The 72,089-nt window shown below is 43.6% G+C and overlaps 1 long non-coding RNA gene across 1 annotated transcript; it reads left to right on the top strand.

The window, feature by feature from the left end:
• Positions 1-18,104: 18,104 nt before the first annotated feature.
• LOC115644938 lies at positions 18,105-26,359 on the top strand. Its single transcript, XR_003998639.1, has 3 exons — positions 18,105-18,115; positions 19,833-19,840; positions 26,232-26,359. It is a non-coding gene; the product is annotated as an uncharacterized LOC115644938 (long non-coding RNA).
• The last annotated feature ends 45,730 nt before the right edge of the window (positions 26,360-72,089 follow it).

The following is a 72,089-nucleotide window of genomic DNA, read 5'->3' on the forward strand; positions in this document are numbered from 1 at the left end:
ACCATGTGGGCAAGACTCACCAGCTAGCACTCAGCAAAGCATTCTCTATAGTAACTCAGATCCCACCCCCATCTAACATCCCATCACAGATCACAGGACATACTTACCTGCTGATAATCAAAGATCAGTTGACAAATTAAATTGCCAAAATTAGGCTATTTCATCATACCATCCCTCCATAAACTTATCAAGCTTAGTCTTAAAGCCAGATATGTCTTTTGCCCCCACTACTCTGCTTGCAAGGCTGTTCCAGAATTTCACTCCTCTAATGGTTAGAAACCTTCATCTAATTTCAAGTCTAAACTTCCTACTGTCCAGTTTATATCCATTTGTTCTTGTGCCCACACTGGTACTAAGCTTAAATAATTCCTCTCCCTCCCTAATATTTATCCCTCTGATATATTTATAAAGAGTAATCATACCCCCCAACCTTCATTTGGTTAGGCTAAACAAGCCAAGCTCTTTGAGTCTCCTTTCATAAGATAGATTTTCCATTCCTCGGATCATCCTAGTAGCCCTTCTCTGTACCTGTTCCAGTTTGAATCCATCCTTCTTAAACATGGGAGACCAGAAATGCACACAGTATTCCAGATTTGGTCTCACCAGTGCCTTGTATAATGGTATATCTTTGCTGGAAATACCTTGCCTCATGCATCCTAAAATCGCATTAGCTTTTTTAACGGCCATATCACATTGGCGGCTCATAGTCATCCTGTGATCAACCAATATTCCAAGGTCCTTCTCCTCCTCTGTTACTTCCAACTGTCCCAAATGTATAACTAAAATCTTGTTATTACTCCCTAAATGCATGACCTTGCACTTTTCACTATTAAATTTCATCCTATTACTATTACTCCAGTTTACAAGGTCATGCAGATCTTCCTGTATGATATCCTGGTCCTTCTCTGTCTTAGCAATACCTCCCAGCTTTGTGTCATCCGCAACTTTATTAGCACATTCCCACTTTTTGTGCCAAAGTCAGTAATAAAAAGATTAAATAAGATTGGTCCCAAAACCAATCCCTGAGGAATTCCACTAGTAGCCTCCATCCAGCCTGACAATTCCCCTTTCAGTACGACATGTAATCTCCCCTTTAACCAGTTCTTTATCCACCTTTCAATTTTCATATTGATCCCCATCTTTTCCAATTTAACTAATAATTCCCCATGTGGAACTCTATCAAATGCTGTTGTAGTCTCCCCTTTAACTAGTTCTTTATCCACCTTTAATTTTCATATACACTCACATACTAGCCAAATCCCCAGAAAGAATGCCACACGTACAATTTATGAACCCCTTCACAGCTTTTTACAACACCAGGGCTGTCCAAGAAGTTGGTTTGGGGCCAGCTGCTCTGGTGGCCCCAGAGATAGCTATACCAGCCACTGCTGGAGCGGTCCCAGCCAGCTGGTACTGGGGACCACTCAAGCAGCAGCTGGTGTGGCTGGCCCCTGGGACTGCCTGGGCAGTGGTCCCTGGGGCAGCCAAAGCAGCAGCTACTCTGGTGGCCCTAGCCAGCTGGGGCCACTGGCCCCGCCCCTACAGCAGCGGCCCCTTGCGGTGCTCCCCACAGCAGCAGTCCTAGGGCACACTGCTCAAGATTTATAAGTCATGGACAGGTCACTGGCCATTAATTTTGTTTATTGCTTGTGATCTGTCCATCACTTCTACTAAAATTACCCATGTCTAAATCATAGCCTTAGTGATTATATATCTTGGGATATCCCATAACACACATCTAAAATGCAAGTGGTATTTCCTCATTACTACATTGTTTTTTATCACTTGCTGTCCTGAGTGTTGAGCAATTTTGCTGTATGCTATTTTAAGGCTGCTATCTTCCATGCTCTAGAAGCTACATGCATTTTAGTGATGTATAATATAATCCATAAATTATATTAGGCTCCTTTCCTGCACACAGATTCCCCAGTGTAGATGCCTGAAGATGTCCAGAGTTCTATTGAAGCTAATGGGACTCTGTTGCAGGTGAAGGAATACCTAATAGTACATCTGTTTGTAGGATAAGGGCCCTTGTTTGTAATAATTATTTAAAACGTTTATTATTAAAGGCTCTGATAAATTCCTTACTCGTTGGTCAAGGCACCGTAACAGAGTGACTAAGGAAGAGTTCTATAATTATTTTACTGAGCAAAAGAAACCATATCACCTTCATTTCGCTCAAAAGCATCCATCTTTGGGAAAATGAAAGGTTAGAATGTCAGATCATTTTGCTATTTATTACCTTTTTATGCACAATGTAATCTAAAATGTTCAGCTCAGACACAATACTGAAATGACTCAAGGTGTCAAATGTACTTATATGTAATCCATGTAGGTAATTATTTTTCAACTACATAAACTTGATTCTAGTTTCAATGTCTTTTCCCCTGGAATATGATATGGATGATAAGAGAAAGGGTATGAAAAATGCTCATATAATGGTTTAATTTCCCTTTATTGCTGTACTTCTGTCTCTATTGCCTACCAAATATCACTTGTTGTGGATTTTGTAGATTAAAATTCCACTATTTTTACTATTATTACACACATTTTTTAATATTACCATTAAAGTCAGTAGTAAATATTTCAAGGTTAAAGTGTGACATAACTGAATTCAACAAATTGATTCTCACAAGCAGCAATCCTTTTCTTCAGTCAGTTCCTTCATCCAGTTAAAATTAAAGATCATAAACCATTTTAATTGAATCACAAAAGTTAGATAGAAAAGCTCTAGAAGATTATTTAGTTCATTCTCCCTCCCAGTACAGACTTATTCAGTTTTGTGTATTTTCTAATGCTTTGTCCGATATTTTTTGAATGTGTTAAGAACTAGGCTAGATTTGCAAAGAAATCTCACCACACCTAACTTTTAGGAGCATAGAAAATCACAGGGGTTCACAAAGCCTGGGTTCAGTGGCTAAGCTGAATGAATAGGGAAAGATAGGTCCCTCAGAATGGTATTCACAGAAGCCAGCACACTAGAAGATCCTTGCCTAAGATAGACAATAGGACATGTAAAGTGGAGGAGTGTGTGATAAGCCCCATTCCTTTCTGAGATATACTCATAAATCCAGGCTTCAGGAAGGCACCTCCCTCTGCTTGGGACTCTCAAACACCAGCCTTCTCTTGGGGTTAGGTGCCTGTGGCATTTTAACAAGAAACCAGGGGAGGCTCTTCCATGTAGCTTTTTGCCCTGTGGTTAGGACATGCTCCTGGGATGTAGGAATTCAAGTCCCCCACCCCACTCAAGAGGAAAAATGAATCTGAAGCACCATTGATGGCTTTGAGGTGAGTGCCTTAGCTACTAGGCTTTAGGCTATATTCTGATGTGGGGTTCCTTCAGTGGAGGTCTACACTAAAAGTGCTACCTTGGCATAGCTGCTTTGGGGCATCTGGTGAATCTCCTGAGTGCTCTCCTGTCAGTATAATTACTCCACCTCCACAAGAGGAGAAAGCTATATCGACAGGAAAGTGTCTTGTGCTGGTCTGTCTTTTTTGCACCCCTACAACGTAAGTTAGGTCAACTTAACCAGCAGTAGCCCTGAGCCTCTCCTCTTGAAGCTGTTTCACTGTGGATTAAATAATGACAGAATCATTGGGCCAGAGAGAAAGGAAGTGGGGAATTATTTTGAGGAAGTTCTATGGCCTGTGTTCTACAGGCTGTCAGGCTTGGTTATCACAATGGTCCCTTCTTGCCTTGGAATCTATGGATCTATGAATAAACCTGTTCTCTGTAGTTAACTCCTACTTAATCAGATGTCTCCTTTAGTTTGCTTCCCAGGTCACTTCTGCATTATGTGGGTTCCCTCACATTTTCCCTTTTTTGTTGATTACTGCCTGTAATCCTTATATAGATAAAGATTGAGGGGGAGGCAGGGGTGGGGGGTGTGTGAAAAGAATATTACTGTAATCAAGGTAGGCTATAATGAGGGTCTGAACGGGAGATTTGGCCACGGGAATGGAGAATTAACAGATACTGGAGATTTTGAGGAATAAGAAGAAGGATTTAAAATGGTCTGAACCTGTGGGAAAATGGGAGGCAGGACCAAAAATAACCCCCAGTTTGCAGGCCTGAATGACAGGAAGGATGGATAGTGCTGACAGTTCTAGAAAAGAAAGGAAGAGATGAAAGTTTGGGGAAGATAAGGAGTTTAGTTTTAGCCATGTTCAGTTTAAGATTTATGACAATATGTCCAAGACGACATGTCAAAGAGACAGGTTGAAATGTGGGATTGAATAGAAAAAGACAGTTTAGTGGTAGAGAGATTTTAGAGTTATTAACATAGAGCTGTAGCTGAAGCTGCTTGAGCTAATCATCTAGTAACAGTGTGAGAGCCAGGTCATGGCTGACCTGTGTATACTGGTCAGTTACCAGGTTTCAGACAGCAGGCAAGTAGTGGAGTCAGTGTCAAACTAGGTCAGCATACAAGAAGTCAGGTACTAGGTTGCAGACAGCAGGCAAGTAGAAAATTCAAGGATGAATCAGGGTCAGGAGTCAGAGTGTAGGGTCCATAGCAAGGTGAGGTCTGGAGCCAGGCAGGCAGTCAGCATAGTTGCTCAGATAGATCCCTGATGGCTTTCTGGTTGCCCACAGCATGGCCAATCAGTGTGCTACCAGAGGCTACTACTCAGGCCCTGCTTTGTGGTACTTCCTACAGTGTTGAGCTCTTCCAGCAGCAACCCACTCTGATTGATTGGCGATCCCTTGATTCGAGGATGATCTCTACCACTGATTTACATATGAGTCCTGAGATGACTCAGGAGTCTGATCCTGGAACCACAAATCTGCTTACAGTAGGTACAGACATTTTGTGGCAGGCCAGAGGCCTGATGGGAGAAAGTTATTTTTTTCCCTTCTCTCTCTCTTTTCAGCTTCGAGGGCAAGACACTTCTCCTCGAAGCAGGCCACTGCCTGATGGAGGATATGGCGCCATTGGGGTCAGCTGGTGGCTTGCTCTTCCCAGTTTGTGATGTCCACAGCAGTTTTCTTAAGATACACTTTCAGCGTGTCTTTGTAGCATTTCCTTTGAGCACCATGGGGTCTCTGGCCAGGGGTGAGCTGAGAGTAGAGGACTTGTTTTGGAAGGTGCTGGTCTGGCATCCGCACACAATGTCCAGCCCAGTGAAGTTGGCACAGTCCTGCTCTAGGACTCATATCTCTCCAAGGACCGCTGTGTCCTCTTCACCAACACAGCCCTCTGGCCATGCCACATACTGTGCTCCCCTCTTCCAGGGGACCTGCAGTCCGCTGTTCAGCCACTTCCCTTAGTGGCTACTGAAGCAAATTGTCTGGCCACTTCCTCATGGCCCCTGCATCCTCTATGCCCTTGCCTCAGCATCTCAGACTGCAAACCCCAGCAGTCAGCCAGGAGCTGTCTCTTGCTCCCCTAGTCCCTGCTAGCAGCACTGCTCTGTCCAGGATGCTGGCAGTTCTTTCAGCCCTCCAGAGAGACAGTCCTTCCTCCCTGTGGTCTCAGCAGAGAACTGCTCTCCTCTGCCCTGCAGCTACCTTTTTATATGAGCCTGCTTGTCCCTGCTTGGCTACTCTCTTTAGCCCTTCTTTGATTGGATGCCTCCTGTGCAGTCTCTCTAGGGTTCTATTAACCCCTTAGATTCCAGTGTAGTGCAGGTGCCCAATCACATGACGGCATGTATTTCATACTCCTCATGACCTCAGGATTTTGACTGGTGTAAGCATGGTGTGGTTCGGTCAAGGAAGGGGTTATCAGTATATGGCTTTCGAAGAGAAACATGAAAAACTGTGTGTATTTTGAGAGACTGGGGAAGCTGTAATTTTAAAGTAACGATCTTAAAGTAAAGATCTGCTGGCATAGCAGAAAGGGTCCCAGGAACATGTGGTCCAATTTCTGGGAGGGCTGAGTGGTCTGGAAATGCTTGGCAGCGAGCCATATCTTCTGGCCTACTGTAAATGCTGGAGCTTCTTGTTGACAACAGTCTGCATGTCTCTTGTGGGCCTTCATCACGTCTTGTCGGCAGTTCCTGAGCTCCTCCTGAATGATATGGATCTGTTGGACCCAATCAATGGTGACTGGATTGGGGAAGGCTGCTGACAGTACCAAATGAAAATGGAGGTGGAACTCATAATTAGTGAAGAAGGGGCTCTGATCTGTAGAGGCATTGTCAGTCTTGTTATATGAAAATTCTGCATCTGGTAGGAGCAGGAGCTAATTATATTGGTAATAATTTACAAAATATCTCAAGTACTGTTCCAGTACTTGTGTCACCCTTTCAATTTGTCTATATGTTTGCTGGTGGTATGTGTAGTGGTGGATATGCCGGTGTCCAGCAACATGAACACTTTGCACCTGAAGCAAGAGGGAAACTGTGGGTCCCAGTTTGAAATGATGTAATCTGGGAGTCTGTGGAGACAAGCCACATTTTGCACCAGGAGCTGGTTGGCAGATGACAGGTGGTTGCATGGCATGAAGTTGGCCATTGTAGTCAGACAGTTCATGACCATTAAGACTATTGTGGATCCTGGGAATTCTATAATGGAGTCCAGGCTGATGGCGGACCAACACTTGTTATAGTCTCCAGGGGTAATAAGGTGCTGAGAGGTCTGGTCTGTGGTGTCTTCTTACATGCACAGCACGCACAGGAGTCAACATAAGCTTTGACTTCGGTCCACAGAAAATGGGCATCCATGCAGTAGTTCTTAAAGTAAGACAATGTGATCTAAGCATTATGATACAGCCATAGCACCTCCAGTTAGGGACACCCAAGGGGGACATATATGCACTCAAAGTATGTTATCTCAGCCTGCACAGAAGTGTGCATATTAGCCCCAGTAGTATAGGCTGTGTTTCTTTTGAGGTCTTTTGAGCAGACCATATGAGGGAGAGCAGGTCTTGCTGAACTGTAGGAAGATTAATAGGCTTCAGGAGGTACATTCCTTTTTTTCCCAATAGTATGCCCTCTTTTGTGATAGAGTGTCAGCTTTTCAGTTTCATGAGTGGTAGGTAATCCTAAACTCTACCTGAGATTATAACAAGCAGGGGCAGCTCTAGACATTTCGCCGTCCCAAGCAGGGCGGCATGCAGCAGGGGGCGCTCTGCCAGTCGCTGGGAGGGTGGCAGGTGGCTCCAGTGGACCTCCCACAAGCGTGCCTGCGAAGGGTCTGCTGGTCCCGTGGTCCGCTGGTCCATCGGAGCTGCCTGCCGCCCTCCCGGCAACAGGCACAGCCCCCTCTGTGGCATGCCGCCCCAAGCACGTGCTTGGCATGCTGGGGCCTGGAGCCGCCCCTGATGACAAGACCCATTTTAACTGCCTCTGGTTCAATGCTTGTGCCTTGTTGAGGTACTCAATGCTCTCATGGTCTGTACAAATCTGTACTGGGTGCCAAACTGACCTCACTGCAGTGATGCCATTTTTCAAATGCAGTTTTGATTGTGAGCAGCTTTTTGTCCAATATTTCATAATTCATCTCTGTGAAGGTGAGTTTGAGTAGAGTGCACAAGGGTGCAAAACTAACTGGGGTCCATGTTGCTGTTAGAGTACAACCTTGAAGGCCATATTGGATGCATCTGCTTCCACTATAAATGGGCAAGTCAGGTTGGGGAGGGCCAGAATCAGGGCCATAGCGAAGACAGTCTTGAGCTGGTTAAAAGTGAGCTGGACTTCAGGCAACAAAGTGAATGAATGGCTTTACAAAGGAGGGAAGTCAGGGAGCTATTTGTTCAAAGAAGTTGGCAAAGAATCACCTATAAACAATTGCAAAGCACAGAAAGTATTCAGAGGGTTCAGGGTGCTGTCTCATTATGGATGACTTCCACTTTCTGTGGCTCCATCTGAATGCCCTCTGGGGAGATGATGTAACCTAAAAATTCAATGGTGGCTTGCTTGAAAGTTCATGTCTCTAATTTGGCTTGCAAACCATGCTTCTGTAGTCACTCCAAGACAGACTGGACATGATGGGAGCGCAGCTCAGGGTTATCAGAATATACTAGCATATGATCACACGCTGGTCCGGGATATCCCTGAACACATTGTTTATGAATTAATGAAATGTTGCGGGGGCATTGGTTAATTGAAACAGCATTACAAAGTATTCAAAGTACCCATACTGGGTACACAAAGTGGTCTTCCATTCATCCCCAGGCATTATATGAACTAGATTTTATGGACCCAAAAATCTAAAATTGGTGAAGACTCTGGCAGTACTCAGGATGTCCAACAATTCAGAGATGAGGACAGTAGGTACTGGTTACAAATAGTCACCTGACTGAATGTGCAGTAGTCTGCCCTTACTGGAGAGATGGATTGCTGATGAAGCCCTTTGCGAGATTTTCCTGGATATACACACATAATATCTCCAGGTCTGGTTCAGACATGTTGAATATCCATCCATAGGGTGCCTTTACCCCAGGTTATGAATCTATTGGATAGTTATAGTCTCTGTATGAGTGTAGTGAATTTGTGATTTTTTTTCTTTACAAATGCATCCAGGGAGTTTCAGTACTACCTGGATATTCTGGCCTGGAGCTATTCCTTTCTGGTTAGCCCCCACCATTTGAGGTTACAAGTCTGAGAGTCTTATACAATCCTGGGGTCCTGGGTACTGGTCACTGTTCACTGGTCAATTTATTGCAGGCAAGCTTTCTGACAACACTTGGAGGAGAACCTAATGCTCCTACACCACCAGGAGATCCACGGATCATGCCACTCCCACCAAACCACCAAGAATTTTTGGGAAGAATGGAAAGTGGATCATATTGAAACATATTATTTTTCATTGTTCTTCCACTACAGTCTAACTGAGATATTCCACTAAAGGGATGGTCTCTTGGGTCACCATCCTGATGACAGGAGGGACTCATCAATCATCTCCATCAGGTCTGTTGTGTGTTTTGGCCAGAGAGGGATCTGGAGGGTTTGGGCTGCCTTAGCATCTCTAAAGCTGGCAGCTTCCCCAGAATATATCATCACTAAATGTAGGGGGAATCTGCTTCACCTGCCTCAATACCTGCAACTGCAGCAGCCTTTGGAAATGCAGGAAGAACCCATGGTTCCCAAGTCAGGTTATATTTGAGGGCAGGGGTGGTTGCAGAGCATGGAGCTCTGGTGATCCCCAGGCTGTACCCCCCCTTAACAGGCCAAGGCTGGTCTGTTTCTTGAGCTCTTTTGGACTGGACAGGAGGTGAGGGAATGTCCTGGTGTCCTGCAGTAAAAGCAGAGGTTCAGCTGCCATCAACATTCTTTCACCTCTGGGATCAGGCGTCGGCGACCCAGGTCAATCTGCATGGGATCAGGACTCAGTTCTTCATACTTTTGGGTAGAGAGTGGGCTTGGGGGCATTGGGCTACTCCTTCTTTCCTCCTTGTGTTCATGCAGCATAGAGTTGACACACAGGGTGAGATCAATATAGGTAGCTATGCAAGTGGGGTGTTCAACATGGGCTAGCTCATCTTTGACATCTTCACTTAGTCACTTCCAGAATAGGTATAGCTGGGCTGCCCCATTCCATTCAACATGAGCTGCAAACCATCAGAAGTGAACAGCACAGGAGATAGCAGCTCTTTGCCCCAGTGAAGCTTCTAGAGGGCAGTCTCTGTGGAGCAAATGCAATGTGGGTCATCAAAGACGGTCAAGAAGGCTTGCAGGAAGGTTTGCCAGTCAGAGGCCACTGAGTTGTTCTGCTCCAATAGTGGGGAAAGCCCAATCGAGTGCTTTGCAAGTGGGAAGGATGACTACTGGCCTCATCTTTGTCTGGTTTGAGGGGTACATTTGGGCGTGGGGCAGGAAGAGCAGCCTGCATTGGTTCTGGAATCCTACAATTTCCGATAGTCCCCATCAAACTGTTCAGGCAGTGGCACTGCAGAAGCCAGGCAAGGTAGTTTGTTAAGGCATGTAGGGTAGCTGCTTCTTTCTCTGAGTGTACTAGCTGCTCACATAGGGTCTGTGCATCAGCAGCAAACTGCATCACTTGGGCTTGTAGCATAAGGTTCTCCTCCTTCAGGTGGATGACTTGGTCCTGGTGCCTTCGGGAGCTGCAGGTCACAGGGTGGCCCATCCCTTCCATCATCTGAAGGTTTGGATGGGGCATGGGTGAAAGTGGTCTGAGAAAACTGTCAAGGCCAGTCTTTGGGCAGCCTGTATGAACAGCTCATTTACCAAGAGCAGTCAGAAGATAAGGTATGGGGTTGGGGTCAAACTGGGTTAGGATCAGGTACCAGATTGCAGACATCAGGTAAGTAGAAGAATCAGGGATGAACTGGGGTCAGAAGCTGGGGTCTGGGGTCCACAGCAAGACAAGGTATGAAGCAGAGACAAGCAGACAGTCTGCATCAATGCTCAGACAGCTCCCCACAATGTCTTCTTCATTTATACACTATCATGAGCCAGACAATAGGCTGCAGGGGCTGCCACTCAGGCCCTGCTGGGTTGTACTTCCTGCAATGTCTAGCTTCAGAGTCCTCCAGGGGAAACCCCGCTTAAGCTTCTGATAGTGATGCAGAAGAATCAGCAGTCTAGAACTCCCAGGTTCTAGACCTGCAGGTTCTTACAAAGAGCTTGTGCTATGAGAGGAGAAGAGGCCTAAAGATGGAGCCCTAATGAGACAGAAAAGGGAGAGGACACAGTAAAAAGGATGCTGAAAGAATGGTCAGAGAGCTAGAAAAAACTTGGGAATATCTCTAAAGCCCAGTGAGGCTAAAATATCAAAAAATTATTTAAAATAGCAGTAAGGTTGAGGAGGATAAGGATAGTGTGGAGGCCCTGAGACTTGGCTAGAGATAGATCATTAGAGACCAGTGAGAGAGGTTTTAGTAGAGAGGAAATGTCAGAAGCCAAATCTCCTTCTGCCTGAGGGAACCCAGGAAGATTTATAGAGGGAAATGTGGTGGAGTGTTTACCCCACACCATAAGGAAGGGGTTAAAAGCAGCCTAGGGAGTCTATAAAGAGAGCAAATAATTGGAGGGAGGCTGCATGGAACAGTCAATCACGGCTCAGCAGGCTCACATAAAAGGAGGGCCAGAGTGAGTTGCTGCAGGGAGCACAAGGAGAGAGGAGTGTTTTCCTGGGCTGCAGGAAGGGAGCACCTTGGACAGAGCAGTTGCTAGCAGGGACTGGGAGAGCAAGAGGGAGCTCCTGGCTGGCTGTTGGGACTTGTGGGAGGCCCTGAGAAGAGGGTGAAAAGGTGCCAGGGCTGCAGGGAAGTCACCCAGGAATTGAAGCGTCACTGGCAGAGAAGTTAAGGAGAGGCAGCAGAAGGCTGCTGTCTACAGGGTCCCTGGCCAGGATCTGGAGTGGGGTGTGGGCCTAGGTCCCCCCAGTTCACCACTGGGGAAGTTGGTGGACTATAGAACTGGGAGATACTTCTCTATCCCCACTGCCTGGAAGGGGGAAAACACGGATGGTGGCATGGCCAGAAGGCCGAGTCATGAAGAGGATGCTGCAGTATTTGGACTGAGGTGGGTCTGCAGGTAGAGAGATGGCAGAAGAGGCCTCACAAAGAAAGGATGCACTGGTTGGCAAAGCTAATCCCCAGGACTGCCAGAAGGAGGTGAGTGAACTTCATCACAGGGAAGTCAACACATTTGTTGTAGTATTGACATGAAGGAGAGAGAAAATTTATTTATTTATTTTAGTACAAGGGAGACCAGGACCTGTTTACATTGGAGGAGGAAGGAACTAACTAACAATTAAAGGCTGAGAAAGAAGGTGAGGGAGGGAATGAATTCTGAGGCAATTAAAACAAGAAAATGGAAAGGGATGGGATGACCACCAATGGAAGTGGAGGTGTTAGAGAAGAGAAGATTGGAGACCTCAAGTCCAACGATACTGAAGAAGGAAGAGAAGGTGTTTGGAGAAGAGAGGGGAAATGAAAAGAAAGAGTAGGTGTGATGGATAAGATCTCTGTGTGTGTGTGTGTGTGTGTGTGTGTGTGTGTGTGTGTGTGTGTGTGTGTGTGTGTGTGTGTGTGTTTTAAAGTCAGCAAAATCTTGTGCACAGAGAGTGAGCATGGGTTGGTTCAAGGATGCAGTCAAAGATTATAAATAGGTGATGGACTTTGGACGTGGAATTGAGTAAAAGACTAGAAGTATTATTGTTTGACCATGAAGATGGTGAAGATAATGGAGGAGAGCAAACCTGTAATGGAGGAAATCAGCAAGGTCATGGCTCCGATGCTGGTGCGTTCTGCAGCACAAGAACATGAGTGGGGAAAATGGGTCCTGAGAGTAAGCCAGGTCTTTGGGCTAGTGGGATGGATTTTGTGGTGAGAAAGAGAGGGGCATGAAAGTCAAGGCTAGAGGAGAGGTCACAGTGGAGTGGGTGCCTATCTGAATGTTTGTCTACATGGGAAAAGTTACTGGCATAACTAGCAGTATAATCATACCAGTAGCTCTCTCTGTGTGGATGATCATTCTGTGATAAACAAGTCCACACAGGGAATTATACTGGTATAACTGTTGTGGTATAATTATGTTGGTAAATTTCCCCTTGTAGACAAACACTTAGTTTACTGAAGCAAAGCATGAGAGAGCTGAAAGAGGGAGGCTGAGGATGACAGAGAATTCATGGATGATGATAAAGTGGAGGTTGTGGAAAGCCCTTGTGGAGGGGTAGGGGTAGGGATAGGGATAGGGGTAGGGGTAGGGGGTAAGTTAGTTATGTTGAATGAGACTAGCTGGTGGCCAGAGAAAGGGAACACAGATCATAGCAGGCACATTTTTCAGTAAACAACAAGGTCAAGCAAATGACTGTTTTGCTAAGTGAGAGAATCCATCCAGAGTTGATGATGGCAAGGAGGCAGGGGGTTAGTGGGTTAGATGGGGCATTAATTTGAAAATTGAAGTTATCAGGTATGGGGGGTGGGGCTGAGAACAAAGGAAAAGGCAAAATCAGAGACGGAAGGTATATTGGGAGGAGTTAACTTTAAGTATTTATCAGTATGTAGTGGTTTCACCCTCTAGTGATCTAAGGGCTTAAAGTATATAAACTCTAATCTTAATGAAACAACTAATGGAGATTCTCTTTTAGCTCACACTGCAGGAGCCTAGGTTTTTTAAACCAAAATTAATGTACTGTGTATTGGATGTTGCATGTACTGTATGTAGAGAACTGATGTGGTGTCCGTATGTATATGCAGCAATAGACTGTTACAAGCTACAGAATATTTTTGAGAAAGTATTAGACCAACATTACTGCAGTGTTCCAGTGGCCTTGAAAGATGCACATTTATTCATGCAACTCTCAGTTTAGCAACTGCTTCAGGTCAGTGTTACTCACTGGAATTTACTATTGGCTAACTCTACTGTAGAATAATAATTTCTAAGTAAAGTAACAAATTCCTGCTTCAAGAAGAAAGCATAGTAAAAACTAAACCCAGCTTTTTAATGTGTCAAGTGTTGCTTTTACAGCTATTGCTTGGACAATGTTCAAGTGAGTTCTAGTCAAGGATTGACTGAGAAATCATCATTTATCACATCCTCTGCCATCTGGTACAGCACTTCAACAGTATAGTCATCCTCATTATCATGTTATGAAACAGCCTGGAAAGTTGTCCAAGTGCCTTTTAAGGAAAGAACTGTGCAGCATGCAAGGCAAATATTATTGTGGGATAATGTCTTCATAGCCTTTGTATTAAAGGCAAAATTTTCAGTCATGCCCTCTAATTTTATGCCCAGAATAATATATATGTATCTGCAGTTTTATTCAAATACCACATCTGCACATGCAAGTCAGGTAGTTAGAGCCATAAATACCCAATATGTATACACATATCTATTTAAGCAAGTATTAGGTTTGCCCATCCAAAGAGATGTGCAAGTAAAACTGGCATGTTCAAATACAGAAGGCTATATGAGTCTGACTGAAAATTTGGCCCTGAATGTAAAGTGTACCAAAACAGCTGAAGAGACATACTGGCTTATTTTAGACACTGAAAGTATGCAATATTTTTATAATTCTGTTCAGTTCCTACCTAATAAAAACCTTTTGATCTTTTTTTGTGGGTTTTGATAAGGATTTCTTGGTAAAACCATGAGCAAGAATTTGACTGTCTTGTTGCGTTAATGTTAGAATTGTAAATCCATTGAGGAACCAGTGTCTCAGAGAAGAAAAAAGTCACAGCAGGAAAGTATTCAAATATACATCAGTACAGTATATATGAAGTACAAAGTATATGATCTTGCCTTACATTTTTCATGAGCAGCCTGCAGCAGCAAAAGGCAGACAAAACAAGTCATTTTCCTGTTATGTTTACTTAAAAAAAAAACCCTGCAAGAACACCACAGCTGCAAGCATGTATAATATACAGACTTTTTTAATAATGAAAGGTCATAAGTATGAGTGGCATAACTCCTCACTCTCACTTTCTAATCAGCTAAGAGAAAGACGATTGCCAGAAGCTGGAGAGGTTTGTCATTTTTTGCCTTTTCTTTGTTTTATACAATATCTGGCCCTCCATGCACTTTATACACTCCTACTGAAACTCAGAAAGTGTGCTTTGAGTGGCTGGCGTGAGCTGATCCCCTTGTCTAGAAATGGCAAGCTTCTTTTCTGGCGTGCTCCCATTTTCTGATAGGCCCAAGAAGAATGCATTATAAAATCTTGTTAATCTCAATTTCCTATGTGACACCATTTGTTGATGCTGTATCATTAAAATTTTTACATAAAGTCAATTTCAGTTGCTGAAGGTACTGTATATTGAATGAGGATTGTTTCTGGGGTGGGTTTGTGCAGAACAGGAATGGAAAAGCACTGCTGATTACTGGAGGGGGGAAGGTATAACACTATTTTACACAGACCATATCAACAGTTCATTTGGGCCAATGTTTTCCAAACCAGGTGCCTTCAGTTAGCCTCCTAAATGTATATTTAGACACCTAAATAAATTACCTTAATTAAATGACTAAAATGGAGGTTGCTGAGTGTTCATGTCATCTGAAGATTGGGACATAGGTTCCTAACTGTGTATTTAAGCATATAACTAACTTTAGGTTCTTGGTTAGGAAAGATCTTGGCTCTGGTGTCTGGCTTTCCTAATTATATGATTATCATATAAAGTCACATTGTTAATGCACTTTTTATACTGTAAAGGAATCAGATGAAGTAGTCATTGAGCAAATTAATAAAATGCTTCCCTTGCCCCTAGAAAGGGAAATCCTTCTAACATACATCTTGTGAATAGAAGCAAAGTGCTCTGCAGAGTTGCTTGTACACGGACCAATTCACCTTGCTTTCTCCTATGTTCAATGTTACGTTTGCTTACCCTTGAGATGAGTAATGACCTTCAGGTAAAAGATGACTTGGGAAATGTTTGAAAGAAAGTATCTGTTTTGACTTGATTTTATATTGAAAAATAACCAAAATTCTCAGTGTAAGAATTGAGGCTACATAAAGTTCTGAGAATGGGGCCCCTAAGTAGAATTGGACCTGTAGCATCAAACAAACAGATGCAGGAATAGAGATGGAATATGTGATTCTCCTTACTGATATGATTTATTGGAAGACAGATGACCTTTTGCTCTTAATTCTTGTTCCACTAATTCTGAAATGCCCTGGATCCATATATACTCAGCTCATGACTATCCATCTTTACATACAGATAATTTCAGATGCCCATATGCTGATTTTAGTGAATGGCCCATTTGTTTAAACATTATGGAGAAATTATTCTGGCAAAGCAGGTGGGAGAGAGGATATAGTGGATCTTTTGCTGACTCGGTCCACTCATCCTTTCATTTCAGAAGTGATTTCTTTACAAAGTAATGAAGGTCAGACATACGTGCATCATAAGACTAACCAACGCTGAAAGGCCTTTTTCAACTTTGAACATTGTATTTCATAATCTTCTGATAGGAAGTTCTGAGAGGTTGGGTTTTTCAAACCAGCTTGGTATAGGAGATCAAAAATATTAGTAGTTTGATTCCGCTGTCCCAAAATATGCAAGATTTAGGGGTTATGTCTTGTCATGCAGAATATCCTAAATGGTGACAGGATCTCTTTAATGGAATCAATGTGAAATGAAATTGTTATTGGGAGTTGAACCCAGATCATCAACCCTTAAAGGGAAACTGTAAAGGAAAAGCAAAAAGAAGTTGGACATTCTTAACAACATCATCCCACTGCCCATCAGGAGAATTTAAGACACTAGGCTGGTCCTCAGGAGATCAGTGTCTAATTTCCAGCAACGCTACAGATTTTTTGTGTGATCATGAGTGACTTAAGCTAAATCTTTCAGAAGTGGCCATGAATTTCATGTGCCTCAGTTTTTTTTGACGTTAGACACCCAAAATGTAAGTAGGTAAAATCAGTGGCAACTTTTGAAAGTATGGGTCATAAACTTTCTCTGCTTCAGATCTCCATCTCTTAAATGAGTGTTTTGCCTTAAGTTAAGAACCTAAATAGGAACTGTGGGTGATCACCAACTCTGAAAGTAAGGCCACATTTAAGTTTGCTAACTTTAGGCACCTAACTTTTAAAATGCTGTCTCTTGCCTTAAAAATAAAGAACAGAAAATGAACAGCCAACTTAGATGCAAGAAACAGTGTCAACTACAAGTAAAAGTGTTTTTTTTAATAATCATCCACTTTAGCTTTTACCTCTGTCAGTTTTATGTTCACCATTGCATTCAGGTAGCAAAACAATAAAATGGTCTGTGGTTTCTATTTTATTATAGATATCCTGACTTAATGAGTAAAAATATATTAAGATTGCTTCTTGATGCCCATGTTCATAATGATTTGAACTGTTCTACAAGCAACTATGCTGGAATTAGAGCTTGGTAAAATTTAACAAAACTTTTTTTTTCACCAGAAAATGGAGATTTGAGTTGACCGAAATAGTTCATGAATTCATGTAGAATTAGTCCAGTTCTTTCAGAAAAATGCATAACATTTCATTTCAACCTTTTCAAAATGGAATGTTCTGAATTTTTGTTTCAAAGTATAATTGTTTTTTTTAAAGTTTTTAAAAGCTCAAAACCAAAATGAAACATTTTGTTTCAAGTCAAACCAAACATTTAGTTCAACTGAAAGCAAACAATTCCCCCCCCAACTTTTTAGTTCAGTGAAAAGTTTGAAAAATTTTCTTTTCTGATCAATCTGAAATGAATTTTTAATGTTTTTCCCTTTTTTTTTCTTCAGAGTTTGAGTTGGAATATGTGTTGGAATGTGTTTTCCCGCACAAATGTTAGCATGGTCGTAGTATTGTTTTTCTTGTGCCCAAGGGCAGAGGTTCTCAAACTGTGGTCCGCGGACCACCAGTGGTCCACGAGCTCCATTCAGGTGGTCCACAGGCCTGGGTGGCTGCACACAGGAGAATGAAGGTCCACCCACCTAATTAGTGGAGTCATGCAGCTGTGGCTCCATTAATTAGGTGCCTGGACCCTGGACAAGACGTACATGTAAGGTGAGGTGGTGGCCTTGGGGGGGTATAGGAGTTGGTGGGAGGGGGAAGTTGGGTGAGAAGAGGGGGTGCTGAGAATTTGGGATGCACAGGGCTGCAGTGGCCAGAGAAAGAGGTGACTTTCCCCAGCTCCAGGGCTGTGGCTGCCAGGGAGAGATGGCCCTCCTTCCCAACCTCAGATCTCTGGTAGGGGAGAGACCCTCCTCCTTCCCAGTCCCAGCTCAGGGGCTGCTGCAATAGGGGAGAGAGAGGGAGAGACCCCTCCCCCTTCCCAGCCCCACTTTGGGGGCTGCCAGGCCAGAGGAGAGAGGGCACATCCATTGCATTAGAAAGGTAAGACTACTGATATTAAAATATGAGTTATGTGCTTTTATTCGTAGAACAAAAACAGTTTATTGTTAAGGGTGTTTTTTTTATATAGCACTTTTATCCAAAGTGCTTTATAATACTTAGCTAACGGTACAAACAACATTTGGAAAGATCATTAAGTGGTCTGCTGAAATCTTCAGTAATTTTCAAGTGGTTGGCAAAAAAAAAGTTTGAGAACCACTGCCCCAGGGCCCATGGAACAATAATGCTATCTGAAACTGTGTTATGGACTACCCCTTCAAAGTAGTCTATTGCACAGCTTCTGAATATAGTTTATAACTGTTAAGGAGTAGATGCAAACCATGTCAAACCTAAAAGAGGTGGATTAGGTTAGAGTTATTAGGTTAATTGATTTAATTATTTTGTGTGGAGAGAGTCAAAAAATACATCCAAAAGGCCAGGAAGTAAACTCCCAAAATCACGCCCTCTCTCACAGTCTCTCTCTCTCTCTCTCTCTCTCTCTCTCTCTCTCTCTCTCTCATACCATTGTCCAGGAAAGAGTGGGGAGTGTGTGTGTGTGAGAGAGAAAGAAATGAATCTCAAATATAAACTATGGAAGCTTTCAGGGATCTCTTTTAATTTTCATCATAATGATGGGGGCAAGGGGTGAGAATATGTTCATTTCCAACTGAGGGATGAGTTTATAAGAGATTGAATATTGGATGAAAACTTCACTTTAACTCTACTTAAAATAAGCCCATAGAGTCAAATAAAATATGTCTGTAAGGGGGGAAGTTTTAAAGTATTTCTAATAAATTATGTTATTAACAAAAGGACAGAGAGCATGTAACCAGAAATCAGAAAGCATACATGTTTTAATTATCTGTGAGACAATGTGGATGAAGTAATATCTTTTATTGGACCAACCAACTGCTGTTGATGAAAACTTTCAAGACACAGATCTCTCCTTCAGGTGTTTAACTATGGGCATTTTCATCCCTCTAAGATGACATAGCTACGTGACTACCTCTAGACTGCTTAGTTTCACCATGTGGAATAGTTGAAAATAAAACCTTTTTAACAAGGTTTTAATTTAGTCCCTCCTTATGTAACTTAACTTGTTTAGCTGGCACTGAAAGAGAATGTATTACATTCTCATCCTCATTCCATCCAACATTATTTTCTTAAGGCCTGGTCTACACTAGAAAATTAGATTGGTTTAACTATGTTGGTCAAGGGTGTAAAAAATTCACACCCCACAGTGGCATTGTTAAGCTGACCTAAGTCTCCATATAGATAGCTCTCTTCCATTGACCTAGCTACTGTATCTCAGGGAAATGGATTACCTACACTGATGGGAGAATCCTTCCCACCAGTTTTGGCAGCATCTACTCTGAAGTGCTACAGTTGTGCAGCTGCAGTAGCGCAGCTGTGTTGCTGTAGCATTTCAAATGTAGACAAGCCCTTATTACGTCTTCTCCCTTATTCTTTTCCAGTCAGCAGCAGTGAAGTGTGGGTGTGACATAAATTTGTGTTTCAGAAGTTTGTGGGCATGAGAAGAGGAACAATTAAGAGCCCAAATGCTATGTGGCTATACCTATGGAATATTATTGATCCTTTTGTTTTGTTATGTATCAGAGGGTAGCCGTGTTAGTCTGGATCTGTAAAAGCAGCAAAGAATCCTGTGGCACCTTATAGACTAACAGACGTTTTGGAGCATGAGCTTTCGTGGGTGAATACCCACTTCCTCAGATGCATGTAATGGAAAAAGCATTACATGCATCTGAGGAAGTGGGTATTCACCCACGAAAGCTCATACTCCAAAACGTCTGTTAGTCTATAAGGTGCCACAGGATGCTTTGTTTTGTTATGTTTTTGGAGGGTACTCAACAAATGATACTCCAGTTAAGGAAATGCACAGTTAAAGCTTAATAACTCCAGCTGGACTTACATCCATCATTAAGTGCAAGTCTACACTTAAAAGGCTGCATCGGCACTGCTGCAATTGCATTGCTGTAGTGCTTGAATGAAGATGCTCTAAGCCAACAGGAGAGAGCCATCCCATCGGCATTGTTAATCCATCTCTCTGGTAGGCAGTAGCTATGTCCGTGGGAGAAGCTCTCCCACTGACATAGGGCTGTCTACATGGGAGGAAGGCAGGTGGGGAGGGGTTAGGTTAGTATAACTGTGCTGTGGATTTTTCACACTCTGGGGCAACATAGTTATATTGATATAGGTCTGTACCGTACGCAAGACCTAAGATAGAAAGAAGAGACAGACCACCAGCAGCAGAGTTTCAGGCTTTGTCTATGTTAAGAGTTATACCAGTTTAGTTAAACTTTGACTTTAAATTTATATAGTTAAATGGATGGAGAACCCTGTTTGGATACTCATATTTCAGTTGAATTAAGTTAAACTGAAATCAGTATAACTTTGTGTAAATCAAATTAAGAATGTCCAAAGCACAATTTTGCACCTGTTTAACTACATTGATTTAAACTTTAAAAAATGTGTATTTTTTAATGTAAATAGAATCTCAGTCAATCTCTTCCTGACCCTTGAATGAAAAAACTTACAGCATGAGGAGAGTGAAGGTGAGAGTAATCAGAGTGCTTAGATTTCACTCTCCATCCAAAATTGGTGAGAAAGCATCAGATTGCCTCAGTGCACTCCTACTCCCATAGCTCCAGAGGCTGAAAAGTGATTTGTTTTATACACATCTGTGTTATGTGACCAAAAATAAATAAACAAAAATGAATTATAGACAGGCTACTTGTAGTTACTGTGGAATGAACAGATAAGACATTTGAATAGATCAGCATTGCTGCAATAATATTCCAACATGCCTGGAGCAGCTGCTCAGAGCTGTGCTAAGATCCTGAATCTCATGGCTGGGGGAGAAGTGTCAGTGCAGCAAGCTTTTGGGCTAAAATAAAATCCTTTTGTGGACATAGCTAAACAGATGACTCCAAGGGGCCATGACAGGGATGGAAGCCTGTGAAGATAAAGAGCAAACCACTCAAGAGAATGTATATTAAAAAGAAGGATAACAGGAAAAGGTCTGGCAGTAGAGTGACCTGTGTATTTTTCAGTAACTGGAGAAGATTTTTGAAAAATTATACAACCTCTTAAACCAGGGTGGTTCTGGAACCTGCTTCCTGCATTTCTCCCTCACCATTCCCTGGTGACAGATATCAAGATTTACTGGAGGATGAGTAGGAGGAGGCCTGTGAAGTGCCCTGAGGGCCAGACTCTCTTTGGGGTTCAGGATCCTGGTTCCAGCAAGGCAGAGGGAGAACCCAGTTCCTAATGTGCAGCAACAACCGAGCCTGATTCCTACCGTACAACAACCAAGGCTGGGTCTGAGGAGGCAGATGCTTTGGAGGGAACAAAGGATTCTTATTTGTTTTATGCTGTTGTGCTATACTGATGTCCTAGCTTCTGTTCTGGATGTCCCATGGCTGCAGCCATTGTAAGCAAGGTGAGCTTGGAGCCTTTCTGAGTCTTTAATTCCTGTCTTATCTTCATCACTCTGTTCCTTGCTTCCTGGACCCATGCTGTATGCTTGCCCCCCACACCCCGCAAAATATATGTTTTCATAAGAACATAAGAACGGCCGTACTGGGTCAGACCAAAGGTCCGTCTAGCCCAGTATCTGTCTACCGACAGTGGCCAATGCCAGATGCCCCAGAGGGAGTGAAGCTAACAGGCAATGATCAAGTGACCTCTCTCCTGCCATCCATCTCCATCCTCTCATGAACAGAGGCAAGGGACACCATTCTTTACCCTTCCTGGCTAATAGCCATTTATGAACTTAGCTACCATGAATTTATCCAATTCCCTTTTAAACATTGTTATAGTCCCAGCCTTCACAACCTCCTCAGGTAAGGAGTTCCACAAGCTGACTGTGCGCTGTGTGAAGAAGAACTTCCTTTTATTTGTTTTAAACCTGCTACCTATTAATTTCATTTGGTGACCCCTAGTTCTTGTATTATGGGAATAAATAAATAACTTTTCCTTATCCACTTTCTTCACATCACTCTTGATTTTATATACCTCTATCATATCCCCCCTTAGTCTTCTCTTTTCCAAGCTGAAGAGGCCTAGCGAATTTAATCTTTCCTCATATGGGACCCTCTCCAAACCCCGAATCACTTTAGTTGCCTTTTCTGAACCTTTTCTAGTGCTAGAATATCTTTTTTGAGGTGAGGAGACCACATCTGTACACAGTATTTGAGATGTGATTGCACCATGGATTTATATAAGGGCAATAATATATCCCCTTTTTAATGATTCCTAACATCCTGTTTGCTTTTTTGACTGCCTCTGTGCACTGCGTGGACATCTTCAGAGAACTATCCATGATGACGCCAAGATCTTTTTCCTGACTTGTAGCTAAATTAGCCCCCATCATATTGTATGTATAGTTGGAGTTATTTTTTCCAATGTGCATTACTTTACATTTATCCACATGAAATTTCATTTGCCATTTTGTTGCTCAATCACCACTAATTATCCCTCTCCATTCTGAGAATTTACCATTAATTCCTACACTTTGTTCCCTGTCTTTTAACTGGTTCTCAATCCATGAAAGGGCCTTCCCTTTTATCCCATGACTGCTTAATTTACATAAGAGCCTTTGGTGAGGGACCTTGTCAAAGGCTTTCTGGAAATCTAAGTGCACTATGTCCACTGGATCCCCCTTGTCCACATGTTTGTTGACCCCTTCAAAGAACTCCAATAGATTAGTAAGACATGATTTCCCTTTACAGAATCCATGTTAACTATTGCACAACAGTTTATGTTTTACTATGTGTCAGACAATTTTATTCTTAACTATTGTTTTGACTAATTTGCCCGGTACTGACATTAGACTTACTGGTCTGTAATTGCCGGGATCACATCTAGTGCCCTTTTAAAATATTGGCTTTACATTAGCTAACTTCCAGTCATTGGGTACCGAAGCCAATTTAAAGGACAGGTTACAAACCTTAGTTAATAGTGCCGCAATTTCACATTTGAGTTCTTTCAGAACTCTTGGGTGAATGCCATCTGGTCCCGGTGACTTGTTAATGTTGAGTTTATCAATTAATTCCAAAACCTCCTCTAGTGACACTTCAATCTGTGACAGTTCCTCAGATTTGTCACCTACAACAGACTGCTCAGGTTTGGGAATCTCCCTAACATCCTCAGCCGTGAAGACTGAAGCAAAGAATCCATTTAGTTTCTCCGCAATGACTTTATCGTCTTTAAGTGCTCCTTTTGTATCTCGATCGTCAAGGGGCCCCACTGGTTGTTTAGCAGGCTTCCTGCTTCTGATGTACTTAAAAAACCTTTGGAGTTTTTGGCTAGCGGTTCTTCAAACTCCTCTTTGGCTTTTCTTATTACACTCTTGCACTTCAGCTGGCAGTGTTAGTGCTCCTTTCTATTTGCCTCACTAGGATTTGACTTCCACTTTTTATCTCTCACTGCTTCTTTTACATGGTTGTTAAGCCACGGTGGCTCTTTTTTAGTTCTTTTACTGTGTTTCTTAATTTGGGGTATGCATTGAAGTTGGGCCTCTATTATGGTATCTTTAAAAAGGGCCCATGCAACTTGCAGGGATTTCACTTTAGTCATTGTACCTTTTAACTTTTGTTTAACTAACTCCCTCATTTTTGTATAGTTCTCTCTTTTGAAATTAAATGCCACAGTGTTGGGCTGTTGAGGTGTTCTTCCCCCCACAGGGATGTTGAATGCTATTGTATTATGGTCACTATTTCCAAGCAGTCCTGCTATAGTTACCTCTTGGACCAGCTCCTGTGCTCCACTCAGGATGAAATCTAGAGTTGCCTCTCCCCTTGTGGGTTCCCATACCAGCTGCTCCATGAAGCAGTTATTTAAAGTATTGAGAAATTTTATCTCTGCATTTCGTCCTGAAGTGAAATGTTCCCAGTCAATATGGGGATAATTGAAATCCCCCGCTATTATTAGGTTCTTAATTTTGATAGCCTCTCTGTTTTCCCTTAGCATTTCATCATCACTATTACTGTCCTGGTCAGATGGTCGATAATAGATCCCTAATGTTATATTTTTATTAGAGCGTGAAATTTCTATCCACAGCGATTCTATGGAACATGTGGATTTGCTTAAGATTTAAACTTCATTTGAATCTACATTTTCTTTCACATATAGTGCCACTCCCCCCCCGCACGACCTGTTCTGTCCTTCCGATATATTTTGTACCCCGGAATGATTGTGTCTCATTGATTGCTCTCAGTCCACCAAGTTTCTGTGATGCCTATTATATCAATATCCTCCTTTATGACAAGGCAGTCTAGTTCACCCTTCTTATTATTTAGACTTCTAGCATTTGTGTACAAGCACTTAAAAAACTTGTCACTGTTTATTTGTCTGCCCTTTCCAGATGTGCCAGATTCTTTTTTATGTGACTGTTTATCATCTGATCCGGCCCTTACATTATCCTCTTCCGTCCTCTGTTCCTGACTATAACCTGGAGATTCCCTATCATCAGACTCTCCCCTAAGAGAAATCTGTGTCTGATCCACATGCTCCTCTGCAGCAGTTGGCTTTTCCCCATCTCCTAGTTTCAAAATGGCATCTGCTCTGGCTGAGCAATCTGCCCCCATCTCATGCTAAAGCTGTGACCATTGGCTCTTTTCAGGCCCCATGCCATGGACAGCACATGTCCATCTACCTATTTTCCTTTCCCCTCCTCACATCTGTCCTGCCCAGTGAAAGGCCCCAACCCTCGCTGTTTGCCTGCTCAAAATTGCAGCCAACATCATGGTATAGCCACAACCTCTACCCCACCCCGGATTCTGCTAACTGGACAAAGTGTGCCAAGTAAGTCTCTACACAGGGATTTAATCTTCAATATAGAAAATAGAGAAGAGGAAAATCACTGACACTGGAACCTAGACACACCTATGTCTCCTCTGTGTGCCAGAAGCTGTAATGGATAAAGATAACAAATACTCTAGCTATTCCAGTTATAGAGATCCTTGAGTCATATATGTCAATATAGTATTGCCACCCAGGACTAAACCACAATAATGTCTGCTAGATTAAAGGCATGCCTCTTGCAAAAGCTGAGTTGCAGTTGGCAGCTCTGTAGTACTCTGCAATATCTTGTACTTGAGTCAAACCTTCATAATGAGAAAGGCTGGATGTAGGCTGGAATACAGCATTTATTCTCAACATATCAGACATTAGCCTTGTTTAAATCTGAAATCATGTCATGCCTTCATGTTTTATGGTTATCTGTCATGATACACTTTCCTGTTTATATATTGCAAAGTGAGGCACCTTTAGAATTTCTTGCTTGAGGCATAAAGTAAAAATGGCATAATGTCCTAGTCTCTGTGTTATAATTGTGGAGTTGGTGATACGAATTAAGTCACCAAGAAAAAGTACATGAAAGTAAAGTTAAGTGTCTGATTTAAATTGCCAAAAACAAAATAATTCACAGCTAACACTGAAATTTGCTTCTTAAACTAACATTACTCCTGCTTTCAGGCTTGATTCTACCCTTTTGAAGTTACAGGATCAGAACCTCAGCACGTCAGTGGACTTTGAACTCTGTGCTCTAACGGCACCAATATTTATACCAGAGTCTAACCTTTGACTTTTGTGGCCTTACATATGAGAGGGGGTAATCAGATGCAGACTTCTGCCAAACATTGTCAGTGTTTGCCTTGTAGTACAAATGGGAACTTTCTACACTGCAGTCAAAGGTGTGATTGCAGCATGTATACTGTGATAGACCCAGGCCAGTTGGGAACAGTAGGGTAGTAGAAGGGAGATATACTGGCCACTGGATAAGCAGTTTTCTGTTCCATGAGTGACCAGAGCAGGGGCTACTCCAGGCTAATGAGAACACCTGACTCCAATTAATCTGCTAAGAGTCAGGCGAGGCAGTTAAGCACCTGACTCTAATTAAGGCCCCTCTGATGCTATAAAAGGGCTCACTCCAGTCAGGCCAAAGGGAGCCAGGGAGCCAGAGGAGAGGAAGTGCATGTGAGGAACTGGGAGCAAGAGGCGTGAAAGAAGCTGAGAGTGAGTAGGTATACTGCTGGAGGACTGAGAAGTACAAGCGTTATCAGACATCAGGAGGAAGGTCCAGTAGTGAGGATAAAGGAGGTGTTGGGAGGAGGCCATGGGGAAGTAGCCCAGGGAGTTGGAGCTGTCGTACAACTGTACCTGGAGGCACTCTAGACAGTTGCAGTCCACAGGGCCTTGGGCTGGAACCTAGAGTAGAGGGCGGGCTCGGGTTCCCCCCCAAACCTCCCAACTCCTGATCAAACACAGGAGGAATTGACCTGGACTGTGGCTTCTACCAGAGGGGAAGGTCTCTGGGCTGTTTCCTGACCTACAGGGTGAATCTGTGAGGTGAGCAAATCAGCCAATAAGTGCAGGACCCACCAAGGTAAAGGAGGAACTTTGTCACAACTGGTGTCAGGAGTGGGGTTTGCTGCGCACAGTGCAGTAGAAGAAGGAGGGTAATTTAAAAAAAAAAGGGGGGGGGGTTTCACCACAATGGATGATGTAGTATGGGCATTGATACAAGCTACAGTGGCCCAGCAGGAGGCTACCTGTGTCCAGGCAGCCGCCCAACAGGTGGCAGTATGGCTGCAGAAAGAGACTAATTGCCTGCTGATGGACCAGGCTGCTCAAGACCGAGCTATGCTGTAGGAACTGGTAAACCAGGTAAAGACCCTTACAAAGCTGATCGGCGGCCATGATGGCTGCAGAAAATGACGTGGTAGGATGATGTAGAGGCATACCTTCTGACCTTTGAGAGGACAGCCCTACAGGAGGCCTGGCCTCGAGATCAGTGGTCTGGCATCCTTGCCCCTTTCCTGTGTGGGGAAGCCCAGAAGGCCTACCATGATGTGCCTGAAGAGGCTGCAGTAGACTACTCCCAGCTGAAAGCAGAGATCCTGGCCAGATCGGGGGTAATGACCGCAGTGTGGTCCCAGCGGTCCCAATTGTATGACCTCATCCATTTCACACAAAAGTGGTTGCGAATGGAGTCCTGGAGTCCAGAAGAGATACTAGAGGTTCTGGTCATCCACCGATACATGAGGGGACTACCGCCAGACCTTCGTGCCTGGGTAAGCCAGAACGAACCCTCCACCTATGACAAGGTTGTCGCCCTGGGAGAGAGGCGAAGGACAGCGAGGGAGCTGACTCACCCAGTTAAGGAAGAGGCACCCAAGGTTAAACTAACAGTACTAAGCCCTAAAGCTCGGGTGACTGGGCCACCAGAAGGGACCAGATGGAAAAAGAGAAGGGCTGAAGGACCACCAGAGGCCACAAAGAGTCAGAGCACTGAGAAGAGGATTGTGATGTTAGACTGCCCAAACCAAGAGACGGGGAATGCCTAGGGTCCCATACAGATGTTATGCCTGCGGGGAGTGGGGACACATAGCTGCACAGTGTCCCAATGCTGAGGAGCCTATGTAGAGTAACCTGGGGAACTGGGCAGACCCATGCTCCCTAATCCATCTTGTGGGCGTCTCACTAACTGCACATTTGTACACCAGACCAGTGAAAGTAAATGGGGTAGAGACCACGGCACTGGTTGATTCGGGAAGTGCTATCACGCTTATCTCAGGGAAGCTCATGAAGCGTAGTCAGCTGCTGCAGGCTAAATGTACAGGGATAACATGCATCCATGGGACAGTTAGTTACTACCCCACCATCTCAGTAAAAATCGAGATCCAAGGGAACACTACTGAGGTAGCAGCAGGTGTAGTCCCTAAACTCCCATACCCGGTGCTCATAGGGAGGGACTTCCCATGGTTTGCAGACTTACTCCCAGTAGGAGGATTGGAGAAAGAGGGGAACCCTGAAATTAGTGAGGCATCTACAGCAGACTGTAAACCCCCAATCTTCTCTGAAATATCCCCAGATTTGTTCTCTACTCACAGACAGGGTAGAAAGACGAAAAGGGAAAGAAGGGCAGCTAAGGCCTTGGGAACCCGAATACTGACCCAAAGCCAGAGGGTCGCTCTCATAGGTAGGCGGACCCAAGCAGCTGAAAAGGAGGCTGCCCAGGGGGAGAAGCACCTGAGTCTGGCCCCACCCTAATGCCTCTGAACCAGTAGAGGCAACAGAAACTGGGCCCCTAGATCTCGGGCAGATTAGCCCCGGGAGAGGAAATTTTGAACAAGACCAGGCAGAAGACCTAAGGTATGACAACATCAGGAAGGAGGTGATCGAAGTAGATGGGGTCCCTGTGGAAGGGAAAACCCAGGGGCCAGGACCCTACTTCATAATGAAGAAGGATCTCTTATACTGGGTTGCACCATTATAGGGGCAGGAGGTACATCAGATCCTAGTACCTCAAAAACACCAGAACGCTGTATTAAGTCTTGCCCATAGTCATCTTTTTGGGGGACATTTAGGGGTAGAGAAGACCCTGGCATGGGTCCTATGATGGTTCTTCTGGCCTGGAGTACATGAATAAATGCAGAGGTACTGTGCATCCTGCCGGAGTGTCAGCTGCAAGGTCCCCGTCCCCACTTGAAGGCACCTTTAGTACCCCTTCCCATCATAGAGGTCCCCTTTGAGCGAATAGCCATGGACCTAGTGAGACCCCTGGAGAAGACAGCTCACAGCCACCAATATATACTTGTTGTTTTGGACTATGCTACTCGCTACCCAGAAGCCGTCCCCCTGCGCAATACGGCCTCTAAAATGATAGCCAAAGAGCTGGTGGGGATCTTTGCCAGAGTGTGGCTACTGAAGGAGATATTAACAGACCAAGGAACCCCATTTATGTCGAAGCTAATGAAGGACCTCTGTACGCTGCTCCACATACATACCCTGAGAACTTCAGTCAATCATCCGCAGACTGATAGGTTGGTAGAAAGGTTTAACCAAACCCTCAAGGCTATGGTAAGGAAAGTGGTAAGTTGGGACGGGAAGGACTGGGACACCCTTCTACTTTATCTTATGTTCACTATCCAGGAGGTACCTCAGGCCTCAACTGGATTCTCCCCCTTTGAGCTGTTAAATGGGCGCAACCCCCGAGGCACCCTGGCCATAGCCAAGGAAATTTGGGAGGAGGAACCCAGTGAGGGGAAGAACATAATAGAGCATGTGCTACAGATAAGGGACTGGATAGCCTGGGTCACTCCCATAGTGAGGGAGCATCTAAAGAAGGCCCAACAGGCCCAGCAAACCTACTACAACCATCAAGCCAAGGTTTGTCAGTTTCAGCCCGGTGACCAAGTAATGGTACTGCTACCTGCAGCTGAAAGTAAGCTGTTGGCCCAGTGGCAAGGGCCCTATGAAATAGTTGAACCCGTAGGGGAAGTAAATTACAAGGTGCGACAACCAGGACGTCGAAAACTAGAGCAGATATATCATGTCAACCTTCTGAAACCCTGGCATACCCGAGAAGCATGCACAGTGGTTCGGGAAGACCTGCACCCAGGGAACAAAAACCCTGAACAGGTGAGGGTGTCTCCCGATCTAACGACAGCCCAGAAGAAAGAGGCAACTGAGATGATTGTCCAATATCGAGACGTATTCTCAACAAAGTCAGGTCACACAACTGGGATATATCACCACATTGTCACAAACCCTGGGGCCAGAGTAACAATGAGGCCCTACTGGGTGCCAGCAGCCAAAAGGGAGGAAATAAAAGCAGAAGTCAGGAAAATGCTGGAGATAGGGATCATTGAAGAATCTCACAGTCAGTGGTCCAACCCAATAGTGTTGGTGCCCAAACCTGATGGCACCAAGAGGTTCTGCAATGACTTCCGTTGACTAAATGAGATATCCAAGTTTGATGCCTACTCTATACCCCGCATAGATGAATTAGTGGACCAACTGGGGAATGCCTGGTACTTAACGACCCCAGACTTGACAAAGGAGTAATGGCAGATTCCCCTAGCCAAAGATGCAAAGGAGAAGACTGCGTTCTTTACACCAGGGTTTTTTTTCCAGTATACGGTCCTTCCTTTTGGACTACATGGGACCCTAGCTACCTTTCAGCACCTCTTGGACAAGTTATTATGCCCCTATGCCAGCTATGCTGTGGCCTGCTTGGATGACATGGCGATTCATACCCCAGACTGGGAAACCCACTTGAAGAAGGTAGGAGTGGTCCTTGATACCTTCAGGCGAGCTGGCCTTATGGCAATCCCTGTTAAGCTTGTTGTGGGGTTCATGGAGGCCAAATATCTTGGCTACGTGGTAGGAAAAGGTCTGGTAAACCTCAGCTGAACAAGTTAAAGGTTATCCAAAATTGGACATGACCAAGCAGTAAGAAGCAAGTCCGAGCATTCCTAAGGGTAGTGGGGTATTACCAGTGTTTCATCCACCTTTTTGCCACAAGGACAAGTCCCCTAATGGACTTAGTGAAGGCCCGTGGTCCGACTCCAGTCAGATGGTCTGAAGCAGCAGAGAGGGCATTCACAGACCTACGGACTGCCCTCTGCAGTAACCCCATATTGATAGCCCCGAATTTCATCAAGGAACTCATCCTTCAGACAGATGCATCCAAGGTGGGGTTAGGGGCTGTCCTGTTGCAGATGGTTGGGAAAGAGGAACACCCAATTCTCTACCTCAGCAGGAAACTCCTTCTGAGGGAACAAAAACACGCAGTGGTAGAGAGAGAGTACCTCGCTATAAAATGGGCCATGGAAATGTGTTACTACCTGCTAGGGCGCAGATTTGTCCTTGTGACCAACCATGCCCCTCTTCAATGGATGCAACGAAACAAAGAAAAGAACACGAGGGTAACCAGGTGGTTCTTATCCCTCCAACATTTCCAGTTCTGCATACAGCACAGAACAGGGAATCTCCAGGGCAATGCCAATGGCTTATCACATGTACACTGTCTAGCATCCCAAGCTGCCTAACCCCTTGGTGTTGAGCAGGGGGGAGGGATATGTGGTAGACCCAGGCCAGTTGGGAACAGCAGAGTAGTAGAAGGGAGATATACCGGCCACTGGATAAGCAGTTTTCTGTTCCCTGAGTGACCAGAGCAGGGGCTGCTCCAGGCTAATGAGAACACCTGACTCCAATTAACTTACTAAGAGTCAGGTGAAGCAGTTAATCACCTTACTCTAGTTAAGGCCCCTCTGATGCTATAAAAGGGCTCACTCCCTGGCCAGGGGGAACCAGGGGAGAGGAAATGCATGTGAGGAACTGGGAGCCAGAGGCGTGCAAGAAGCTGAGAGTGAGTAGGCACACTGCTGGAGGACTGAGGAGTACAAGCATTATCAGACATCAGGAGGAAGGTCCAGTAGTGAGGATAAAGAAGGTTGGGAGGAGGCCATGGGGAAGTAGCCCAGGGAGTTGGAGCTGTCGTGCAACTGTACCTGGAGGCACTCTGGACAGCTGCAGTCCACAGGGCCCTGGGCTGGAACCTGGAGTAGAAGGCGGGCTGGGAGTCCCCCCAAACCTCCCAACTCCTGATCAAACACAGGAGGAATTGACCTGGACTATGGCTTCTACCAGAGGTGAAGGTCTCTGGGCTGTTTCCCGACCTACAGGGTGAATCTGTGAGGTGAGCAAATCCGCCAATAAGCGCAGGACCCACCAAAGTAGAGGATGAACTTTGTCACAATAGACATATCCAAGCTAGCTTTAATTTAGATAGTGGCAGTACTATCAGCAGTGAAGCTGCAGAAGCATGGACTCCAGCCCAGTCTAGCCACCTGAGAAGCACCTAGGTGGGCTTGTTCAGCCTATCCTTAGGTCTATGCTGCCACGACTTCACTGAGAGATGTACTTACACTTGCTAGATTAAAGCTAGTTTGGGTATGTCTACACAAACTGCAATTATATCTCTGAACTGGAGTGTAGACAGACCCTTACTGTCTTTTTTTCTGAAATGTCTTTGTCTTCAAGAGAGCAAAACATGATTCTTTTTTTATTTCTTCACTGCTCATAATATATTGCTTCACAGTCATGACTCCCCTTCCAAGACTGCAAAATGGCTTGTATTGTAAGCCCTATTTTTGCATACACACAGTTATCTTTCTAAGTTAAGACAACACTCATTTTGGCCTGAAACTTCTCCTATGAGAAAAGACCTCTTTTGAGACAACTGAGGAAAGTAGAACAGGAAAATTACCTCTCGTGTCTTACATACGACACTCCTGTTACATTCACTTTCTGAATTGTGTATTTGACTTTCTTTTTTTTTAAATAGTTTGGGGGATGGAGGAAAAACCTTTACTCAGAAATGGTTACTTTTTAACTACAAACTTCTCTTGCATCTAGTCTTCCAAGAAAATAATTTGGTTACCTAATAATAAAGTTATAAAGTCTGATGGTCTTTTAAAATATATCCCATGCACAAGAACTCATGAAGGAGTAAATCTAGCCAAATACAATTTTTAAAAGCAAGCCAGTTTTGACTTGTGACAGCAAAGAAATTGTTATAACACATTCAAAATATAACAGACCTAACATTTAATTTCATAACTCAAAATCACTTTCAGTTTACAAACTCTTAACTACTATAATGTCTTCTGGCCTAAGAATAAGCAAGGTGGTTTTTTCATCTGAAAATGTTAAAGGGGTCCAAAATATGATTCTTCACTCAGATCCATAATATTGTAAGGCTGGAAGGGACCTTGAGAGGTCATCTAGTCCCCTGTGTTGAAGCACAGCCAAATATAACCTGTTATTAAAAACCTCCAAATGATAGGCTTCCAAGGGAGGTTGTGGAATCCCCATTCCAGAGATTAGCTATCCTTATAGTTAGAAAGAATTTCCTAATATCAAATCTAATCTACCTTGCTGCCGATGAGCTGATTACTTCTTGCCTAACTTTAGTGGACATGGAGAACAATTGACCACCAACCTCTTTATAACACCATTAATATATCTGAAGACTGTTATCAGGTACACCCTTGTCTTTATTCAAGTCTTAACATGCCCATTTAAAAAAAAAACCTTTTGCTCCTGATCAGTTTTTTTAGACTTTTCAATCACTTTTGTTGCTCTCCTGTACTCTCCAGTTTGCCCACATCTTTCTTGAAGTGTGGTGCACAAAGCTGGTCACACTACTCAAGCCGAGGCCTCATCACTGCTGCATAGAGTGGAATAATTACCTCCCATGTCTTACATAAAAATTTCCTGTTAGTATACCTCATAATAATTACCACCTTTTTTTTGTAACAGCGTTACATTGTTAGCTCATATTCCATTTGTGATCCACTATAACCCTCAAATCCTTTCCTGCAGTACAACTGGATGGTCAGTTATTACCCATTTTGTATTCATGCATTTGATATTTCATTCCTAAATAAAGTACTTTGCGCTTGTCTTTATTGAATTTTATCTTGTTGATTTCAGATAAATCCTCCAGTTTGTCAAGGTTGTTTTGAATTCTAATTCTGTCCTCTAAAGTACTTGCAGCCCCTATTAGTTTGGAGTCATCTGCAGACATTGTAAGCATACTCTTCATTCCATTATCCAAGTCATTAGTGAAAATATTGAATAGCAGCAGATCCACTACTGACCACTGAGGAATCCCGCATTAGCTGATCCTCCCAGTTTGACAGTTGATGACTACTGTCTGAGTATGGTCTTTCAAGCAGTTGTACACTCACTTTATAGTAGTTTCATCTAGAACACATTTCTCTAGTTTGCCCATGAAAATGTAACATAGAACTGTATCAAAAGCCTCTATCTTGATCTACTAGGCCAGTAACCTTGTCAAAAAGGAAAATCAGGTTGTCCTGGAATGATTGATTCTTGACAAATCCATGTTCACTATTACTCACTACCCTATGATCCTCTAGGTATTTGCAAACTGATTGTTTAATAATCTGTTCCAGTATCTTCTCAAGTAGCAAAGTTAGGCTGACTGGTCTATAATTCCCTGGGTCCTGTTTGTTCCCCTTTTTAAAAGACTAATACTATGTTTGCCCTTCTCCGGTCCTCAGAAACCTTACCCATCTTCCAAGAGTTCTCATAGATAATTACTGTTCTGATATTGCTTGAGCTAGTTCCTTAAGTACCTCCAGGATGAATTTCATTAAGACCTATCAACTTGACTACATTTAACTTATCTAAATATTCTTAAATATGTTCTTACCCTATTCTGGCTTCCCCTTGTTATTATTAACTGTGCTAAGTATCTAATATTCTTAGCAGACTGACTTCTCTGGAATTTAGATCAGCCCCTGTGTCACTTGAATTGAAAATAGTTAGAACTTTATTCAGTTAGAGAGCTCTGAGACCTTCTAACACTCTTAGTATTATATTTCTCTGCCTGCTCTTGTTCTCCATATTGTCCCATTTATTTTTGAAATTTCTTATAGCAACTTCCTCATCAGCTGTTTACAACTATATGTTGTGGCTTTGATAAAAAACATTTTTTCTTTCAGATTGAGAACATGCCCATTATAGCCAATAACCAGGACACAGGTGGGAGACTTTTTTTCAAATTCCCATTCTAATTAATTTGGAACAGGAACTTGAATGCAGGTCTTCCTTATCCCAGCTGAGTGCCCTAGTCACCAGGCTCAATTAATATTTAATTATTTATTGAAAGTGAAAGAGCTCTAGCAGGAAAGATTGAGACCCACCTTCTAAGTGAGAGCCCTGCTATTGATTATAATCACAGTCTCTCTGCTCACCCCTGGCTCTTTTGGATGAGGTGTGATCTGGGAAGCATGGTCTGAGCACACTTATGAAATAGGAGGTGGGGGAAGGTATCCCTAGCTAGTGAATTCTCCTGGGGCTTTGGCATAAATAAACTAGGACACTGACCAACATGGCAGCATCAGGATTTAGGCTGTCTTGTGCCTACCCACTGGTGGAAAGGTAGGCGCCTAAGGAATTTAGACTCCTACAAGATTCGGCAGCAGATGAGTGGGGTTTTGAGGATCCCAGTAGTGCCTATATGTTGGATTTAGGTGCCTAAAGTGGCAGTTAAATGCCCAAGTGGCATATCTAGTTTAAAGCCCCTAAAATTGCTACATATCAGTTTCTTAGCATCCTCTGTCTTGGGTAATCAAATCTGGAGAGTGGATAGAATAAACAAAGGTTTTTTTAAAAAAGCTAATAGAGTGCATCTGAATTATACACCTGCATATCTTCACAATATATTTCAAGAACTGTTGGCCTTGTCTCATGGTGAAATTTTTCAAAGGAACTTCAGCCTAGCCTCTAAGACCCTGAACTTGTAAAGTTAGGTGAGGGTGGTAATTGTTTGCACATGTGCATAATTCCATTGAATCAGGGCTGGTGCAAGTATGTTTCGCACCCTAGGTGAAACTTCCACCTTGCGCCCTCCCCCGTCCCCAAGCCTCCGCCCTGAGGCACCCCCCCCGCGACAGCTCCCGCCCTTGCCCTGAGGCACACCCCCCCCACGACTCCTGTCTGAGTGAAGACAATAAACTTTGGGAGTATTTCTAGCACAATCTTTCATCCTAGGAAGTAAACCGATAGCACGTTTGCATTCATGAAAACGGCATCTGAGCCAGCCTTCCTTGAAAATGCTGAAAAGGACTTTTTGGGTGAGAAGAAACTTCTTTAGACAGGAGAACACCTAGAAGACATGTAATGATTCTTGCCATGCACCAACAGCAATTTCTCTGTCTCCTGAATCTCTAATCATTTGACAAACTTTCTTATTTTCACTATAAATATGTCAGTGCATTAAGCACAGTGATGGTCCTGAGATGAACCTTACAAGCTGGTGTGTATGGTTCCTTTGGTATTTCTGAGTGGTCAGTGGATAAGGAACAGAACTCTACAGGGGCTCCAGGGTTTGTGTGCACTATTCACTAACCTTTGTGCAGGTTTGCCTAGACCACCCTAGCCAATAGTGTAGGCCTATCCTGAGGGGAACATGGAGGCAGCAGGCTACTCCATGCCCAGCCTATCCCAAAAGGTATTAGGGCTGCCTGAATGGGCTGACTGATCCCAGGAGGAGCTCCCCACACTTTCAGCCCAAACATCAGTTTACAACAGAGAACCATGTTCTGTGCAGACAAGCCCCCCAGCTCCATGAGGAAAACATGGCACTACAGGCCCAGCTGGCACAGCATGCCACAGACAACCAGAGCAGGCAGCCTGGCTGAAGGATGAGAAAGGTGGACTACAGATATATGCTGCAGCCACATACCTGGACCTAGTCCCCAGACCTCTTCCCACAATGTTTAAATGGGGACTACCAAAAATTCAGGAGTGTTGTGAACCATTGCTGCCTGCTGTTTCTGTTCCACCTCCAGTCCTACCTCACTGATCAAGCAAAATTAGGATCCATTATTAGCTTCCTGATGGGAGATATGTTGGACTGGGCCTCACCCATACTCAAATCAGCGAGCCTGATGCTATCAGACTGGGATGCCTTCCTCTAAACATTTTTTTCCATATTCGACAATGCTCACTGTGCCTACTTGGCAAAGGCATCCCTGTGAAAATACCAGCATGGGCAGGGACTGTCCTTTCCTTACACCACCCATTTTTGACGTCTAGTCTCTGAAACTGAGTGTAACAAAGAGGGCCAACCCTACCAGTTCTGGTGGGGGCTGTGTGGGGAGGTTAAGGGTGAACTAGGCCCCGTGGAGGACCCAACCAAACTCGATGCCTTCATTGACCTATTCATACGTATCAACAATAGGCTCTGCTAACAATGTGAGAAAAGGAAGGGGTCTATCTTACTAGCTGGCCAGTGCCCCTCAATACCTGACTCCAACGTGGACCCTGAACTCATGCAGATGGATAGTGCCCGCCTCTGTGTGACCCCTCAGGAAAAAGCATTATCACCACCAGGGGCTATTTGTATTGTTGTGGATGTGGCCATGCTCTTGCCAACTGTCATCTAGAGCTTCAGAATGATGCAGTTTGGGAAACAACCATGTCCAGGTCCCAGTAGAGGGGGTTGGCCTGGTAAAACCCTGATATAATGCCCCTCCTCCTCACCGAGGCATGTCTCAGGCATGGTGAGAGCTCCCTGTGCTTTAAGGTCCAGGTCTGCCTCCGTCTACCAAGGGATCCCTACTGAATTTCACCTTAGTGGACACTGCTGGATTCTGGGGCAGTGGACAACTTCATAGATGCTGATACTTGCTCAAGGCCTGGGTATTCCAGTTCAACCAAGGACTGTCCTGATCTAGTGAAAAGTAGAAATGGCTTGCTTCTGTCATAGTGACTCAAGAGATGCTGCCTCTGGAAGTTGCCATTCGGGACCATCAGGAGGTCCTCCAGTTTGGATGATCCTCTCACCAAACTTCCCCATAATCTTTGGTATTTCATGGCTGGTGACTTATGATCCACACATCCTTTAGCATGAGCACCAGGTTAGCTTCTGCTCCAAATTCTGCCAGCAAGTCCACCTACGTGCAACGTCTATTGAACCGCAGAACCCAGACATGCATCCCAGGCTTTAACGGTGGCTTAGGTGGGACCACGAAGAGAGTTGACTCCATCATTGTTCCCCAAGTACAGAAACTACAGCGATGTCCTTCAAGAAAAAGGATTGTGCTGCTATCAGGAGCTAGGGTACCATTTAACCACATCTATGCAATGTCGGAACCCAAGCTGGCTGCACTGTGCTCCCATCTCTAGGAGAACCCGGCCAAAGGCTTTATAGAACCATCCATCTCTCCTGTCTGGGCCCCACTCCTGTTTGTTAAAAATGCCTATGCATGGATTCTGGGCCCTCCTTCAGGTTACCATCAGGAATAGATACCCATTTCCACTTATCCCAGAGGTACTGGACCGTGCATGATCAGCCCAAGTAGCCACAAAGCTTGACCTAGAGAGGCCAACAAGCTTATTCAGATCTAAGCTGGGAATGAGTGGAAGACAGCTTTTCAAATCCAGTTTGGCCACTACCAATACCTGATCATGCCATTTGGCGTCAAACAACCTGAAAAATTCCAGCACTTTGTGAATGAGGTCTTCCATGACATTGGATGATATTCTCATCTTCCCCAAAGATCCTTAGCAGCACACCCAGCAAGTTTGGTCAGTCCTAGAATGCCTCCCCCCGCATGGCCTGTACACAAAGCTGGAAAAAATGAAGCTTTGACCAACACCCTGGAGTCTCTGGGCTACATCCTGCCCCCAAATGGCCTCTGAATGGACCCTATGGCACATGAAATTGCAAACCCATTAGCAAGAATTTTTAATGAATCAGTAAACTCAGGGGTTGTACTGTACGACTGGAGAATTGCTAACATAGTTCCTATTTTTAACAAAGGGAAAAAATGTGATCTGAGTAACTATAGGCCTGTTAGTTTGACATCTGTAGTATGTAAGGTCTTGGAAAAATTTTTGAAGGAGAAAGTAGTTAAGGACATTGAGGTCAATGGTAATTGGGACAAATTACAACATGGTTTTAAAAAGGTAGATCATACCAAACCAACCTGATCTCTTTCTTTGAGAAGGTAACAGATTTTTTAGACAAAGGAAACACAGTGGATCTAATTTACCTCGATTTCAGTAAGGCATTTGATATGGTTCCACATGGGGAATTATTAGTTAAATTGGAAAAGATGGGGATCAATATGAAAATTGAAAGGTGGATAAAGAACTGGTTAAAGGGGAGACTACAACATGTCGTATTGAAAGGGGAATTGTCAGGCTGGAAGGAGGTTACTAGTGGAGTTCCTCAGGGATTGGTTTTGGGACCAATCTTATTTAATTTTTTATTACTGACTTTGGCACAAAAAGTGGGAATGTGCTAATAAAGTTTGTGGATAACACAAAGCTGGGAAGTATTGCTAAGACAGAGAAGGACCGGGATATCATACAGGAAGATCTGGATGACCTTGTAAACTGGAGTAATAGTAATAGGATGAAAACTAATAGTGAAAAGTGCAAGGTCATGCATTTAGGGAGTAATAACAAGAATTTTAGTTATACATTTGGGACACATCAGTTGGAAGTAACAGAGGAGGAGAAGGACCTTGGAGTATTGGTTGATCACAGGATGACTATGAGCCGCCAATGTGATATGGCCGTTAAAAAAGCTAATGTGGTTTTAGGATGCATCAAGCGAGGTATTTTCAGCAAAGATAAGAAGGTGTTAGTACCGTTATACAAGGCACTGGTGAGACCTCATCTGGAATACTGTGTGCATTTCTGGTCTCCCATGTTTAAGAAGAATGAATTCAAACTGGAACAGGTACAGAGAAGGGCTACTAGGATGATCTGAGGAATGGAAAACCTATCTTATGAAATGAGACTCAAAGAGCTTGGCTTGTTTAGCCTAAACAAAAGAAGGTTGAGGGGAGATATGATTGCTCTTTATAAATATATCAGAGGGATAAATATTAGGGAGGGAGAGGTATTATTTAAGCTTAGTACCAGTGTGGACACAAGAACAAATGGATATAAACTGGACAGTAGGAAGTTTAGACTTGAAATTAGACTAAGGTTTCTAACCATTAAAGGAGTCAAATTCTGGAACAGCCTTCCAAGCGGAGTAGTGGGGGCAAAAGACATATCTGGCTTTAAGACTAAGCTTGATAAATTTATGGAAGGGATGGTAAGCTGGGATAGCCTAGTTCTGGCAATTTAATTTGTCAACTGATCTTTGATTATCAGCAGGTAAGTATGCCCAGTGGTCTGTGATGGGATGTTAGATGGGGTGGGATCTGAGTTACTACAGAGAATTCTTTCCTGGATGCTGGCTGGTGAGTCTTGCCCACATGGTCAGGGTTTAACTGATCGCCATATTTGGGGTTGGGAAGGAATTTTCCTCCAGGGCAGATTGGCAGAAGCCCTGAAGGTTTTTCGCCTTCCTCTGCCGCATGGGGCGCTGGTCACTTGCTGGAGGATTCTCTGCAGCTTGAGGTCTTCAAACCACAATTTGGGGACTTCAATAACTCAGACACAGGTTAGAGGTTTGTTACAGGAGTGGGTGGGTGAGATTCTGTGGCCTGCATTGTGCAGGAGGTCAGACTAGATGATCATAATGGTCCCTTCTGACCTTAAAGTCTATGAATCTATGAAGGTAGCGATGATACACACCTGTGTGCCCTCCAAAACACATCAAGGCACTTCAGTGTTTCCTGTGGTTCACTAACTTTTATAGGCACTTCATCTCTGGATTTTCAGGCCAAATAGCCCCATTGACAGCACTTCTTTGCAAGGGCACCACTTTCATCTTGTCTCTGGAGGCCCAACAAGCATTTGTCTGGCTTACAACAACCTTTACCAGCATCCCAATCTTGGGCCTTCCCAATTGCTGGGAGCTGAGGGGCTCAGTTGCAGTGAATGCTCCAGATAAATAAAACATCCTGGCCTGCTAGCAGCTTACCCTAACAGGCTGGGAGCCAAAGTTTGCCAGCCTCTGAAATATATAGTCAGCTTATGAAAGGGTCATACAGTTTTTGCCATTTTTACCTATCCATCAAGATCATCCTGTTACATGCCTTCCTTGTTGAGATTTTACTGTCTACATATCCAAGATTGGCATTAGACTTTTTGGCCACAGCATCACACTGAGAGCTCATGTTCATCTGATTATTCACCATCATCCCCACATCTTTTTCAGAATCACTGCTTCCCAGGATAGTGTTCACTATCTTGTATGTATGACCTGTATTCTTTGTTCCTGGATGTATACTTTTACATCTAGCCATATTAAAATTCATATTGTTTGCTTGTGCCCAGGCCCATAGGTGCCGACTTCTCCTCTGCCCCATGGGTGCTCGACCTGCCCCGGCCCCGCCCCTACCAGCCCCTGCTCCACCCTTGCCCTGCCCCAATTCCACCCCCTTTCCCCAAGTCCCCGCTTTTGTCCCATCTCTTTATTGCCTCCTTCCCGAGCGCACCACATCCCCACTCCTCCCCTTCCCCCCCAGAAAGTCCAAAGCAGCACCAAACAGCTGTTAGGCAGCAGGCGGGAAGCGCTTGGTGGGGGGGCAGGGGAGTGGAGATGCGGTGCGCTCAGGGGAGGAGGAGGCAGTGGGGGAGCTTGGCTGCTTGTGGGTGCAGAGCACCCGCTAATGATTCCATGGGGGTGCTCCAGCCTCACAGAACCCCCAGAGGCAGCACCTATGTGCCCAGCATACTAAGTGATCCATATTGCTTGGAAAAGTGATGTATACTCTTCATTATTTACTATTTCCCCATGTTTTGTCATCTGCAAACTTTATCTGTGGTGATTTTGTGTTTTCTTCCACATCATTAATAAAAAGTAATAGTAGAGGGCCAAGACCCCATCCCTGCGGGACCCCACTAGAAACACATCCATTCAAAGATGATTCCCCATTTACAATTACATTTTGAGACCTATCAGCCATTTTTTATCCCTTTAATGTGTGCAATATTAATTTTATCTTTCTAGTTTTTTAATCAAAATGTCATGTGGTGCCAAGTCAAAGGCCGTACGGAAGTCTAAGTATATTATATCCACACTATTACCTTTACCAGTGTGAAAGTAAAATGAATTACATTGTAAAAATGCTGTATGTACCTTTAAGCAGAAATAAGGAATGTTGAAATACAGGTGTCAGGAAAAGAAACATTAAGGCATAAACAATGAGTCGACTTAAGCTAATGGTGGAACATTAACCGGAGATTGGTAAAAGTTAGTAAGGAAATTAACTATGGGTATGGCTACATTTGGAATTTCAAAGCGCTGCCCCGGCAGCGCTGCGGGAGCGCTGCCGCGACAGCACTTTGAAGTGTGAGTGTAGTCAGAGCGGCAGCGCTGGGAGAGAGCTCTCCCAGCGCTGCATGTAAACCACATCCCTTACGGGTGTAGCGTGCAGCGCTGGGAGAGCGCGGCTCCCAGCGCTGCTTCCCTGATTACACTGACGCTTTACAGCGCTGTATCTTGCAGCGCTCAGGGGGGTGTTTTTTCACACCCCAGTTGCAGCGCTGTAAAGTGTGAGTGTAGCCAAGGCCTATGTATGTCTAGCCTCAGGTAAACTTCTCAGTTCTGCTTTCTTTGTCCTCTTGTTAAGTTTGCGCCCTTTTTATCTGCATAAAATAAGGTAGTGTGGGTCTCGCATGGCACTCACATTATCTGGGTGTATTAACAGAGCGCTGTGCTAATAAAACAGAGTGGTCTGACAAATCGTGAGTCCTGAGTCTGACTTTGACACCAGCCATACTTGCAATATCATCTAAAAAGGATATCAAATTAGTTTGATGGTATCTATTTTTCAATAAAGCATGTTTATTGGCTTTAAATATGTTACCTTCTTTTAATTCTTTATTAATCGAGTCCTGTATCGGCTACTTCATTATCTTCCCTGGGACTAATGTCAGAGTGACAAGCCTATAATTACATAGCTCATCCTGTTTATCTCTTTAAAATATTGGCACATTAATTTTCTTCCAGTCTTCTGGCACTTCACCAGTGTTTCAAGACTTATTGAAAATCAGCACTAATGGTCCAGGGATCTCCTCAGCCAGCTCCTGGATGCAAGTTATTCAGATCTGCTGATTTTAAAATATTTCTTTAGTAGCTTGTATTTAACATCCTCCTGAGATATTTGTGGAATGGAAAGAGTGTTATCATATGATATGCCTACATCATCTGTTTTTTCCCCAAATACAGAACAGAAATATTTATTGAACACTTCTTTCTTTTCTGCATTATTATTGATAATTCTGCTATTTCTAGTAATGGGCCAATACTATTGTTAGGATTCCACCCTCTACTACTGACCTTTGTCATAGCTTCTATTAACATACCAGCTTGTAGGAGCAAAGAATTGAGGATGTGGTAGGTAGATGCATCTTAATATGGAAGTTCCTAACAGACTACTAACTTTAGGTATCTGGTAACTCGGAAACAATTTCTTGTTTCACAAGAAATTAAAACAGTATGGAGATGTCTACTTTGCACATTAAACTTGGGCTCTGACTCAGGTTTGAGCCAATGTCCTTCTCTGTCCACACACACATCAGTCTGACTCAGGTCCTAAGATCCTGCTGGTGGTGTTGGTTTGAGCCTGAGTCCCATTGCCCTGTGATTTTTGCCATGAGGACGCAGGTCAAACTATAAGCAAAGTCAGACAGTCTGTGTAGTGCAGTATGGATGGGTCAGCATGTCTGTGAGACCAAGGCCTGGTCTACATTATGACTTTAGGTTGAATTTTGCAGCGTTACCTCGATTTAAGCCTGGACCCATCCACATGATGAAGCCCTTTTTTTTTTTTTGACTTAAAGGGCTCTTTAAATCGATTTCTTTACTCCACCTCCGATGAGGGGATTAGTGCTGAAATCGGACTTGCCGGGTCAAACTGAGATAGTGTGGACGCAATTCGATGGTATTGGCCCCGGGGAGCTATCCCAGAGTGCTCCTTTGTGACCGCTCTGGACAGTGCTCTCAACTCAGATGCACTAGCCAGATAGATAGGAAAAGGCCCTAGAACTTTTGAATTTCATTTCCTGTTTGGCAAGCATGTTTGCAGAGCTCATCAGTATGATGTGCATATTGCCGGGGCACATTGCCTGGTCCGTACTTTGTGAGAAGTCTATGACCTTGTCCCTTTCGTCACCACGCTGGCCTCACCTCCTCGCCTTGTTTTGCATGAAGCAATTGTCTGTCATTACTCTGATGAAGGGAGGGGCAACTGACAACATAGCATACAGGAAATTAAAATCAACAAAAAGAGTGGCTTTGCATCAAGGAGAAACACAAACAACTGTCACACAGAATGGCTCCCTCAAGGATTGAACTCAAGCCCCTGGGTTTATCAGGCTGTTGATTTCACAAAACAAATCGGGTCAATTTCTTATTTTGATCCATCTATCTTTTACATCTTAGGCTGGCAGTAGACGGTACAGTACGACTGCAAGCCATTGTAATCTTCTGGGTGCTCGGCAGAAGATGCTGCATTACGATTGCTAGCCATCATCATCTCCTGGCTGCTCGCCAGAAGACAGTACATTATGAGTGCTAGCCATCGTCACCTCCTGGGTGCTTGGCAGAAGATGCGAATGACCTGGCTGAGTCACTCCCATGTCTGCCCAGCTGCCCCTGTCCGATCTTACCGAGATTGGCTAAAAGAGCATCCAGGAATATGACGATGATGGCTACCAATCGTATTGCACTGTCTGCTGCCAAAAGGCAATGAGCTGCTACTGTGAAGCAATGCAGTCCCACATCTGCCAGCACCCAGGAGACGTATGGTGATGGTGAGCTGAGTGGTCTCCATGCTTGCCGTGGTATGGCGTCTGCTCAAGTAACCCAGGAAAAAAGGTGCAAAATGATTGTCTGTCGTTGCTCTCACGGAGGGAGGGAGAGGGGGGCCTGATGACATGTACCCAGAACCACTCGCGACACTGTTTTTGCCCCATCGGGCATTGGAATATCAACCCAGAACCCCAATGGGCAGCAGAAACTGTGGGAACTGTGGGATAGCTACTCACAGCTACCCACAGTGCAACGTTCCGGAAGTCGAAGCTAGCCTTGGTACTATGGACGCAGTCCGCCGACTTAATGCACTTAGAGCATTGTGTGCGGGGACACACACAATCGACTGTATAAAAACGAGTTCTAAAGAAACAACTTCTATAAATTTGACCTAATTTCATAGTGTAGACATACCCCAAGATCCAGCAATTATAAATAAGGCTAAGATTTTGTCACACGTATTTTTAGTAAAAATCATGGATGGGTCATGGACAATAAAGAAAAATTCATGGAAGCCCTGTGACCTATTCATGACTTTTACTAAAAATATGCATGACAAAATGGAGAGCTCCAGGGTCCCCATACCATCCCTGGGAGCTCTGGGATATCCCCACCACCAGTGGCTGGGAGCTGCGGAGCACTCCCTCCCCTACGTGTGGCAGCTGGAAGCTTGGGGCCCCACAGTTCCCAGTCACTATGAGCAATGAGGGGATGCTGCAGTTCCCAGTCACCATGGGCTACGGACTCAAGTCACAGAGATCTCTGGAAGTCACGGATTCCATGACAAAAATCATAGCCCTATTTATAAACTCAGGTTGACAATGCAGGGTAAACATTCAAGCACAGAAAACCTGAATCCACGAGCCCAGATCCCAGCGACCCAGGCTTAGTGTGCAGTCTAGACATATTCTAAGATGTTAATTTGCAGTTTCATTTTACAACAGTTGTTAATTCCAACTATGTGGATGAAATATGCTTAAAATCACCACAGTATAACTTCAGCTTTAAATTCTGAAATCAGTGAAGTTACAATGATGCAAAACTGGAGCCATACAGTGGTGATTTTAAGTCCAAGTGTCCTGTTCATTGTGTGGCATGATTTCCGTTTTTCCTCTTTATTTTCAAACATTTTACAACCTGACCAAAAAGGATAGTACTCTCAGAAGATAAACTGTGTTCATAACTTTACTCTGCTTTTAAGCTTTTTCCCCCCAATCAATGAATGTAGAGAAAGAAAACTATAAAGTAGGCAAGATTAAGGTTACTGCTATTTGGCATCTTTATTGATATTCTATATCCATTTGTTTCAAATGCTGAATATCACTGGATATGTCTACACTGCAGTTAAACACCTATGGCTAGCCCATGTCAGCAGACTCAGGCTCACAGGGCTCAGGCTATGGGATATAAAATTGTAGCATAGATGTTTGGACTCATGCTGGAGCCTAGGCTTTGGGACCTGTGATGGGGGTGGTTCCAAGAGCCTGGGCTCCAGCCCTAGTCTGAACATCTACACTGCAATTTATAGCCCTGTAGCCTAAGCTTCATCAGCTGATGTAGGCCAGCTGCTGGTGTTTAATTGCAGTGTAGGCCCTGAAACCTTCATTAGTAAATTATTTTTGCCCTGTGACTTGCTGATCAGTGTTGTATGACCTGTGAGGCCCAAGAGATGAGGATGTGCAAAGTTAAATGAAAAATTGCGTGAGATCTATTAAACCAGTTCAATCATAGCATTAACATCAAGTTGATGTGCATAGTTTAAAGATACACTGTGAAGCACATCTAAAAATATGTTATGATCCTGCTGGGATTGCTGGGATTTTAAACATATATTTTTTAAAATAATCCACTAATCTGCCCCTGATAAAAACACACAAAAATGGAAACAAGCAAACAAAAATACTATTATTCATGGTCCTATAAAAGTTGTGATATATAATAGAAACCAAACTACTCAACCAATTTAGAGACCACAACTAACAACTCCTATTCCAGAATGTATGGTATGTTGATACTGAGCATAGAAATGTCAACCAGGAAATTATAATTTCTAAACCTTGTTCTGATCATGACTCATACTGGGGCCTTAAGCAACTCATTAAACTTCTCTACCTAAGTTTTCTCCTCTATTAAATGGGGGCAATAATAATTATTTACCTTCCAGACATGTGGTGGTGATAAAATAGTTTATATTCACATCAACTGCTATTGAAGCTTCAAAAGCACTACATACATGCAAAGTATATTTTTAAGCAATAAAACGGAAGCATGTTGACTAGTACTTTTTAAGATACAGTAGGGAAAAGCAGTGTTTATTAAGTGAAAAAAGATAAAATTGACAGGAGAAAACAATGCTTTTCATAACCGTGCTAGAGATAGCCATAACTTAATACTTTGCACTTATATGACACTTTCCTTTACATGGGTAGGAAAATAGACTGCGCAACCTAAAATATTTTTTATCTTTAATTTCTGTGATCTAAGGAGCACAAGAGTTCTTGAAGAAGAGTAATTTCTCAGACCCCCATTCTAAGGTAGAGAAATATTATTATTCCTTTTTTATAGAGAGGGACCTGAGGCACAGAAAGATTAAGTGACAGACCCACAGCATGAAGGAAGTCTGTGGCAGAGACAGCAATAGACTCTTGCACTGTTTTGCTCCTAGTCCTCTGACTGGAGATATGCTCTAATGAATAAGTCAATTAAATGTGTGGATTTTTTCAAATTAGCAACAGGGTGACAATATGCAATGGAACTAAAGTAAATTAAGTGTATGTTACCAATTTTCTGGCAATGAGACACCATGAGAACTAGGTATAGAAGAGTGAATGTCTGAAAAGAAGATGGTTCATATGCTGTCAGCACTTAGTGACTGAGAGATTTGTCATTTTTTAAAGATGGTTCTTGCATCCTACCCTTGAAATTAGCAGTTGGAAGCCAGATATGCCCTTCAACGGACACATTTATTTCCTGGCATGGTAGTTAGAGGAGAGTAAGAGTTTGTCTATATGAAGAGCTACTGTGTGGGAAGTTGGGCTGTAAATCTACAGTGCACTAGCTTGCCATGTGCTAACTAGCCATATGGATCCTGTTACTGCACACTAAGTACACTTAGATTTGCAGCAGTTTGAAATGGGAGTAGGTCAAAGTGCACTAAGGAACTTTTAGTGCACAGTGGCAGGGTCAACACAAACAGTTAAATCTATAGTGCACTAATAGACCATGCACTAACTGTCTGCATTGACCCTTATAGAAAGAAAAGGCAGGCCTTCAGTGGACAAGAGAAATGAGACCTTTGAGTAGAATGAAGAAATAATTGCGAAAAGAATGTATCAATAGCAATCACAGAATATATTCTCCTTTTTGCTTTGGCTTTTCTTCAGTGATAGAAAATTGTACCCACTCTGCAAATGACAGTAGTATTGCAAACAATACATTTTCTGCCCTTGAAAAATTTCTGTTGCATAAGCCAGTGTCAAAATCTATCAACATTTGTAATCAAGTACTTATCACCACAATACTCTATGTGAGCATTGTACATAGATCTCAGGGAGATCAGCAAAATAGATATATGTTTTTCATTCTGAGATGTAATGCTATTGCAATTTGTATGAAAGAGAAACACAAAGATGCTAGGCACTTCACAAACAATTAAAGAACCATTTTTAATCTTCAAAACACATTTGAAAGTGGGGTTATTTAAAAAATATTATTACAAGGGAAATCTAAATCAGCATTAATTATGGATAAATTATACACTTCTAGAGCTGAAAAGAGATCCCTGGTCATACAGGTTCAGGAATACAACCTCTATTATTTGAGTTACAGGAAGATCTCTTTTATCTGTTACCTATAAAAAGACCACTTTGTTATTTCTAGACTTCACTCAGTTAAGAGTGCAACCTGTTCTCATAAACACACATTACCTAATTCTTCTCCTACTAAAAACAATTAATCTCCCATTGAGACTAATAGAAGCAAGGTCACATCCATAATTCTAAATGAAATCATTGGAAGCAATACTGGGCCCAACACTATCCACAACAAGGTGTTAATAATTTTGCTTAATTTCAATATATTTTCTTCACATATAGATGACACATCAGTTTTATAGATTTACCTATGGGAAAAGTTTGAATTAGTTAAAAAGCCTTCTAAAAATATTACATAGAAGTACAAATTCTAAATCATGGTAATGTTTTAGTGAACTGTAACTCAACTACGTTTTGATCAATCAAATTTCTTCATCCTTAGTAGAAACATTTGTTTCTGTCTTCAGAGTAAATCCGACAAACTTGAGGTAAAACTAATTTTTCAGATCAAAACTGTAAGACATGATGTGGAGGATAAAATAAGTCTTTAATAATGGGAAGCTGATTGTGCTTTTCCATTACTTATCTAATCTAATCTAATCTTATCTAATCTATATACATACACAAAAACATTATAGTGCATATGATTAAAGTTGTTAACTTTAATTTTTAAAACAGTTTATTTAAAACAATAAAACATGGTCCCCCCCATATCTCACACAAAATTCAGCATTGAATCTATATCATTGTACAGAAAGTACAATATTCATGTATATCTAGCATTGTGCTGATAGGTAAATATGGCACAAAATCAACTGTAATTCTGCCCCTATGCTGAAAGTACAAAATGCGCTCAGATTACTTTTTATTTCTTATATAAAGTCTTGTATGAAAGACCAATAGTCACAGTAGGCAAAATCTAAAGTCCATGGAAGAAAATGGACTTTGATTCCCATTGTAGGACTCAGGGCCGGCTCTAGGCACCAGCAAAACAAGCAGGTGCTTGGGGCGGCACATTTGCAGGGGGCGGCATTCGGGCCATCCTTTTTTGTTTTTTTACTCACTTTATCCCCTCTCACAACCCCGCAGAAGCAGAGCCATGGAGCAGCTGGGGATCCAGCATGGGAGCTAAGAACCCATGGGACCCTGGGAGCTGTAGTTCCTTGCCTAGCTCCCTGCCTATAGAGCCAGTCCTAGAGCAGGGAAAGAACTACATTTCCCAGCAATCCCTTAGCAACTATCAACAGGAAAGAGAGGGGTAGGTAGTGAGGTAGCTGAGCCGTGCTGCAGCTTGCTGTGAGTCCAAAGGGGTGGCACTGAGAATGGGGCACAAGTGTGCCCAAGGAGTAGAAGGCTTTCCCCCAGATATCCTCTTCAGAAGACTTCCCCAGACTGGATTAGGGATCCTGGTGTGACCTCACCTTGCAGCCCCAAAGAAGGAATTGAGTGGACTAAATGGACAGTGCCCCTCTCTATCTGAAGCCTAGCAAGGGAGGTACATGGATCCCACTAGAATTTAAAATGAAAAGTAAGGGAGGGGAGGCTTTACTAGAGGACCTGGGCAGTTTTAGATACAGTACCAGGCACGGAGGAAGATTTCCACATCTGAGCCATGGAAGCAGAAATTGGCTTTTCCTTTCCAGAGTTATCTAATATTCAGAAAGGGAATCTAGCACCTGCCTTCCAGATTTGAACACCCTCAAAATTCAGGAGTGCTTAAGCTCAATTTAGGCCACTGTTACTTCATTTCTCCCAAATCAAATATACTGATCCACTGTAACTTGCTGTAGAAAAAGTAGGATAAAATTGAGCAACAAATGCTGGCATCTGCCTAGTGCTAACTAGGACTGGAACTGCTATTTTCAACAGCCATTACCATTTTTCTTTAGTTTTACTTGTTTAAATGGAAGACAGTGGTATTGCATTGGCAAATTCCCCATAGAAACAAAGTGTGGAACAGAAGAATAATAAAGGCACCTCAACTTTTCTTCATTTATGTATGACAGTCTTATAATATGCATCCAGATATCCTCCAATCACACAAGCTGAAAATTGTTCCACTTTACTGCAGTTCTGTAACCATAGGGGAACCAATCCTGCCTGTGTTCTGTGTACATCCAAAATTCCTGCTGAATGACCTGCCCTGGGAGCAGGTTCTCAGTGACCCAGGGCTGGGACAGCAGGAGGGTGCAGGCTGAGGGGAGAACCTAGGGCTGAGGTGGCAGGAGGGCACTGGTGGAGCCCAGGGCTGGGACAGCAGGGGGTGTGTGGGGGGAGAACCTAGGGCTGGGGCAACAGAGGAGTGTGGGGACGGGAAACCAAAAATCTTTTTTGCTTAGGGCGGCAAAAAACCTAGAGCCGGCCCTGGTAGGACTACATTCTAGGATTTTCACGATTATATTTATACTTCTAAAAAAGGAATAGAACAAAGTTTTTAAAATGTTTACAGTACTAATAAACTGTTCAAGGACTATGGGTGAGATTATGGTCCAGATCCTGATTTTTATGTAAATTGCCACAGCTTCAGTAAGCTGATTTACATCATCTTAGGTTTGGGCTATATTTCTGTATATACTCATCTATACACCATAGAATCAAAAAAAAAAACCAAACAAAAAAAAATACAAAAAAACCCAACCAAACAAAAAAACAACCCGCCAACCTCTATAGACCCCAGTCCAACAAAGTATTAAGCACTTAGGTAATTTTGAGCACAACAACTGAAATGGAACTACTTGAGCTTAAAGTTACATATGTAACTTTATGTTACATATGTAACTTTATGGCGGCGGATATCATAGGCTAGAGGAGGCTAAGCCTCCCCTAATCCAGGCTGTGGCCCCACCCAAGCTCTGCCCGGTGACCCTGCTGTTGCTCCCCCTTCCCCCAAAGCTAGTGGTGGCTTAGCTCAGGCCAGCATCCTGGAGCTCAGGGCTCAGCAGCCAACAGCCTAGGGCAGCTCTGGTTGGCTGGCAGGCAGGGTTCGCTTGTGTCAGTCCAGAAGTCAGGCCGGTGCTCGGGCCAGCCAGTAACCTGGGGGTTAGTCTGGTGCTCAAGCCGGCTGGCACAGCTGGAGTGGGCCGGCCAGTGGCCCAGGCCTTGGGTTGGTTTGTCCAGGGCTTCTCTGGTTGTGGTGGGGGGGAGGGGCAGAAGGGGTGGGGTAGAGGTGGGGCATCAGGCCGAAGGGGCAGGGCCAGGGGACTAGCATCTGCAAAGGTGGGGTTCACCAGCCACCCATGATACACATGCTAATACTTTGTTGGATCAGGGTCATAGTGCCTATGTTATTATATAATATCCTATATTGCTAGATATTTATATAGTATTTTCTTTCTCTCTACATTTGTATTGGCAATCAGCATCAAGTAATAGAGCATGACTTATCCATCAACTGCTGTAGAAAAATAATTTGCAGTCTAACTCATTACCTTAAATTTATAATTTAGTAAATCTGTTTCTCTTTGTTGCAACAGTGAATCACCTGATACTTACAAAGAGGATCACTTGTGTAATCAAGTCACGAAGATATATGACTAGGTAGTGATTCATTCTTTGATGTAAGAGAAGAATTGGCTGCATCTGGGAAACAGTCTATCATCTTCTACTCACTCCATTTTGATTAATTAAGTCCAGGATTGCCCTTAAATCAATATTTATATTCTAATGCAAGAAACTTTGCAAAAATAGTTCTGGTTGAAATCCATAGCTAAACCTCAATCAAAGATTTGTAAACTTCCATATCGTAGTGGTATTTTGAAACTGAGGTGTTATAAAGTCTGGGAAAACACAGTTATGGAATCTAGTTAATCCCCCACTGCTGTGTAGGACTTGACCACTCACTCTCAGCCCATACAATTTCCACCACCCATTAGAATTTCACTTTCAGATGAAGTGATCGTGTTTGGACATTGTCAACAGAGTTTCATAGATCCTGAAATACAGTAATTGCAGCACATTTAAAGAAAACAACCCTTGAGCTAAGCACACAATGACTCATAAAAAGCTGGAGGTAAACCCATGAAAAATTGTGTTTAAATAGTCGTTTTTGAGAAATCAGCATTCTGCAAGGTTTTAGTATACTGCTTTGCATTCATACAGCAGTCACCAGCAAGGTGAGACCTTCAGAATCTCCACTACTGGAGCGAAGCTCTTTTAGCTATGAGAAAGTACTAAGTTGTCATTGGGACCAGCCACTAAAGGAAGACACAATCAGTTCAGTAAACTAGTGTAGTATGCAAAGATGTTATCAGAGAGGAATCACCACTCTCTTTGACACATTAAAATACACAATATCCCAGCTTGGCTTGACAGGCTTGGAACTGTTGTTGAGGAATATTGTAAATGTCTCATTGAAATACACTGGACAGTTTCCCAGAAGATAACTAACTTTCTCTTGTTGCTGCTGTATCCATTTTGAAAGTTTGAATTTACCCCCTCTTACTCCTTTAGCTGACTGGAGTTGTGTAATTTATTCCTCAAAACCCGACTGAGCACAGGAATTTGAGGTGTGGATTTCAAAGCATAGCTGGGATGATTCTTGAAAAAATTCTTGTTCAAATAGAGCTGCATGGCCTTCTCCTTTTCAATTAGTCACCAGTGGGACCGAGCCTGGGACTGTTAGTGTTAAAAGTAGAGCCTCTACCACTGAAGCTGAAGGAGTAACTTTGCTAGCAGGTAGCAATAGCAAATTATTATCTTATGTGAAACAGCCACTAGAGGGAGACAAAGGCCCACACTGTTCTAATAGGGGTTACAAGGAAATTTAACAAATAAATTATGTAAACATTAAAGTTTACAGTTCTATAAGTTCTATATTTAAACAAATAAGAACGATTATGTTAAGGTTCTTGGTATTTTTTTGGCACATTTACTTTCAAGTTGAGTTGTTTTAGATTAAAGAAAAACTTTTTCTTTCTTTAAGGCTGTATGAGGGAGCACAGTGTATGGGCTCACTGCATTAGCTCTGAAAACAGAATGTCTGCTGTCTGATCACACAGACAGAATTTTTAGAAATGTTTTCTCTATACTGCATTTTCACAAAGATATCACAGCTACATATACAATGCCATAAACTCATCCATATTTAACATATATCATATCTTCAGTTGTGAATTGGCTATCTAATATGTCATTAGAAATGTACAGTATGTGGGTGAATGTATTTTACCATGAAAAGCTTATCTTTCTCCCTAGTGGGCACCTGGTGCACAGGTTTGTGATCCCTTACATCTGGATTATTTTGGAGAAGCAAGCTCCACTTTAGAGAAGGAAAAAATTCATATAGGTAAGTAAGCATTACATACTAATAACGGTTCCTTCTCTAAAGTGGGCAACTGCTTGTACATGACACTTTACCCCAGGTGGCCCCTAATTTGCATTAAATTCCAGTTTGAGAGGACATATCTCAGGCCTTCCTTTTTTCCATTACAGAGCATTCCCAGAAAGATGGAAAAAATCTTGATTCCCTCAAATTTGGATCTTACTTTGCTGTGAATCTTCCTTTCCTTTTTTTGTATAATAAATTAATAAGTAGATAAATGATAAAGTGTCCTGCTCGGAGATGGCTAATCTTTTGTAATGTTTATTATTCAGTATTTATAGTTTGTCTCCTTAGTTTGGGAATTACAGAAGGGAGGATGAGGTGGAATGACCTAGATGCAATTGATCATGGAATTCTCTTGAGAGAAGGAAAAAACTTCTCTTAGGAAAGTATGGTTTACCTTTTTATTTTATTTTAAAGTGACACAGTCAACTTGAGTTAGTCTGTTGTTTTTTTTTTAAGCTAAATTAAAGCTAGTTTCTGGTACCATACCTCCCCCTAAGCAAATTGGGTGAAATGGTAGGAAATGAGTAGGTTGAATAGTTTTTCCCTGAGTAAAGTACATCACTAAATTTGCAAGGCTAAAACATATTTATCATTAAAAAATGTTCTGCAATTAGATCTCAATTTAGGAATGCACTTAAGCATTTAAGTGCTTTATTAAATTATGGCTGATATTTATTGTGTATTTATTTTAGATTTAAAATAATCATAAAGATGCCTATGTAAGGCTTTATGCATACTAACAGAATCAAGTCCCAGCAGCATTAAAATAATCATAAGAGCAGGAACTCTGTCACACAGCCACCTACAGAAACTCCTTTCCACCCTTCATTCTCATAGGAAGCACACCCTCAGCCCTCACAGTCAATGCTACCAAGCCAATGTCTTTTGAAACATGGCCAGAAGGGCTATTCTGGGCTATTTTAGATCCAGGAATGGAGCAAGTTCCAGAGCCCTCAGAGAGAATGCCCTGCCTGCTGTCCCCTCTTTTATAATGGAGGGGGGAGGCTATCCAAGGATAACTGGTAACTAAAATATGAGTTTCCTTCAGGCTTAGGCACTTCTGTAACACCCATTGGATATTTGGCAATCAGACGTGTATACTACCTTTTGGGGGGCTATTTGCACTTTGACATCACATATATGGAGGTGGTCCTTTGTACCTCTGTTGCAGATTTTACTCTACTCTTAGCATAAAACTTCCGTTCATGGAGGCTCTGTGTGGGATGTGAGTGCAGAATGTGAGATTCACAGTATGAATTGAAGAGCAGAGTTTTGCCTATTGTTTTCATGAGGTAGTGTTTCTCCCATTCTGCAAGTAACTTCTCTGTGTTCATTAAAGCCTAAGTCAGTTGAGTTTGATGTACTATATTTACCCTAAATGATCGCAAGTTACCAGATTTAATGAATATAATAAGCTACATTTATGAGGTTCTCTTCTCGGTTATAGTCTGCCGGGTTATATATCATGAAATGTCATATCACAGGATCACTTGTACTGTGATGTGACATTTAATATGGGATGATATAACCCTAATTAACCAGAAATAGCTTAACATGTTAGAAGTCTTTATAATAAAATAAGAATCTCTCTCTCTTAGAATCTCATTGGCTTGGAAGATGACTAAGAGATGTAAATTATATTCACACCTTTTAACTGGTTCCATTAACAATTATTTTGTTAGCCTGTATGTCAGTCAATATCACTTCAATGAAAGTACAATGCATGATGCAGTTAGAAGAGAAAGCAGCACTCACTGAGAATATAGCACTGCAGATCCGGCTGGGGCCCATCAGAGCTCCAGCCAAGCTTTAAATCAGGTTATACTGAAAGAATGACTAACTTGTTCCTGTAAGAGTATTGCCATAACAGGAGTGAAATGGAGTACTTGAATGGAGAGCAAATCATTTTGGTGATATCAGAAGCTCTACAATAGCACAATAACAAATTAAATACAAGCCAGACACATTTAAAAACTGCTTCAAATGTTGAGGAAAGGGTAGGTGTAAAATAGATCTGGTCAAATAATAATAAAATAATTGTTTTGATGAATTCAGTGATATTTCTATAATAAACGATTCAACATTTATTTTTCCCTATTATTCTCCCTGCCCACAGAGTTGGTTGAATACTTTGTGAATATATCAATCTAATAATTTATTTGACTAATTCAATTACATTTTCCCTGAACAAACAAAATATTCAACAAATAATTCCTTTATTTGCCCTACTTCTAGTGAAAATTCAGAAGAGCTCACATGCTACCAGAAGGATATAAACCTTGCTTTGAGACCAAAATCCTGTGTTCTTATCATATCACAAGCATCTATAAAACCTATTTTACTCCTTCCCCATCTCTCATTCTTTCCAAGGTGCTAAATATTGTATTCTGGGGCCTTTTTGCTCTCAGAAAGCATGTTTTTGTTCTATGGGCAGTCACAGACCTCCCTGAAGTTGATGGGAATGGTAGCTGCCTTCCATTCAGGCTAAATCTGGGAACAATTAAATTACCCATTTTTAGTGATAGGTGAAACAATGGAAGCCACCACCTAAAAACTAGACTAAATGCACATGTAGAGGCTGGAGATTGATTTAGTTGCATCTGTGTGTTTATGTGGGGGAAAAAGCAGTCAGAATGCTGCAAGAAAACTAGGAGACAGCCAAAGAAGCACTTAGAATCATAGAAGCATAGTAGCATGGCCTTGAGAAAAGACAGAGAGCCAGAGAGATATTTGTACAGAGTGCTATCTAAAAGGCAGGCATGAAATTCTGAGCAAGTAAACTGTCTCCTGTTGTTTAATCCAACTGTGATTAGAAAAACAGGACTTTGAGTGTATTTTTTGTAAGTAAACAGGATTTAATCAAAGAAATACATGACTCTGTCATCAGCTTCTCTTCCTAATGGAAACAAACCACAAGACTCCAAATATTACTAATCACTCTTGTAGAAAAGGGGTAACAATATACATGTAGGGGAAATGCATAAATAGTTATTGTTTTATGGATCAGAAAGACATGCTGGGCATTTATAACTGAACAAGAGTGACTCCTTATAATCAAATGATGGTTACACAGGAAAAACAAAGACTGCATAGTCTGCCAAGCTGCTTACAGCTGCCCCCACGTACAGAATTTGTGAGCTCCATTTTATCTTCCCAAATTGGGCTGTGACTTCTCTGAGTCTGCATTCTGATACATTTAGTTTAAGGTGACAGTTACTTTAGAGAAACATAAGAGTTATGAGAAAACTGAGCTGTGTTAGCTGTGCTAGAAAATGTGGGTTGTAACCAGCAGCACAAAGAATCAGGTAGGTCAGCCAAACCACGGATGAGACATTTGACATTTTAAGGATGAATGGCCACTTTCTGAACTGATACAGTGGACTGGTAAAAAATTAGTATGCAGAAATGTTTATGCAAATATGTATCAGGTAGATAAAAACACCAGGAACCGTTGGGAGGTTTTGATATCCAAACCTGAATCTGGAACTGAATTTAATAAATTACTTCTATCTCTGGAATGGGCTCCATGAAATCCGTGAAACTGCAACATCCTCAAACATTTTATCCAAAACTGAATTGTTTAACTTGCGCTCATCTCTGACAATGAGAAAATGTAGTCTGACTATGGTAATGTCCAATGTAATGTCTAAAACCAGATTCTGTGATCTCAAATTGTCACTTTTGTTTGCACAGTGTGCTGGTCATTAGAGGGAGCACTGGTCCTGCAAGAATCCAAAAGAGGTCACAACTCAGAGAAAGCCTCCCTAGAGGCCAGCTGCATAGGAGAGAGACAAGCTATTATTTTTTATTTTTAATAAGGGCCAGAAATGGCAAGATAATACATGTGCATATGCTGAAATTGCTCTTTTGTATGCACAAAAGTTGAAAAATCTACTAGGGGTGAAGCTCTTCTAGACTTGATTTTAACAAATAGGGAGGAACTCATTGAGAATTTGAAAGTAGAAGGAAGCTTGGGTGAAAGTGATTATGAAATCATAGAGTTTGCAATTCTAAGGAAGGGTAGAAGGAAGTACAGCAAAATAGAGACCATGGATTTCAGGAAGGCGGATTTTGGTATGCTCAGAGAGCTGATAGGTAAGGTCCCATGGGAATCAAGACTGAGGGGAAAAACAACTGAGGAAAGTTGGCAGTTTTTCAAAGGGACACTATTAAGGGCCCAAAAGCAAGCTATTCCGATGGGTAGGAAAGATAGAAAATGTGGCAAAAGACCATTGGCTTAACCACGAGATCTTGTGTGACCTACAAGTCACCAGGGCCTGATGAAATGCATCCTAGAATACTCAAGGAGTTAATAGAGAAGGTATCTGAACCTCTAGCTATTATCTTTGGAAAGTCATGGGAGACGGGAGAGATTCCAGAAGACTGGAAAAGGGCAAATATAGTGCCCATCTATAAAAAGGGAAATAAAAACAACCCAGGAAACTACAGACCAGTTAGTTTAACTTCTGTGCCAGGGAAGATAATGGAGCAAGTAATTAAAGAAATCATCTGCAAATACTTGGAAGGTGGTAAGGTGATAGGGAATATCCAGCATGGATTTGTAAAGAACAAATCTTGTCAAACCATTCTGATCGCTTTCTTTGATAAGATAACGAGCCTTGTGGATAAGGGAGAAGTGGTGGATGTGGTATACCTAGACTTTAGTAAGGCATTTGATACGGTCTTGCATGATATCCTTATCGATAAACTAGGCAAATACAATTTAGATGGGGCTACTATAAGGTGGATGCATAACTGGCTGGATAACCGTACTCAGAGAGTAGCTTTTAATGGTTCCCAATTCTGCTGGAAAGGTATAACAAGTGGGGTTCTGCAGGGGTCTGTTTTGGGACCGACTCTGTTCAATATCTTCATCAACGACTTAGATGTTGGCATAGAAAGTATGCTTATTAAGTTTGCAGACGATACCAAACTGGGAGGGATTGCAACTGCTTTGGAGGACAGGGTCAAAATTCAAAATGATCTGGACAAATTGGAGAAGTGGTCTGAGGTAAACCAGATAAAGTTCAATAAAGACAAATGCAAAGTGCTCCACTTAGGAAGGAACAATCAGTTTCACACATACAGAATGGGAAGAGACTGTCTAGGAAGCAGTATGGCAGAAAGAGATCTAGGGGTCATAGTGGACCACAAGCTAAATATGAGTCAACAGTGTGATACTGTTGCAAAAAAAGCAAATGTGATTCTGGGATGCATTAACAGGTGTGTTGTAAACAAGACACGAGAAGTCATTCTTCCGCTTTACTCTGCGCTGGTTAGGCCTCAACTGGAGTATTGTGTCCAGTTCTGGGCACCGCATTTCAAGAAAGATGTGGAGAAATTGGAGAGGGTCCAGAGAAGAGCAACAAGAATGATTAAAGGTCTTGAGAACATGACCTATGAAGGAAGGCTGAAAGAATTGGGTTTTTTAGTTTGGAAAAGAGAAGACTGAGAGGGGATATGATAGCAGTTTTCAGGTATCTAAAAGGGTGTCATCAGGAGGAGGGAGAAAACTTGTTCACCTTAGCCTCTAATGATAGAACAAGAAGCAATGGGCTTAAACTGCAGCAAGGGAGATTTAGGTTGAACATTAGGAAAAAGTTCCTAACTGTCAGGGTAGTTAAAAACTGGAATAAATTGCCTAGGGAGGTTGTGGAATCTCCATCTGTCATGGTATAAATCCCCAATCTGAACCTTAGAGTCCAAAAGGTGGGGTACCAGCATGAACTCCTCTAAACTTAATTACCAACTTAAATCTAATAGGCTGCCACCAACCAGGACTTACAGTGCCTGGTACACTCTGGTCCTCCCAAAACCTTCCCTGGAGACTCCAAGACCTAGATCCCCTAGATATTGACACAAGAAAAGTAAACCCTTTCCCCCACCATTGACTCTCCCAGGCTTCCCCTACTTGGGTTATCCTGGAAGATCACTGTGATTCAACTCCTTGAATTTTAAAACACAGAGGAATTCCACCTCCACCCCTCCTCTCTCCCACCAATTCCCTGGTGAGTACCGACTCAATTTCCTTTGAGCCTTAACAAGGGGAAAATCAATCAGGTCTTTTAAAAAGAAAACTTTTAATAAAAGAAAGAGTAAAGATCATCTCTGTAAATTCAAGATGGTATATTACAGGGTCTTTCAGCTTATAGACTCATAGACTCATAGACTCGTAGGTCAGAAGGGACCAATATGATCATCTAGTCTGACCTCCTGCACAAGGCAGGCCACAGAACCCTACCCATCCACTTTTATAACAACCCCTAACCCAGGACTGAGTTATTGAAATCCTCAAAATTGGTTTGAAGACCTCAAGCTGCAGAGAAACCACCAGCAAGCAACTCATGCCCCACGCTGCAGGGGAAGGCGAAAAACCTCCAGGGCCCCTGCCAATCTGCCCTGGAGGAAAATTCCTTCCCGACCCCAAATATGGCGATCAGCTAAACCCTGAGCATGTGGGCAAGACTCACCAGCCAGCACCCAAGAAGGAATTCTCTGCAGTAACTCAGTTCCCATCCCATCCAACATCTCCACACAGACCATTGAGCAGACTTATCTGGTGATAATCCAAGATCGATTGCCCAAATTGAACTATCCTATCATAACATCCCCTCCATATACTTATCAAGCTTAGTCTTAAAGCCAGATAAGTCTTTTGCCCCCACTACTTCCCTCGGAAGGCTGTTCCAGAACTTCACTCCCCTAATGGTTAGAAACCTTCGTCTAATTTCAAGTCTAAACTTCCTAATATCCAGTTTGTACCCATTCGTCCTCGTGCCTACATTAGTACTAAACTTAAATAATTCCTCTCCCTCCCTAACGTTAACGCCCCTAGACACTAGAGAGAAGCCTCCCCCCAGCAAAAATACAATTTAAAATACTTCCAGCAAAATACACATTTGCAAATACAGAAAACAATCAAAAGACTAAACTTGCCTTTTTCCTGGTACTTACTAAAATTAGAACAGAAGAGACTTTTTCAGAAAGATTGGAGGAATCTGCCTACATGTCTGGTCCCTCTCAGAACCCAGAGAGAACATGGACAAAGAAAGAACACACAAACAAAGACTTCCCTCCACCAAGATTTGAAAGTATCTTGTCTCCCAATTGGTCCTCTGGTCAGGTGTTCCAGGTTTACCGTTTGTTAACCCTTTACAGGTGAAAGAGACATTAACAGTTAACTATCTGTTTATGACACCATCTCTGGAGATATTTAAGAGTAGGTTAGATAAATGTCTATCAGGGATGGTCTAGACAGTATTTGGTCCTGCCATGAGGGCAGGGGACTGGACTCGATGACCTCTCAAGGTCCCTTCCCGTCCCAGAGTCTATGAATCTATGAATCTATGAAATACCCTAAGAATATATGAAATTGTGGAAGTAACACACACAAAAAACAAAGATACAATTGTATACTGTAGTGAGGCCTTATTGGAAAACCGAGGAGGTGGGTGGGTGTAAGATTGTCCGCTTCTAAAGGCCCCACCCCCAGCCTAGCAGGAGGGACCACTGGACCCAGGGACCAAATAAGTACAGGGGACAACAAATGAGAAAAATAGAGACTGAGGTGAAGATCATCAGTTCAAAATGAGGGTACTGGATGGGGACACCGAGCAGAGAACCCCGGACATCACCCACTGCTCCTCAAAGGTGTTGAGGGAGCCAGCAGACAAGGCCCAATGGAACTCTGCCCAAATACATGAAACTTGGGAGGAACGGAAATAGGCCCCACAGTTGCAGAGCACCCCCTCATCCAGCATCCTCCTCCTGGTAGTGTACATGGAGAGCTTGGCTAGGGCCAGGAGGAGGTTGACCAGGAGGTCTCGCGACTTCGTGGGGCCATGGATGGGGTGTGCAAAAAGGAATCGGTGTGGGGAAAAGTGCAGCCAGAACCTCAACAAGAGGTTCTGGAGGAGCTGGAGGAGGGCTGAAACGTGGCGCATTCAGGATAGGTGTGCGCCAGGTTCTCCCTCACATCGCAAAAGAGGCAGGCCTCTGGGACGGGTGTGAATCATGCCAGGTACACGCCTGTGCTCACAGCTCTGTCAAGGAGCCACCAACCAATGTCCCCAGCTGGCCGTGGAACCAAGGTGGAATAAAGGCTAGCCCACCGGGGCTCTTCACCCTCTTTAGATGGAAGATAGTTCCGCCATTTGGTTTTGGGGGGGAACGCGAGGGTGAGGAAAGCAGTCCCTGTAGTCGTATTGGAAACCCGGGAGGTGGGCGGGCGCAAGCCCCCCCACTGCTAAAGGCCCCTCCTCCAGCTTCTAGCAGGAGAGACCACTGGACCCAGGGACCAAATTAACACAGGGGACAACAAATGAGAAAATCAGGGAGGGAGGTGAAGGTCATAGGTTCAAAACGAAGGTACCGGATGGGGACACCAAGCAAAGAACCCCAGACAGCGCCCACTGCTCCTCAAAGGTGTCGAGGGAGCCAGTGGACACTGCCCAGTGGAACTCTGCCCGGATGCGTGAAACTAGGGAGGAATGGAAATAGGCCTCACAGTCGCAGAGCACTCCTTCGTCTAGCTTCCTCCTCCTGGTAGTGTAGATGGAAAGTTTGGCCAGAGCCAGGAGGAGGTTGACGAGGAGGTCTTGCGACTTCATAGGGCCACAGATGGGGTGTGCATAAAGGAACAGGTGCGGGGAAAAGTGCAACAAGAGGTTCTGGAGGAACCAAAACAGGGGCTGCAACCTGGCGCATTCAAGATAGGCATGCGCCAGGTTCTCCCTCACGCCGCAAAAGGGGCAGGCCTTGGGAATGGATGTGAACCATGCCAGGTACACGCCTGTGCTCACAGCTCCGTGAAGGAGCCGCCAACCGATGTCCCTGGCAGGCTGTGGAACCAAGTTGGAATAAAGGCTAGCCCACTGGGGCTCCTCACTTTCTTTAGATGGAAGATAGTCCTGCCATTTGGTTTCGGGGCGGGATGCGAGGATGAGGAAAGCAGTCCCTGTAATGAGATAAGGGGCCTCCCTCCAAGCAGGAAAGCATGGGACCATTACACTCCCCTTGGAGGGTGGACCCTGGATCACCCTGCCCCCCTCGCCTGAAGTACCGGAGTGTGGCCATAAGTATAAAAGGTCAGCCCTGCAGCACAGTTGAGGGAGAGCTGGTAGAAGGGAAGGATGCTCTGCCAGTTTGGCCATGTTCCTGAGAGGAATCCTCACCAGGCAATGCCCAATCCACAGATGCTGGTGAGGACTGGCCAGAGTGCCTGCTGCTGTCTACCCTGAGGAGCCACAAGAGGCCTGGAAGCTAGGGGTACCAAACACTGGAGTGGCAGGAAGTGGCCCAGGGGAAGCCTTGAAGCAGCTGGCTGCAAAGCCAGAGGTGGTCCAGTTTGTGTGTTGTGGCTGGATCCCCGCTGACGCAGGGACAGCTGATTCTGCCCCTACTAGGGCCCTGGGCTGGGATGCGGTGGAGTAGGGTGGGCCTGTGTTCTCCTGCTACCCCACCCTGGGGGTGGCTGACCCCCTACACTGTGAAAGGAGGCTCTAGCTCTGAAGAGGAGCTTCCCTTCCCACTCACCTGTACACTATTTTCTTTGCTGGCTGTCTGAGCCCTGCCCTGGCCAAAGCCAGCTGTAAGACCGTTGCTTGCTGGTAGCCTGTGCCTCTCCAAGCCCAGGACCCAGTTCACCTGAAAGACTGTTTGTTTGCTGGTTGAACCCAGCCCTGAGACTGTTTTGCTTGTTGACTGCCTGAGCCTCCTCAGGCCCAGGCCTAGCTCACCTAGAGACTGTTTTGGTTTGCTGACTGCCTGAGCTCAGCCCAGGCCAAAGCCAACTCATATAGACTTGGTTTAAGGGCTGACTGCTTGAGCCATCCAAACCCAGGCAAAAGCCTGGCAGGGACTATTAATCACCCAGCCCTATTGAGGACTCTTGCCTGTCTTGTGGACTCTGGTCCTGGCCCAACGGGACCAGCCTGAGTGTTCTCCCTCTGAGCAGGAGAGCGAGGGCCCATTATGTATACCTAAACTATATGAAATCCAGGCCCTTTGTTTTGAAGCTATACCTGTGCCTCAGTGGGGAAGGATCTCCCTCAATACAAATAATATGTGAGAAAACAGTATCTTTAGTGACAGTCTAGGTAGGTGTGATTGATAAATTTCATTTAATTGTTATGTCCCTGTTATGGGGTGTTCACCCCACAGAGGACTGGAAGGGGTTAAGGTGGTCAATTAGGCCTATTAACGCCACGGGCTGCAGCTGGAGGAAGAGCCTGAAAGCAGGAAACTGATTGCAAGCAGGCTCAGCTGTACAGGAATAGGTTGCCTGCCTAGCCCTCCAGATCTTGTTATTAGGCCCCTGCCCTGCGAGCCTCCCCCTCCTCCCAGTAACCTGAGCCAGCTGCATGCTTTGCAGCCAATTCATCCCTGCCTGACACCAAACAGTTGGCCCTTCTGCATATGATGAGTATGAGGAACTCTGGTGGGCCAGCATCTGTTCCACCTTGGTCCCATGGTCTGCTGAGGATATCAGCTGGTGGCTCTTTCACAGAACCATAAGCAGGGGTGTGTACTTGGTGCAGCTCACCTCCATCCCTGACACTTGCATTTTTTGTGGTGTGAGGAAGATCCTGGTGCTCATTTATCCTGAGTGTGCCAAGTTGCAGCCCTTTTTCCTGCTCCTCCACAACCTTCTCCTAAGGTTCTGGCTGCACTTTTCCCTGCACCTCCTGATTTATGCGCACCTGTCCATGGCTCCATAAAGTCACAAGACCTCTTTATCAATCTCCTCCTGGCATTAATCAAAGTGGCCATTCTTAAAACCAGGAGGAGGATGTTGGAAGGTGAGGTGCTCTGGAACTATGGGGCCTGTTTCCATTCCTTCATCCAATCACACTTCTGGGCAGAGTTCTTCTGGGCCACATCCACTAGTTCCCTAATTATCTCTGAGGAACAGTGGGCACTGTCTGGTGCTCTGTGCTCAATGTCTCCCTCCAGTTCCTTGCTTATGGCCCTATGACCTCACTCCTGCACCAATTTTCTTATTAGTAGTTCCCCAGAATTATTTGAACTCTGGGTTCAGTTGCTCCTTGCCTAAGGCTGGAGGAGGGACCTTTAGCTGTGGGATTCCAGATTTGAACAGGTTTACAGGAATAGGGCATGGCCTATAAATCCAGGAAGCTGGCAACAGACGGGGGATGCTGGAAAAAAACAGTCACTCCCTGGGAAGAGGGAGGAAGGTTTGGAGCTGGTACTCCCAGAGACAGAGATGAGGAGACCAAGCATGGTAGGAAGCAGTCCAGGGAAGGAGTACTGAGGGCTGGGAAAGTAAAGCCCAGAACTGTTAAGAGTCCCTGGACTGGAACCCAGATTAGAGGGTGGGCCTGGGTTCCCCTACCAACCACTGAAGGAATGGCACCTGAGGCAGTGAATGGGAAAATTGACTAGAGCTGAAGAAGGGAAGACTTTGATATACTCCAGAAGGGGGGAAAATGCTGAGTGACCTGACTGAAGGGCTGAGTCATGAAGAGGACGCTGCAGTTCCTGGAGTGTGAGAGGGTCTGCAGACCAGAGAGTGATAGAGGAAGCACAGGAAAGAGCATTGACCCGATGAACTAAACGCTGGAGCAGCCAGGAGGAGGCAGCAGACTAACAGTGAGTGGTGCACCCCATCACAGTCCCATGTAAGATCATTAGAATGATCCTATAAGGTGCAGGTGTTAATTAAACTCCCTTTTACCTCTTGAGTGCAGTCCACCTGTAAAGGAGACAGTTATAGATAGGAGTTTGATATATACAGTTGTGCTATGAAAACAGCCATTCTATGTTGTTAGCTGAAAGAAAATATGTTTCCTGCACTATCTATAAGCTGCTAACCTGCTTCTATATCCCTTGAAGATTTCCATGACATTATCACCCTAATCAGAGAGAGGAGGAGGAGGGAGAGATGGCAAAGGAAGCTCATGACTATATATTATTTAGCCCCGTTTCATATTTCCATTACCAGCTTTATAAATAAAATAACTTTCATTCAGCAGAACTTCACCTCCCTTAGCAGGCTGGAGTTGCATCATCCTATTGCTTCTTGCTTTGATAAGTGTGAATTATCAGTGATTTACATCACCTGCTCACTCTGATGGGGGTGGCCTTGTTGTTGACGTGGTGTGATGATTAAGCCAGGCCTTGAGTAAGCCTATCAGCAGATAACTTCCTTCTTCTTTTCCATTAAGACAAAAAAGTGATGATGACACATGTACAGTGTGCTATTAAATTATATAATTCCTATTCAAGGGATTCTTCTTTGAACAATTTTTTTTCAGATGTTGCCACTGAAAGTAAACCTGTGTGTCATTAGTATGCTAACCAATGTGCATGGTCTCCATAGAAACCTTGTAGAAAAAGCATAGGCAAACTCTTCATTCCTCCATAGCTGATGTACAGAGCTTTTCCTTTGCAAGATTTTTTTTTAAACCCTCTCTTCTGGCTAGTAAGATAAATTGATGCTCTTTATTTTTTCTGATACAATTCTCCTCTGAGAAATGTTCTTAGTGGAGGTTTTTCTAATTTGATTTGTAGAAATGCTTGAAAGGAGGGTTTCTCTCTAATTTCACTATACATCATTCTTGTACCTATTCTGAGCTAAGAATTCTAGATCATGATTGTTGCTTGACTCTGAAATGTATTTTACCAGTTTAGTTCAACAGAGCCCAGGTCTCGAAATCTTCCAGGCATGCTACAAGGTTTTCCAGGACTTTAGAATATGAGTTGGGCAGTTGCCCTGGGTGGGTGTGTGCATATGCTGTCTGGTCTCAAATAGAAGCAATGAAAGGATGGAACATGCTAAATTCCTCTGTGGGGATGGTGCATATACAATTCAGCCACACACAGGACCTGTGAGTGAATTTTCATGAGGATGTCTAACACAAAGGCTAGCTCCCTTTCAAATTTTGAGTCCCTGATCCAAAACATGGAGTGCTAGAGGATTTAAAACATGGAGTGCTAGAGGATTTAAACCAAAAAGTCTCAAGCAATTTTTAACATGGGCAAAATCACATATTTTTCCCTAATCTCTTTCCACAAATGTCTGAAACATTTGGTAGCTGAAAACCAGGTTTTTATAATGAGAAGGCTTGGGCCACCTTACAAATAGACTATACTATTAGCCCTGCTTATAATTTCCAGAAGAAACTATTGGCCAAATGAAGCAAGGCCCCACCCACAATTTGATGGTACCTAAAGCCATTTCTGCATAATCTGAATTTTTTAAAGTTTGTAGGTAAATTATTCATGTAATATGAAATGTTAGGCTACACACAGAGCTCAGTTTACATAAGCAATAACATATACAACCCTATAGTACACTGCTTGATTCCAAAGTTTTCAATGAGCCTGGCATTTATGAAGCATCCAACCATATTCTGGTAGAGTAAAATCCATTTCACGCCGCAGAGCAATTTTAGCACACAGGCTACCAATGTCCATTGCAAATCCTTTTCTCTCTGATAGTCTGCAGTTTTACTGAGACTTGGTAGGTCTCATATACATATCTAAGATAACAGATGACTCCTTTAAAATTACCTTTTGTGTAATTAGCATTTATATTCTAGAATGTCTTGAATGTTTATACAAAAAAAAGTGCAAATACCCATATAAACACACACCTGTACATTCCATATTAGAACTGGTAAGGAAATTTTGTCAAAGTTGAAACATTTCAGAGATGTTTTGGCTTTCATGAAGTTGTGTTAGAGAGTCTCACCAACTCAATAGCACAGAGGTCAGGGCCCTCATGTGGGATTTGGGAGATGCGGAGCTCAAGTCCCTGCTCTATATGGTTAGAGACAAAAAACTATTTTGACTCAGGTGATGAAGGGACTTGAACATGCGATTTCCTACTTCCCAAGTGTCATAGGTTTCATCCCCCACTCTGAACCTTAGAGTACAGATGTGGGGACCTGCATGAGAAACCCTAAACTTAATTACCAGCTTAGATCAGTCTGCTGCCACCATCCAAATATTTGAGTCATTTGGAAAACTGTCTTCCCCCAAAAAACCTTTCCCTCCCTGGGTAGCCTTGACAGATTTCTCCACCAATTCCCTGGATCTTAACACAAGGAAGAATTACTCATTCCCCTCCCAATCCCTGGCGAGTCCAGATCCAATCCCCTTGGATCTAAAAACAAGGAAAAATCAATCAGTGAAATGAATAGGGGAGGCAACCTAGTGACAGATGATTTTGAAAAAGCTGAAGTACTCAATGCTTTTTTTTGCCTTGATCTTCCCAGACAAGGTCAGCTCCCCGACTGCTGCATTTGGCAGCACAGTAAGGGGAGCAGGTGAGCAGATCTCAGTGATAAACGAACAAGTTAAAGACCACTCAGAAAAGCTGTGCATGCGCAAGTCCATGGGGCTGGATGCAATGCATTCGAGGATGCTGAGGGAGTTGGCTGATGTGATTGCAGAGCCATTGCCCATTATCTTTGAAAACTCATGGCGATTGGAGGAGATCCCGGAAGATTGGAGAAAGGCATGTTTGTTGACCCCTTCAAAGAACTCTAGGACACGATTTCCCGTTACAGAAACCATGTTGACTATTGCTCAACAGTTTATGTTTTTCTCTGTGTCTGACAATTGTATTCTTAACTATTGTTTCGACTAATTTGCCCAGTACTGATGTTAGATTTACCGGTCTCTAATTGCCGGGATCACCTCAAGAGCCCTTTTAAAATATTGGTGTTACATTAGCTAACTTCCAGTCACTGGGTACCGAAGCCAATTTAAAGGACAGGTTACAAACCTTAGTTAATAGTTCTGCAATTTCACATTTGAGTTCTTTCAGAACTCTAGGGTGAATGCCATCTGGTCCCGGTGACTTGTTAATGTTGAGTTTATCAATTAATTCCAAAACCTCCTCTAGTGACACTTCAATCTGTGACAATTCCTCAGATTTGTCACCTACAAAAGCCAGCTCAGGTTTTGGAATCTCCCTAACATCCTCAGCTGTGAAGACTGAAGCAAAGAATCCACTTAGTTTCTCCACAATGACTTTATCATCTTTAAGTGCTCCTTTTGTATCTTGATCATCAAGGGGCCCCACTGGTTGTTTAGCAGGCTTCCTGCTTCTGATGTACTTAAAAAATATTTTGTTATTACCTTTGGAGTTTTTAGCTAGCCATTCTTCAAACTCCTCTTCGGCTTTTCTTATTACACTCTTGCACTTAAGCTGGCAGTGTTTATGCTCCTTTCTATTTGCCTCACTAGGATTTGACTTCCACTTTTTAAAGAAGTCTTTTTATCTCTCACTGCTTCTTTTACATGGTTGTTAAGCCATGTTGGCTCTTTTTTAGTTCTTTTATTGTGTTTTTTAATTTGGGGTATACATTTAATTTGGGCCTCTATTATGGTGTCTTTGAAAAGTGTCCATGCAGCTTGCAGGGATTTCATTCTAGTCACTGTACCTTTTAATTTCTGTTTAACTAACCTCCTCATTTTTGCATAGTTCCCCTTTCAGAGGAAGTTTGCCTGGAAGTTTGCCTGGGAGAGCGCACTGAGGCTTTCATTTTGCAGGCTTTTCTAAGTAGTTTCTGCAACAGCTGAAGAAGCTCTTAGAAGGAAGGTAATATGGAAGGTGAGCATTCAGCTGCTGTAACCTGCACAGGCTGTGCCATGTTGTCTTTCTTCCACAGGACAGAAGCGACTTTGTCTGTACAAAGTGCAAGCTGATCTCTATATTGGAAGAGAGGGTTCAAGGTCTGGAGAAACAAGTATCGACTCTGTGTTGCATAAGAGAAAATGAAGATTTCCTGGACAGATGTCAGGATATGCTTCTACAGGCACAGCATTCTGAAGAATCAGACCGTCAAATTGTGGAAGTCAACAAATGGCTATGCAGGTGGTGTCAGAGAGAAGGCTTTGGATTCTTTGACCATGGGATGGTGTTCCAAGAAAGAGGAGTGCTAGGCAGAGATGGGCTCCACCTAATGAAGAGAGGGAAGAGCATCTTGGCAAGCAGGCTGGCTAACCTAGTGAGCAGGGCTTTAAACTAGGTTCACTGGGGAAAGGAGACCAAAGCCCTGAGGTAAGTGGGGAAATGGGATACTGGAGGAAGCACGAGCAGGAGAGTGCAAGAGGGGAGGACTCCTGTCTCATTCTGAGAAAGCAGGACGATCAGTGAGTTATCTTAAGTGCCTATACACAAATGCAAGAAGCCTGGGCAACAGGCAGGGAGAACTGGAAGTCCTGGCACAGTCAAGAAACTATGATGTGAATGAAATAACAGAGACTTGGTGGGATAACTCACATGACTGAGTACTGTCATGGATGGATATAAACTGTTCAGGAAGGACAGGCAGGGCAGAAAAGGTTGGGGAGTTGCACTGTATGTAAGGCCACGTCTACAGTACAAAATTAATTTAAAGTTATTCTATTTGAATTTCCTGAATCAAGTTCATACATTTGATGTTATGTATCCCCACTAAAGTATGTGAATTCAGGGGAGTGCGTCCACAGTACCAAGACTAACATCGAATGACAGAGCTTTGCACTGTGGTAGCTATCCCACAATTCCCACAGTCTCTGCTGCTCTTTGGAATTGTGGGTTAAGCTCCTAGTGCATGATGGGGCAAAAACATTCTTGCAGGTTTTTCTGGGTGTGTGCCATCACTCGCTCCTCTCTCCGTGAAAGCTACAGCAGACACCATGCTGCCAGCAGATAGTGCAGCACCGTGTACCACCTGTCTCCTGGTACTATGAATCCACTCACATGTCCTCTCATCTTTCTATCTACTCTTTCATCTAACCATTTCCTGCCGTTTCTTGGCCATCATCAAAAAAGCCGCACAGCTTCTGCTGCTTTTTCCATGTTGTCGGTCCTGGGCTCCTTTTGAAGCTACAGAAGGCAACAATTCGCTGCTGTTTCTCGGCCATCGTGAACAGAGCCACACAGCTAATCTGGAGAAAGCGGCGGAAGCTGTCCTGGGTGCCCGTGGAAGCTACAGAAGACAACCACTTACTGCCTTTTATCGGCCATCTTGAACTGAACAGCTCATATCCTGCCCTTTTTCAAGGATTACCCGTGCAGGCGCCATTGCGTGGCAAACATGGAGCCTGCTCAGATCTCTGCTGCAGTTTTGACCATTGTAAATACCTTGCGCATTATCCAGCAGTATGTTCAGTACCTGCAAAACCGGGCGAGGAAGCGACGACAGTGCGATTACTATACTGATGAGGACATGGACACAGACTTTCCTAGATGCACAGCATGTGGCGACTGGGAGATCATGGTGGCATTGGGCCAGATTCATGCCATGGGACGCCGATTCTGGGCACAGGAAACAACCAGAGACTGGTGGGATCGCATAGTATTGCAGGTCTGGCATGATTCCCAGTGGCTGTAAAACTTTCGTATGCGTAGGGCCACTTTCATGGAACTTTGTGACTTGCTGTCTCCTGCCCTGAAGTGCAAAGACACCAGAATGAGAGCAGCCCTGACCTTTGAGAAACGAGTGGCCATAGCACTGTGGAAGCTTGCAACGCCCGACAGCTACCAGTCAGTCGGGAATCAGTTTGGAGTGGGTAAATCTACTGTAGGGGCTGCTGTGCTGCAAGTAGCCAACACAATTATTGAGCAGCGGCTATCAAGGGTAGTCACTCTGGGGGTACGTCTGCACTACGGGATTATTCCGATTTTACATAAACCGGTTTTATAAAACAGATTGTATAAAGTCGAGTGCACGCAGCCACACTAAGCACATTAATTCGGCGGTATGCGTCCATGGTCCAAGGCTAGCGTCGATTTCCGGAGCGTTGCACTGTGGGTAGCTATTCCATAGCTATCCCATAGTTCCCGCAGTCTCCCCTGCCCCTTAGAATTCTGGGTTGAGAGCCCAGTGGCTGATGGGGCAAAAATCATTGTTGCGGGTGGTTCTGGGTAAATGTCGTCAGTCATTCCTTCCTCCGGGAAAGCAACGGCAGGCAATCATTTCGCGCCCTTTTCCCCTGGATTGCCCTGGCAGACGCCATAGCATGGCAACCATGAAGCCCATTCAGCTTTTTATTTTACAGTCACCGTATGTGTACTGGATGCCGCGGACAGAGGCGATACTCCAGCGCTACACAGCAGCATTCATTTGCTTTTGCATGGTAGCAGAGATGGTTACCAGTTGTTCTGTACCGTCTGCTGCCAGTGTAATTTGGCAATGAGATGACGGTTATCTGTCCTTCTGTGCTGTCTGCTGCTATCATGGGTGCCCCTGGCTGAGATTGGCCAGGGGCACAAAAGCAAAACTGGGAATGACTCTCTCAGTCAATTCCTCCTTTATGGTTTCTAAAAATAGAGTCAGTCCTCCCTAGAATATGGGGCAAATGTACTAGAGAAGCAGTGTATCAGAGAGTACAGCTGCTCTGCGTCAGATCCCGCAGAAATGATGAGCTACATGCCATTCATGGGGGGTGCCCCTGCAACAACCCCACCTGTTGCTTCCCTCCTTCCCCAACCTTCCTGGGCCACCGTGGCAGTGTCCCCCCCATTTGTGTCATAAAGTAATAAAGAATGCAGGAATAAGAAACACTGAGTTTTTAGTGAGATAAAATGAGGGGAGTCAGCCTCCTGGTGCTATGATAGTCCAGGCAGGACATTAAGCAGTGTGGGGGAGAGGAGCCCAGCATCCCACTGCTATCATAATCCAGGCAGTACAGAATCTTTTCTTTTCACATGAAAGGGAGGGGGCTTATTGAAGCTCAGCCCCCAGTTGCTATGATGAAGATGGTTACCAGCCGTTCTGTACCACCTACTGGGAATGACCGGGAGTCATTTCTATTTTCATGCAGGCGCCCCCAGCCAGCCTCACCTGAAGCCAGCCAGGAGCACTCACAGGTTGATAAGAAGGATGGTTACCAGTCCTACTGCACCATCTGCCACCAAGGAGGGGAGAGAAGTGGATACTGCTCTTCATTGCTGCAGCATCGTGTCTACCAGCAGCATTCAGTAGACATAGGGTGATATTGAAAAAAGTCAAGAAACGATTTCTTTCCCTTTTCTTTCACATGGGGGGGGGAAGGGAGTGAATTCACGAGCTATTCCCTGAACCACACCGGACAACGTGTTTGACCCTATAGACATTGGGAGCTCAGCCAAGAATGCAAATACTTTTCGGAGACTGCTGTGGACTGTGGGATAGCTGGAGTCCTCAGTACCCCCTCCCTCCCTCCATGAGCATCCATTTG

This window comes from Gopherus evgoodei, chromosome 2 (genome assembly GCF_007399415.2).
Source record: "Gopherus evgoodei ecotype Sinaloan lineage chromosome 2, rGopEvg1_v1.p, whole genome shotgun sequence".
Taxonomy (NCBI): domain Eukaryota; kingdom Metazoa; phylum Chordata; order Testudines; family Testudinidae; genus Gopherus; species Gopherus evgoodei.